Below are 72089 nucleotides of genomic sequence, written 5' to 3'. Positions count from 1 at the left end.
GCCCTCTGATGTCGAAAGTTCAGAACATAGTGGAATATGGAAAAATTGTGGCGTTTTCCTTTAACATCAAGTGGTGACCCAACAAAGAACCAAAAATCATGGACTACAAACAGTTAAGTTTGTAGAAGAACAATGAATGGTTAAAAAAAGACCAAAGAGTGGGAGACTATAAGCAATAATGTTTATGTAATAAAAACTATTTGGCGTAACCTGTGCCATTCTTCTTCAATTGATTATTGCCGTTATTTGCTGTTTCAGTACAATCAATACGAAAGACAAGCCTACAGATTCACAGATTATCTTTGATCATTCTAGTCCTACCAATAAATAAAAAAACAAAGATGTGCTGGCCAGCCACAGACATTGCACACTTCATGAAGCCAAACAGCATGAGAGATGTCACCAATTCAAGAACTGGCAGGGGACTGAGTTTTCAAGCCAAGTGCAAGCACAAACACAAACACGGCCCCCCAAACAAAATTCTCAATCAAACTTTACAAAAACTTTTCTCTAATTGCAACTAGGTTAAATAGTTTATTCATACAAAGCAGTAAACGCATACATGCCCTGTGTGCGTTCTCATATGGGAAGACAAAAGACAATAGCCATTACAGAACAGAGAAACAGTGATACCATCTGTATGTCTCTAGAGAATTATTATAAGAGACAGTCCCTCCAGAAAAACGCGATTATGCGATCGCATGATTTAATGCATAATCAGCCAAGGGCCGCATTTTATGTGGGGGTCGCATTTTTTCAAATACGCCGCACTTTCGCCGCATAAATTGCCAATTTCAGGAAGCAAAATATGCGGAGGTAGCATGATTTCATAATAACAATAATTTTCATTGCAAAAAAAGTCACATATATCTTAGCAGAAAGTAGAAAAATGTTGCGTTTACTTCACACAAGTAAATCGCCATTATTTCCCAAAGGGAACCTTATGAAGTGACGTAATTGCGCGACGTGAACATCATCTGCGAACCCCCCGGTGAAACCAGGGTGAAGGATGCAAATCATTCTCATCTGCCAACAAAAATAAGCACAAAAGACCGCGCGAAGCAGTTACCCGGTGTGTTACATAACAGTGGGGGCAAATTATTTTGAGAGAGGGATGAGGATGAGGATGGCGAATGATAGGCCACTGTTAGAGGCTACGCAGTTAGTTTTCATTTTCACAGTGGACTGTTGTAGTTTCATTCAGAAGTTGATGCAATTCTACAGTTGTAAGATTGTACTTTTTTGTTATAGAATAGTACCAAAACCTTACAGTTGTAAGTATATTAGTAGTATGTAAAATAGTTTATGTGCAGTAAGATATTGCACTTTGCAATTCCTGTAAAACATTTGTATATTTGTGTGTATATTTTATTTGTATTCATTTTTACAGAAGTTGTTGAATATTCCTTTTGAAAAGCTAGAGAACTTGTTTGACTCAATGTTTTGTAAGTTTGAGCCATGTGTTAATTAAGGTCTGAAATAAAACAGAATGAGAACTTAAATATTCTGTGATTTAGTATGCTTGCTTATCACAGGAAGTCTTAATAAATGACTCATTACAGTAAGGTAGTAGCCTAGTGAGAACAAGGTGTTTGGGGGGGGGGGGGTCACCTTTTTTTCTCTTTTTCATCAAACCGCAGTTTTTGCAAGTTCCCGCAATTTCATCGCATCAGATTGCAAAAATATCCTGCATATTCCATCGCATTTTTTAAGAAAACCTGCCGCAAAATCAAGGATTTTTGCCCACAACGATCACAAAAATATATATCTCTTTTGCAACCACTGTTTTACATGATTAATGCTATTGTTTAAGCATTAGTAATCATGCTCCCCTTGGAATGAATGGCATCATTTGCATTAGCATCAAAGTTATTGAAAAGTCCTTTGTTACTAGGGCTGGGCGATATATTGAACATTAGAGATAATATCGGAATAATTTGATGACGAAGTAAAATTTGAAAATATGGGGAATATCAAATATTTCAAATTCAAGCATACTTTCTCAAATGAATGCGCCAAATGTCCAAAGAAGGAAGATGTTACTGCGGACTTCTCTTCTACGAGAGCTTTCATGAGAGCGGTTGCCAGATAACGAATTTAAATCCCGAATCAGAGCTTTGCCGTTACAAGGACACATTTTTTACCCAGTGTTTGCTTATTTTAAGCAATCTGGAAACCATTTGCACATGCCATTTGGAATTATTATTAGGGAATTTACTGTTATTCTAAAACTAAAACTTTCGATTTTGACATCTTAATTTCTAAAGGCTATATCTTAAGTGATAAAAGATAGACTCTATAAATTATAGAAATATTGAGGATGACCCAATGTTTATGTAGGGATTACATTTCCCCATCTAATTTGCATATTAAGACGTCATATGGTGGCAGCCATCTTGAATTATAGAATTTTCATGAAGTCACGTTTTAAAAAGATAAAATGCAGCACTTCTTTCCCCCCAAAATGTCCCTCACTTGTGCTATAGTATTGTGCTATAATGCACAATACTAAATGCTCAGGTAGATATTAAAGGGTTAGTTCGCCCAAAAATGAAAATTATGCCATTAACAACTCACCCCTATGCTGTTGCAAACATGTAAGACCTCCTTTTATCTTCAGAATCAGAACACAGTTTAAGATATTTTAGATTTAGTCCGAGAGCTCTCAGTCCCTCCATTGAAACTGTGTGTACGGTATACTGTCCATGTCCAGAAAGGTAAGAAAAACATCATCAAAGTAGTCCATGTGACATCAGAGGGTCAGTTAGAATTTTTTGAAGCATCGAAAATACATTTTGTTCCAAAAATGGCAAAAAAGATGACTTTATTCAGCATTGTCTTCTCTTCCGTGTCTGTTGTGAGAGAGAGTTCAAATCAAAGCAGTCTGGATATCCGGTTCGCAAATGAATCATTCAGTTCACCAAATCGAACTGAATAGTTTTAAACGGTTCACATCTCTAATACGCATTAATCCACAAATGACTTAAGCGGTTCACTTTTTGTGGCTGACACTCCCTCTGAGTTCAAACAAACCAATATCCCGGAGTAATGCATGCACTCAAACAGTACACTGACTGAACTGCTGTGAAGAGAGAACTGAAGATGAACACCGAGCCAAGCCAGATAACGAATAATAGACTGACTCGTTCAAGAGTGAAGAACCGGTTGCATCGGTGTTCGGATCACCAGTAGTTCTTTCAGACAGTTGATTCAATAAACTGGTTGAAGAAAACGGTTGACCGGTTCTTTTGCGCTTGACGTAATGGCGTCATTTGTGATGATTGCCCTTGATTCAAGCCTTCGGTTTACCCGCGCTTATAACACTAGCACAGAATCAGTTCAGAATCAACTTGGTCCGGACCAAACAAACCAAGAGAACTTAACTACAAGTGTGAACACACCCTTAAATGAAACGGCACTTAGAAAACATTCATTTACATGCTCGAATTAAACAATTTTTATTAACTTATTAGCAATTCAATTCTATAGTCCAATATATTTCTGGATGTCAAAGAAAAGAGGGAAGGAATAATGAGTGTATAGACGACGTGGGGGGGGGGTGTCTAACAGCACGAAGGTCAAGCCAAAGCTTGTCATGTCAAGCCAAGGCTAATCATGTCAATTGCAGTCCATTAGGCTCAATGACACCCACCTGCCGGTGATTGTCTTAACCTTGGACGTCAAGACTAGAGAGGTAGCACTGCAATCGGGTTTAGTACGCAGATGCCATTGACAAACGTCAGCTCACTACACCAGCCTCAACATGTAACATGAGTGGAGTGCCAGGAATACGTTTCACATGCATGTGATAGACTAAAGTAGATATTTAAGATGAGTGCTGATATGCTGTATTGCAAGGATAAAAGGGATGTGGTTTGCTGAGAGACTGTGACAAGAGCTATAGTCTAGAAGGGAAAAGGGGGGGGGGGCAGAAATATAATCATAATGCAACAGTTCAATGCAAAGATTCACATAAATTGGAAAATAAATCATCCAACGCGTGGCATCCATCAGAATTTATTCAGCTTCTGTAAGACTTCAAAGCCGATTACATAATTCTAGTTAAAATCCAAATATGTTTTTTTTACTTACAGATATAAGCAGAAAAAATCATGTTTGTTAACCAGGGAGTTACGATCAATACAAATAAAAAAAAATTGAAGATATTTCAGCTTATTTGTAATTCCACTCCTAAATTTAAGCAAAAGGTTGTTTTTTTCCATGGTGGATTACTAGAAGTTCTAGTTACAAACTTTAAAAGGGTAAATAAAAATAACATTTAAATAAAATATCAATGCTCGAGTTTGGGTTAAATTTCACCAACTGCCTCACGATATGATACACATTAATGCATCATAATTTAATGCATTGTTACGGTTTTGATTATTCTTTCACAGTTTGAGGCTTTAAATGTTGGAATTATGGTGAGGAAAACATACTTCTAAACATTACGATATGCACCAATTGTTACATTAAAAGCATATTCATTGGAACAAATGCAGAAAACTGTTTGCTGGCAAAACAAAATAAGAAAAACTAAAAATAAAATCATCTATCACTGTAGCTAAACAACAGTGGTTGACTTTTTTCTATTTAAACTGAGAAGTAAAGTTTGCTTTAAAGACTAGGGATGCACGATCAAAATTTCTCTGGGCCGATTTGGATATCGATTTTTTACAAGCAAACTGGCCAATTCCGATTACCAATTTTTTTATCTTTTAAGCAACAAACAAGAAAGAAGGAAAGTGTGCATAAACAAGATGTTTATTTGGTATTTAACAGGCCAAACTGTCTTTTGGCTATTGAAAACAATATCTATAACCATCTGAAATTAACGGCAGTAACTGCACAGTAAGTAGCCTACATTCAAACACAGATGGTACAGACATCAGCATTTAGCTTTTGTTTTTGAATTGGGTTGAAACTACATAGAATTGGCCTTAAATGAAAAAATTAACTGTAACCATGTGAAATTAAAAGGCAATAACTGCATAGTTCTATAATCCAAACATCACAATCAACACACATTCAGTAAGTTTTTAAATTTGGTTTTAAAATTTAAAAAAGGTCTTTACCAGTGAGACTAAATAAAAGTATGCTATATAAATACATTATTCCTAAATGTTAAAATCAAATAATGTTGGTATGAATAAAACAAAGATGAAGTGTTTCATTCATCCAATTAAAAAAATAATGATAATTAGGGTAACGATTCATATCTATATTTTTTACTTGAGCCAATGAAAAATAAATAACTATTGTCTCAAAGAAATTTATAGATGTGAATCATTACCCTAAAAATTGGATGAATTAAACACTTTTTTATCAGTGTGCTACAGCAGGTGATTTTTAAATCAAATTAAGTCAATGTAATTTTAAGGTAAAATTAAAATAATCATCCTATACAGAAATGACGTTTACTTCTGGCTTTTCAAATGTGTATGAAAGTTCTACATTGAAAAAAAAGAAAAAGGGTTTAGTCTGTTTCGTTTCTCATCCAACACGCGAGAAGTTAAGCTGAACATCCTTCACAGGTCGCGGACAGATACAGTAGCTCGCGTAACTTCAGTGAGTGCAGGGAAAGGCTCTTATCCTGCGCACAGATTTCGAAATACTTCCACACAAATGACATGATAGCTAATGATTACAATGCAGTCTGTGCACGCGGGCGCACTTCCGGAAAAAGACCAAAAAAAAACAAAAAAGAAAACACAAAAACCAGCCAGTTCCGATTTATGGCCGGTCAAATGAAATTGAACATTACTCTGTCAGACGTGATAGAGATATCAAAATCAGGCAAAAGTAATAGGACTGAGCAAAGAAAGGTTACGTCAGTTCTGTTTGGGTAACATATCACCACCGCCAGTACACATCCATCTGCATGTGCATGTCTGCTTATCCGTCTGTCTTCATTTGTATCCATCTCTGCCTCAGTCTGTGTGCAGATCTCTGGCCTTCCTCCAATCTCCAGGTTTGTGTCCGAAGGGCGATGTGGTCTGTCATGAGGAAGAGGTGAATTGACTGGGCTGACAGCTGGTCTCCACGGATACAGCAAGGGTTGGGATAAAGAGCCACAGGCAAGTTCAGAGCTGTATAGCAATCAGCGCATCAGGGAGAGACAGACAGGGCCAAGAGGTTAGGAACGAGGGAGAAAGACACTATCCCGAAACCATATCACACTTTTTTCAGGCCTCAGCCCCAAACAGCATCAGTGACATCAGGATGATAATTTTGCAGTGGTGGTGGCATCTGGATGTAATATTAATTTCAGTATGAGCCGCATAACAGGAGCACTGTCGACTAGCCCAACTTGAAGGCCTCACCAAAGAACATCACAAGCATCAGTGTCCCACTACAATCACTACAAAAATCTCACCAGGTTTAGGTTCAACTGCACCACTCCGGCTCTGCTTCTACAGCACACACTGTTGCCATAGAATCAAGAAGCAATCTGTGTGTGTGTGTGTTTGTGAGAGAGAGTGGTTTTCATCATGCCAGTCATGAACGCTCATGCGGTAGCTGCTAGAGTCTATGCTCTCTCACTGTTCAATACAGACACTCCTACTGCGGTGGCTTAGAGTGTTCTCAGACACTGAGCACTGTCATCTCTACAGAATATCACAGTCTAGATCTATAGGGGACATTTTTGCCTTCTAATATTAATGGACTTTCTGTCCTACAGAGAAGCCTAAAATAATTTAATCTGTTCTTGCAATACTCTGCTTCCTGCTTCTTGGAATAAACTATATTCTGCTCTCCAATAAGGGTTTTTCACAATAACTTAAAGTCAATCACCTTCCCTTTTTTGCTAATATTAATTTCAAAACATTGCTTTTTATGCTACACAGCAAAACAAGCATGATGGCAAGTGTGCAAAGTACACATCACCAACATTAAGTACTGAAATGGGTTCAAATAGCCCACTGAAATAAATTATTTGGGGTTTGCAAGATAAGCAAATTCCAAAATGCAAGAAAGGATCCAATTTAAAACACAAAACAGTTTTAATTTTACTATGTGAAACATCTGGATACATTCAGAGATGGTGGTACACGTGATTATTACCCTAAATGATTTCAATTTCAATTATTTAAATAAAAACATGCTACTCAGCAAAATCAAATGTAATTCTACAATAAAAACCTGTTAATTTGTTAACTGGAATTCACCTTAAATAGAGTAAAAATGTAAGTAGTTTACTAAATGGTAAATTCTTATTGTAAAATACTGTCAAATGTGTGTTTCTGGAAGAAAAACTATGAATAACCACACAAGTTACAGTGGAGAGAGAAAAAAACAAGAAAAAAAAACAAGCAAAACGACATTTTTGTGACATAAAATATGCTTATATTTTACATAAATAGTTATGTTTCTTCATTTTTTTTCTGTATTGTTCTTTGGGTGTTTTGTTAGTTTTTTTTATATTTTGCTAAAGGTGCACTAAGCAATATTTGAGCCACAGCGTCGTGACCGGCCTAGTCCCAAAACACACTTGCTGCCAATCAGCAGTAAGAGGTGTGTCTAAAGGGAGAAAAGAGTGCTCAGTGAGTGCACAGGACAGATATTAGCAGATCAACTAACTTCTAGACAGCGAGAGAGCAAAGATGGCAAATAAAAATAAAAAGAGGAATATTTTGGAAGAACAAAACATTAAAAAGACAGGTTACGTTCTGGCAAGAGGTAGAATCCCCAAAAATATTGGAGCAGCTTTCCAGCGGTGGAGACAACTCGAGGAGCAGGGAGGACTGGAACTGGACACCGAGGTTGCTTTGTTTTTTCTTGAAAGGAGAGTTCGGTTTATTTTGCTTTTTCACTGGCTTTTGCTTAGACATGCTGCATCCAGCAGGCATAGCAGATTCCACCGCGGTCATTGCTAGGGTTGTGTACACACGTGTGAGGCAGAGTTAACTAAATATTTTTATTTTTATTCACATTTATTTTAAAAGTTTATATTTAAAAAAAAAAAAAAAAAATCACTATCTTGCAATATCAGAAACACAAAGAATATTTTGCATTGACATTCTTGCAACTACCACAGCCAATTTAGTTTACCCTAAAAAGGGATTTTTTTTTACAGTGTAAATGATTTAAATGGTTTTTAAATTACTTTCTCTGTCAAAATGACATACCTGTAAAATCAACATATACTTTGTAGAATGCAAGGAAAAGCATACAGCCTACAAGTCAGGCTATAGTTGGAAGAGACAACATCCTGCTGGCCTTAACGTCTTAGTTTCAAGTGAGCTTTATCACACCAGGTAATAAGTGCAGTCACCAAGGGGAACAAGTTAGCGTGACTTGCTAAGAAAAATCTAGGTGTAGTATGTTTGAGACCTGAGCAACAGAAGCAGAATAAGAAAATTACCTTTCATTACAAATTAACAGAAAAAAAAGTAACAAGGGGGAAAAAAGTAACATTTGAAAATCATGAGGAAAATTTGATATAATTGCTCCAGTCATGATAGTTAGACCTACTTCCCTGGCATTGTTGTTTCCTGCATTTGAAAAGTCACATCCTTTTCATTTAGGTCAGTCAAAAGTTTAACTGCAACATTAAGGCAGCAAAACATGTGGCGATAAGGAAAGCATCACTGGCAGCTTCTGTAATTGCTTCTTCCACATTGTTCTATTCAGTAAGCCCAATGCTGCCATTTGGACTTTCAGTGAGGCAATGCAGCCTCCAATTCAGCCCCTCACACCATACAACTACATAGTTTCTGACTTTTGTCCTTGTTCCTTTTACTAATGTTACTAATTTTAGAGGCACTTACTGTATGTGACGATATCTTGCAAACAGCAGAAGTCATCCTGTGACATTTAGACAGGATTCCAACTAAATCTTCCAAATCTCAATCAACAAGTGCTGCAGTACCACAGCAGTACTGTCTACCCATCACTGTGGGAACATGTCACATTAAGCTGCTCAGACTCCTCTAGTCCAAATGAAGGGAGGAAGAGAGCAAGCAGGGGAACAGCATGAGAATTAAAGCTCCCTGTAAAATCCGTAGTTGTTTTGGCTCTGGCATTTACAAAAGCTGAATTTATTTACACTTGTTTGAACTTATACTCCGTCTTCCCGGCACAACTTTCCTTCTCAAATGTATTCTTCCAAGTCCACAACAGATAAATCAATCTGGCTTCATAATTGGCAGTAATAAAAACAGTTTGGTTGACCCTCACCACATTATGATCCCTTGTTGGTTTATTATGAGGTAGTCCAGAATATCACCCAATAAATTAAGAGTGTCTGCTCTAGCAACTGCACCTACTCTGCTACATTAAACAGTCTATGACTCAACCAGAGCAGCTTGCATAAGCTGCATTATAAAAAAAATAAAATAAAAATAAAAAAATAATAATAATAATAATAATTCTGTAACATTTAAGATTTTGAGCTTGGCATCCACTTACACATGGCACACTAAAAATGCAATGATTAATTTGTCCCTCCAGGACTGCTAAGCAATCAATCAATAAGACAAATTAATCCAGTTTGAGGAACAGAATGTGACACAAACTTTAAGATGTAAGTCACATTTATGGCAGCCGAAAGAAACAAATAAGAAAACTCCTAAGGTTCTTGATGGTACCATAAAGATCCTTAAACATCCACTGAACCTTTCCTTTTGTACACAAGTGTCTTAATGGTGGAAAAAATTTATATAAAATTGTTAATACTCTTCACACTAAGAACTGCTCACTGAAAGGTTCTTTTGGGAACTCAAGAATGCTTTTTTTTCTATTGCACTTCAAGAAAAAAAAGAACTTTTGGAAAATTTTTAAGAGTGAACATAAAGGGTTGAAATGCTATTTTTCATTCCTCCATGGAGTTTCATGCAGGTTTCTTTCATGAACTGCTCTATTCTACAGTATGTACTCTATTCTACATATTCTATCACTTACCCAGCAATGTTAAAGGGGGGTGAAATGCTTGTTTTCACTCAATATCCTGTTAATCTTGAGTACCTATAGAGTAGTACTGCATCCTTCATAACTCCAAAAAGTCTTTAGTTTTATTATATTCATAAGAGAAAGATAGTCTTTACCGATTTTTCCAGGAAAAACACGACCGACTGGAGGCGTGACATGTGGGCGGAGCTAAAGAATCACGAGCACCAGTAGGCTTTTGCGTTGAGAGCGTTTGGAAACTGTGACATTACCGTGAGGAAAAAACCACCCAAAACAAACCATGGCTTACAGTCAGATTCAGCCGTTTATTTATGATCCAGAATCAGATCCAGAGGCTGAAACTGAATGAGAGCAGCAGCAGCAACGACTCGCTCCGAGCGGGGCTCGAACCCCGGTCTCCGGCATGGGAGGGGACGCACTAACAAGGAGGCAGAGATATTTGAAGCAGTTTTACTCACCGCCTGCGGTTCCAACACACGATCGTGACCCTTTTTCGTTGGTACTGCATCATCCTTAAGAAATAAACGATGTGCAAATCCGTCGTCAAACTGGGCCTTGTTTGTAAAACAAGCATCTTCGAAATGCAGGGAACAAACACTTGCACAACTCCGTTGATGCTCTGTAAAAATAAACTCCATCCACTGGTCCCTTAATGCTGTTTTTTCTTTGGTAATCTGTGCAGGGTTGTCTTGCCCTGGCAACCAAAAACACACTTCTTTTGTGACATTTTTGACATGGAAAAAGGCTAACCATTTGTCAGAGCATTGAAAAAGCAAAGAGATACTGTTTCTAAACACCAACCATCAAACAACTTAAAAGAGAAAGTAATAATAAACAAGCATTGTTTACTTTCCATCTGTTAATAAAGCACCCAAAGTCATGTGTAATTGTTTCTGTTTAACTATAGGGTAATTATGGAGTATACACAAGAAAAAAAATTGTAAAGTCATTGGTGTATTTAAAATTATAACCTGCACATTCTTTCTTTCCCATCACCTCAGCTTTTAATCAGGTACATGCAGCTCATCTTAAAAAAAAAAAAAAATAAAACATTGAATTAAAGATGGTGTGATTGTGACACCTACTGGTTAATGCAGATACTTCATTTTACAAAATATTTTTTCCTACATACCTAGATTATGAAGTCAAAACAAATTACTAGCTTAATTATAAAGTTTTTAAAAAATTCTAAACGTATAATACCTACCAAGTAACTGGAGAGAAGATAAAGGAATAGTAATTTTGTAAAAGAAAAAGAACTTAAAATGCACCCTGAAAAATATTTAAACAAGTAAAAGGACTAATTAAGTCTTAATCTCATTCAAGATGGTTCTGATCAATAAATGCTATGCAGAATTATTTTATTGCATTACCTTCTTTACACAGCATAAATAATGCCCTCACCATGGTTTGAGAGGGTGACAAACCAAACTGATGCTCTTACAAACAGCACTTTGGCTAGAACTCTAAAGATGAAGCTGTTTAATAAAACACTTGTATGAACTGTGACTGGCCTACTACAAAGAATTGAGCAGTACACAAAAAGATGCTCTCATGACTAGGAAGCAATTGTGAACTTAAAAGGAGCAAATGCTTGATTTGAAGTCTATGCATTCATGATAATATACGTTTATGAAATACATGCTGTAGAAATTAAATTTCCATTCTTTACAATGGTCATTTGTGTCAATGGTCACTATAAAACTGCAGTACAGGGGGTTAAATTACACTAATTAAATAAAAGGATCAGAAATCACAGGAGGAGGACAGTACAGTCTCATCTGAGAATGCAGAACACATGAAGAGATGACAGGAGCAGACCAAGTGCAGCCTGCTGCCTGCAGTGCAGACCAACTGAGTTTCAAGACAATCCACTATTGAAGTTAAAAGTCGGCTTGCAAATCACCTGTAGTCTGCACTGTTCATTACAAGTTCAGCTGTAACAACTCACAATGGGGAGAACTAAAGAACGGCCTCTAAAGAGTCACTGCATTCCACACATTTGGCCAGTAGACATCATTCTGTTAAAAGTAGTACACTTATGCATTTCACTCTCTGACTCGAGAGACGATGCGTTGATGTAAACATCTCAGAATTGCCAAAACCTCACATCTGAAAAGAATAAAACAAAGCCCTTATTTTCTAGCTGTTTATTTGGAAAGCACCTATGTTTTATCTGCTTCAACAGTCTAATTTGTTAAAAGACAGTATCTGAAAAAAAAAAAATGTGACAGCTAAATTTTGCAAACATGCATTAATTACATACATTTAGAGACACACAAGAAGTAGGTCTAATTTACAATATGTTCTAACAAACATTTTTCTAAAAACCAGTCAGTTTATTAAGAAAAACATGTTGTCTTTGTAGATTTTAAACTACACTTTTTACATTTTATATAAAACATATACCCTTTATAAACATAGTGAGATACAATAAATGCAATAGCTTTTAAAATTTAATTTCTAAGCTGTCTATTCATCAAGTTTTCTAAAATATTTTTAAAATCCAACCCCAAAACCTTAACGAATATATAGCTTCCTTGATAATGTAAGGTCCTTGGCATTAAAGGCTTTAAAACCCCTTAATTGGTGGGTTTTTGTTTAATGTGAGCCAAAATCACCACAATGAAAAGAAACAAAGACTTAAACTACTTCAGTCTGTGTGCATTGAATTAATATTTAAAAGCCCAACATCTGATAATGACACAGTGTAACTCATCACAGTGGGTGGGCCTACAGGAACAACCCTGTTACTGCACCAGCACTAAAGCAAAACTAGATTATTGTTTTATCCTTGAGTTTACTGACCCAGGCAAGAAAATATACATATTGTGAGAACATAAAAGCAGGACATTTCACCAAGACTTATATGAGATTAATAACTATACATAAAAGCCCACTCCCTTCAAGTTAAGTTACTCAATAACTAACATTAATGATTCAGTAGAGGAGGCCTGACAGCAGGGTGGGGACATGTAACCATTTATGAACAATAACCGTATATGAAAAGAGACACATTATGTGATTATAAAAAAAAAAAGGGTAACTTACAAATGTAGGTTTCTTTTCTCCGTCCTCGGTGCCTGAATTGCCCTGAGATAACACTCCGACTCCAAATACTTTCTTTCGATGCATTTTATTCTCCCTCCCTTGATTTGAGCTTTCATATCGCGAATGGCGGTAGGGATCCATGTCCAGGTGAAGATATAAAACTATTTCCACAAAGTTTCCGTGTTTAACGCGGATTTAAGGTCTTTTGTTAAAGTTGACCGTTGAAAGAGACGCGCCCGGATTAGGTTGACGTTCACGAGCGAACACGCACGAGACGTGCTGGTTGAGAGTTGACAGTAAATTAGTTGTTGTCAAACTAAAGCGGTAATCCAGTTGCCATTTCTTTAGATCTCACTAACACCCCTTTTCAAACCACTAGACTGACGCAAAAGTTTAAAATGCACTCCGGTTCGAAGAAATAGACAATTTCCTATTTTTATAGGTTGTCCAGGTTAGTAAAAGAGCAGAGCTGATATGTTATGTTATCACGAATGTTCCATAATCTGACTCAAACTCCCGCCTCGGAAACAGCCAATGAAATGCGTTGGATTCTTCTTCTTCTTCTTCGTTGGATTTTTACGGCAGTTGGCATCCATAGTGTTGCATTACTGCCATCTGTTGTCTCACACTAGTTTACTAAATTTTTATTTGAACTCGTCTTTCCGGTCCAGTTCTCCTTAGAAAATTAAACAAATATCTCCGTCCTTGGTCATTATTTCCATATGTTATGCGTTGGATCGAGCAACTAGTGATGTTTTAGCTTCCGCCTTTGGTCACAAGGTTAACGTCCTTGCTTTTTTTTTAACAACATTATATAGACAAACAAAAAATCAGTTACAATGTAGATCAAATAAGCAAAAAGTACAAGAAAAGAAAACAAATTCAATTGTTTTTAAAGCCTTCTAGTTACACAAGTTGAAGAAGCTGCAGTTCATGCAAGCAAAACATAAAAAAGTGGTTTCTGGCATGAAAATTTAAATTTATGTATATAAAATTGTGTTAATAAAGTTTTAAAGATTAAGTAAATTTTGTTTTCCAGTAAATGCTCTTTTTTTCAATTAACAACTCCAAACAAAAAAATTTCCCAAAGAAAAGAAAAATCCTTATCAATGTTCTCAGTCACAAATAGGGAAAAGTCTTTCCACAATAATTCTGAGTAATGGCAAAGCCAGAATAAATGCACAATTGTCTCTGGGTGCTGTTTGTAAAAAGTACAATTTGTATCAATATCTTTTTTTGAATTTCTTTAAGAAGCTATTGACAGGATATGCATGAAAACTTCTCGTATCTTATTAGTAATTAAGTATCTATTTGGAATCAGCCAAATATTCCTCCAGGCTATATCAAAAACAAAGGCATTCTAATAAACTCACATTTTCCTTGAGAAATAATAAACGTATTGATCTATAAGAAGAAGTGGATGAAAAGCAATATTTCCCCCTCACCACTGTAGGGTCTAAAGAAGGTAAAATAGAGGGGTAGGGGATATAGTCTAATAACTCCAGATGGTATGGCATCGAATGCAATAGCAAATTCTTTAGGGGTAATGGGAATGTTAAAATGATTAAGAAATTCCTTATAGTTTAATAAAAGGCCGTTTGCATTAAATAATTCTTACAAGCAAAATATCTTCCTCAAATCAGCGGTGTAAGAAAAAGTGATTTGTTTTTATATAGCAAATCTCTGTTATTCCATATAAAGTATTTATGAGGAGAAAAGTTATGTTTGTATAGAAGAGACCAGGTGAGAAGAACCTGCTAATGGAATTTAGATCATTTAGCTGGTATTTTTTCAAGATTATAATTACAAAGCAATAAAAAATTTCATTCACCAAATTTGGAGAAAATATATTGTAGAATAAAGTTCCAGAATGACTCACTAGTTTGTGTTTTCCCTCCAAGTGTTCCATGTTAATCGTCTTATTCAGCACCTGTGTTGTCCCAATCATATAAGCCTTTATAAACTGTGTCCTTTCAGTTCAGTGTTGTAGGGTCTACATGTTATGTATGTGTGGTTTCCTCCTGGTCTCCGTGTTGTATTAATAAAGACTCTTTCGATTCTTCTTGGTTCCGTGTTCCTTCCAGCACAGAAGTGTAACAGTTGCACTCTTTTATGGAAAGTAGTTCACATTTAGACAAATGTAAAAAAAAAAAAAAGACCAGAGGCTTTAGAAAATCTTTCAACAGTGCTGATTGCAATAGGGACCCAAGAGGCATCTCTTAAAAAAAAAAAAAAAAGAGCAGTGTCATCTGATAATTGGCTGAACTGTATTTCTCTTTCTGCAATTAAAATCCCTTTCAAGGTACTTTTATTAATATAGTGTGAGAAAATCTGGGTGGCAAGGAGGAAAATATAGGATGAGATGAGGCATCCTCGCCTGATGCCCCTCTGAAGATTGAATCTGGGTGACATACCAAAACTAAATTTCAATGAGAAATTAGCATAAAGTGTCCTGATGGAATTATACAAAAAAATCACCAAAACCAAATTTTCGAAAGCAACGGAAAATAAAATGGTGTTCCAAACTGTCAAATGCCTTGTAGAAGTTGTAACTCCTGCAGAGCATTCAGTTCCGTGGGAAAACCAAAGGTCATTACTCCACTGTGATCTCCAGAATTTTGCAGCAAACCCAACAAATGCCACAGTTAAATACACTGCTGGATCTTTAATGTTGTGGGCTCACTGGACATCTTATTCATACATGTCATTGCTGTCCTAGTTCCCTGACCTGAACCCTATAGAAAAAGAGTGGGGTGAACTGAAGAGAAGAAGCACCAACATGGAGGATCTGGAGAGAACTCTGTATGAAGGAATGGTCTCTGATCTCTAGTCAGGTGTTTCTCCAAACTCATCAGGCATTACAGGAGAAAACTCAGACCTGTTATCTCAAAGAAAAAAAAGGGGGAAAAGCCATTATACTAAGTGGATGCCAATGTGAACTAGAGAAAAACATTTATTTCATAATGAGATTCTCTATTGTTTTACTTCAATGATAGGTTAGAATTTTGTGAATTTTTTGAATGAAAGACCAAAAGGATACATTTGTAATATGTAACATGCAGTCTATTGCATTCATCCCCAAATAAAATATCCCTTTAGGTCAAGATACCGAATAAAAAACCAGCACAGCGATCCCATGAATAGCACATTTATTCACCATTCCGCAGATAGCTTTCCTATCTCTGTACAAGCAATATAGATTCTGTTAGCATATACTCTTTCTATAGTACAATAATCATTTAAACAAAATATACACAATTTAAAATATAAACTTATTCCAAAGTACAACATATACTGTTTTTTTTTTTTATTATTATATATATTTTTTTATTTCACGACATAGCATTTCATTGAGGCAGTCCACACAATTTACTTTCTAAAGTGGGTGAAGAGCACAGGCAACAGTAAGCGGGCTCAATCAGCACAAACCAAAATGAAGACATAGAAGAGGATTTCTTGAGGATGACCTACAGTACAGCTGGGCTAGATAAAGCTCTTTGGATCATGCACTATCAGGCCTTTCTCGATGCATTGACCGTGATTGTCAGTTTTTGAAGTTCATTGCTTTGTTACAGTAATGGATGTTCCTCTTAAGTAACACCTTGTTATTGTATGTTTGTATGGCACATTTAAAACAGTCCAAATCATGTGAACTTGAATGTGTCCATTGTGCAAAACAAGTTTTTTCCTCCACACCGAACCCAAGTGCATAATGTAGTGATCAAATAAAAGTGTATAAGCACACTGTCATTCAAACACACTCACACTCGCACCATAAAACATGCATGTCAACATTTCTGCTTCTCTCTCTCTCTCTCTCTCTCTTGCTTTCACTTACTCAAATGGAAGTTAGTTTCTGCCACATATACATATATGTGTATATATATATTTATATATGTGTGTGTATATATATATATATATATATATATATATATATATATATATATATATATTAAGTAATTGCATCTTTTTATCTCAAGTATCACACGATTCTGACTTCTTCCTCATAATTCTGAGTTTACGTCTTGCAATTTATTTTCTTCCATGTAATAAAAAAATAAATAGACTTTCTTAGAATTGCAATTTTATTTAAAAACAAAAAAAGCTAATTGCAACTAACAAATTAAACCTTTTTCTTGCAGTTGCAAGTTTATTTCACAATTTTGACTTACCTTCTTAATATCTAAAAGTGCTTATTTTTGTTTGTTTACAAAATCCTGAGTTTATATCTTGCATTTGTTTTTGTTGTTTTTCTATCATGAAATAAATATAATAAAGTTAACATCTTGCAATTCCCTCGGAATTGTGAGGTTATATCTATCTATATTTATAAAACTATTTATTTAAACTGAAAATATGAATTGTGAGACACCGAATCAGAATTACGAGAAAAAATGCCAGAATTGTGAGATAAAAAGGTCGAAATTACCTTTTTTATTATTTTATTATTCCAAGGCAGAAAGAGGCTTTCGTATTCTCATGCACACACAGCCCAGCAGAATCATTCTACACCTGTGATATAATCTGCATATTAAAACTGGGTGACCGAGATTGTTTGGACAATGGGCTTCCAGAGGAGAACGGACTCCCGGGGGAGAGGAGATCCTGGCTCCGCGTTGTTCGCCCTAGACGTTCCTCTTGTAAGCTGACGGCTGATAGATAGTGTGCCCTGTCTGCATTGAGGCTTCCAAACGATAGGCTATCTGTAGGTCCCGATGAGCCGTTTAGGCCGGTACAGTCAAGAGACTTGCTAGAAGACGTGCTGCTGGTTTTAGGTGGCACACCAGCGAAAGGAGGGATGTAATGTGGATCCAGATAGCGTCTGGGAGCACTGGGGCTGGGGCTGCTTCCTGTGGTTTGAAGGCTGATGGCAGGGGGAGGGGACTGGTGCCGTTGCTGAAGGCTCCGGAGGGCGGCTCTGGTGTCAGCTGACGTGCTTTCCCTCTGTCTGGCTCCCGGATCTCGGGAAGGTCGAATGCCCATTATGACCCAGTCACGTTTCACACTGCTGGGCTGGCTGCTGCTGGAAGCCCCAGAGGAAAACCCTTCATCTGGGTCAAAAGAGTCCTCTCCACAGCTCATGCCGTCAGCATCTGAAACACAGCGAGGGAAAAATGAGGCAGAGAAAACAGAAAGCTGGATTAACTAGATTTGCATGTCCTAGAGGAAATACCAGCGCTTGCAAGGCAGCAAAAGAATAGTGTTAGGTCAGTTTAGAAGTAAGCACAGGCTTTTAGATGTGTCTCGGTGAAATGCTGCATCACAGCTGCTTGGACACTCTTGTGTTGATTCTCCTGCACAGCCGATAGAACACAACATCACACCGTCTGTGAAGTGTAAAGCTGCGGTTACACTAGACTTCATTCACTCCCTTCACTTTTATTCATGTGAACGTGAGAGAAACTCAAGCTCAGGGGGAAAATTCTGTTAGTGAAGCCCAATAAGATGATTTAAGATTGTAAATACACTACGGTTAAAAAGTTGTATTTATTTTTCTTTATTTTTTTAATACATTAATTCAGTAAGAATGCATTAAATTAAGTTGGTCACAGTAAAGACTTTTGAAACAAATGCTGTTTTGAAAAATATAATTCTATTCATTAAAGAATCTTTAAAAAAACTATCATGGTTTCCACAGAAAGCAGTACAACAGTTTTCAGCAATGATAATAATAAGAAATGTTTCTTGAGCAACTTATGATTTCTGAATTATCATGCGACCCTGAAGGCCAAAGTAATGGATGTTGAAAATCCATCTTTGCATTACAGAAAAAATCTGATTTTAAAGTTTTTTAAATATTTTTTTCATAAAATATTTCATTTTTTTAACCACTTTTTCTTTCTTAAACTGTAAAATACATTTCACAATACATTTGTATTTTTGATATAATTAATGCATAATTGGTGAACATGAGAATATTCTTTCAAAAACATAAAAAATTCTTACAGACTATAAACTTTTGCACAGTACTGTAGATGTAAAAAATGCTGTGTTCAAGCCCACCTCAGAAGCTCCCACTTCTATTCGGAAATTGTAAATTTGGTTGGGAAAAAAAAATGGTTGTGCTGGACAAATATAATTTTCCCTCTCTTTTTCACTTCCCAACAAAGACAGGAAGCTTTCTAACACTAATGCAACCCAACGAAAAGCAAAGGATGCATCTTAAGTGTGTAACTGATGCACATATTCATCGAGCCGTATTTTATGTCAATCTTTATCCACTATTTCTCATTAATATTACACAAGATCCAATTTGATCCTATTATTTTAATCGAAAACAATAATAAAGCTTTAATCTGCTATTTACTGTTAGTAACTGGTAATTATGACATGATGGTGATATTCATGTGTACTCAATTTGAAAATACTGTACGATCATTCCAACATGACTTGAAGACACCGAAACAAGACCAATCACAATTCAGTATGCAAATAGAAATATTTGAATAAATGTGTACATTAAATGTTTTGAGCTAAATAAACTGCAGAAATTTGTAAAGAAGGGAAAAGAAGAGGAACATCAGCCTATCTTGCCTTGCAAGCACTGTAAGACAAATGGGAACACAAATAAAAGGGTTAAACACAAATGATCATAATACAACACTAAGGTTTGTGGAGACACTGGTAACAGACAGAAGGATGTTTCCATGCAGTGGGGTCAGTTTCATCTGTAGGCCAATCAACACTTTATGGCCAAGAAGGGCAGGGCTTGTGCCTGGACTGTCTAATGGTGAGATGTTCCTGAGCCCTGCCTACCCCCTTGCAAGGTTAGGTGAATGGTGCACTTTATCCGCCCGCGTGACACAGGATTGTCCTCTCTCTCCAGTGGGGTGTTTCGGCTGGGGCTGATGGAGGCGTAGAATTCGGCAGTGGTTGAGAAATCAAAACAATCTGAGGTGAAGACAGTGAGTGTACTGAAAACGATGCTGACAGAGGGAACATTTCACACACACAAATGGCCTCCTTTTCCTGATGCTTGAATGGATGCAATGGAGGGACTGATGAGGATGTTAATGTTCTCATTATGGTTTCAATGATCATGAAGGGAACAAACAAAACATAAAATGGATATAAAAATTTGACCATGTTTTGGTCACACTTCAGTTTGGAATCAATTCTTACTATTAACTAGTAACTATGAATTTTGCCTCAATAGGTGTGGTGTAGGGTTAAGGGATCTATGCTTATGCAGAATAATCTATTCATATATGCTTTTAGTACTATTAAACAGCCAATGTGCATCCTAATAAACATCTAGTTAATAGAGAGAATTTGTCCTTAAACTAAAGTGTTACCAAGGTTTTGGTCTAACTGTGTGTGTGTGTGTGTGTGTGTGTGTGTGTGTGTGCATATTTTTCATACCCTCTTGTTTCCAGCGGAGGCGGCGAATGGAGGCTGTAGTGACAGCTGCCTGTGAGACACATCTCCCAGCAGGTGTTACTTCCACCTCCAGAAGGTTATGCGAGCCCTCCGGAGGACGGGACGGAAGTGAGCGACTAATTGCATTTGCCACCTGAGGATCAGAGGTCAACGAAATGACGTGAAATAACACATTTCCGTAAGGAATTGTAATTTAAATGTAGTTAATGAAAGACTTGTTGAAACATGGAGAACATGGAGAACATATTAATATTTTTGTTTGTTCGTTTGTTTTCATTTAAACGTTCAAAAAGCAATGTTTTTGAAAAATGTAAAGGAAAGAAATACTAAAGAAGAAACATTAAAGATCAGCAATGAAATAAGAAAATATCAACTTTACAATGACTGTTGAAAATTCACAGGAATACATTACAGTTTAAAATAGAATAAAATAATACTGTATGTGCTAGTGTACTAGTAAAGTTGGAAGTTGCAATATGAACACAGCAAAAACCAAATCTCCAACTTTACTAGTACAATTAATTTGAGTCCGAAAATCTGAGACCACCAGTGAAAATGATTCCATTTTGCTTTATTTTTTAGCAAAAACATCACATCTGTCTGTCTGTACAAAGTAGTCCACGTTCAAATTTGGCTTGCTTGATTTGAAACTGATCTTTACTAATTTGATTGCTGATTGCTTCATTTTATGTCATAGTATTTCTTTGCTTTAAATGTTTTTTTTTTAGTGTCTCAGGCTTTCGGACCCCACTGTATTTTCCCCAAGTGTACTGTAACAAATGACTTTTACCAGTAACGGCTGTGCATGGAGGTCTAGCTGTGCTCGGTAGAGGATGTCATCCAAAGCTTCCCTCCCCAATTCCCACTGCCCATTATAACTGTTGATGGGAGAGAGCATCATCATTAGCACACCACTCAAACCGTTAATTGAAAATGAACAGGAACTAAATATATAATACATTTCCTTCTCTTACTAATGTAAAAAGACAATAGCTTTTGAATGCTCTCAGAAATACACTAGCCTTTAAAAGTTTGGGGTCTATAAGACTTTTTTTTTTTATGTTTTTGAAACAAGTCTCTTATGCTTACCAAAGTTCTATTTGTTCAGTGAAAAAAACAGTAATATTGTGAAATATCAACACATCTGTTTTCTCTTTGAACATATTTTAAAAGGTCATGTATTCCAGTGATGGTTAAGTGTCACATGATCCTTCAGAAATCATTTTTAAAATGCTGATTTGGTGCTTAAGAAACATCTCTTATTCTTATCGTTTTTAAGGTTAAAATCAGAAGTGCTGCAAGGTCTAAAACAAATTTCCGGAAAATGTGATATCTTTTTCTCAGGATTCTTTGATGTGTAGAAAGTTTAAATCATTTACTTGAAATATAAATAAATATAATTGTAACATTATAAATGTCTTTATTGTCACTTATGATCAATATAATGCATCCTTGCTGAATAGTACATATATTTAATTTTTTTACTGACCCCAAGCTTTAAAACAGTCGTGCATGACATATTTAACACATTTTCTGACAAAAAAGAAACAAGTTTCTTCACAAACTTGTGGAGTTAGCTTTTTTTATACGTCATATTTCTAAGAAACAATCAAAGCTATTAATCTTTTTGCTTTAGTAAGAGTAAGAAATGTTAGGAAAAGTAATAGCACCTCTTCTCGAATTACACTCTAAATGTTATTATTTGGGGGTTCATCTTTAGCATTTACAAGTCCCCTATTATTCGAGATAGACAGTATCATAGAAGGTCAGTTATTAAGCTTACATGGCGTGGTAAACAGCAGTCAGCATCTGCACCATGAACTCTGGCTCCAATCGGACCCGGTTATACGGCTCCTTCCATGACTTTTGCTGCTGGCGCGGGTAACCGCTCACACACAGCCTGCATAAACAAGAAGAGATGACATGTTTATTAGGTCTTTATGCTAACGCTGGGACCCACCACAGAAATCCATTGCTCTCCGTCTCTAAATCAATACTCCTTTTAATCAATTTAATCATTCCATCTCTGCCTGTACCAGCAAGAAATTTCTAAGAGAGAGCGAGACAGGCTGAGACAACTCATGCACCTCCCTTACCGTGTGCTCATTCTGCAAACCGATTGGTGGGAGGACGCAGGCATCAAGACCACGGCTGAGTTGTAGCAGAGCATTAGAAAAGACAGCACCTCAAACCTGCAGGAGACACACACATGCTGCTGTTACACGGCCCCCCTCTGACAACGGCACATCAGACAGCAGTACATTAAGAGTCAGCGACTGTCGCTGTGTATCTAGCTGCTGGAACGGGTAATAACAAATCACACTACATCTACACAGATTTTGCTGTCATGAGGCTCCAGCAGCGGTTTAATGAAATTAAAATGCTGAGACATCATTACAACCCATTTCGACCTAAAGGAAAAAAGTAACCGCTGAGTCACGGCAATAAAACGGTCCAGAGTGCCATTAATCAAATGCCCAGAAATATTCCACACATCCAACCTACTTCCTCCACAAGAAGGAATGAGTACAAAACCTCGGTCTGACCAAAGATAAATAAATAAAAGACCTGTTCTGTGAGGTAAATGTCTCTCTCTGAGATAGCAGACCGCTGTAGACCACCCGGATGAGGTCGTGCTGGTTCAGGGCTCCCTCAGTTAACGCCATGGAGCCCAGGCTGGATGGCTGCGTGAAACGTAAAAGCATTCTGCTTTAGTTATTCATTCATGTAATGTTCAAAAAGAAATGTTATTATATTTAATGTTTCTAAATATTCATGTCAGTAAAATTACCTCTGCTTTTACAGCCTAATTAAGTTCAATAGAAACCACTTTAAATTAGATTACTTGAGGAATGTGCATTAATTTTATTGGCAAAGCATGTAAACAGGTGTCAGATGGAGTTTATCCTGCTGAAAAAAAGTTATCTTTAATCTGTCTACTGATATTTTCTTTTTCTCTATATTTTATTACTATATTATTATTATTTTACTTTATTGTCTATTCTCAGTATAATTAATGCTTTATTACCTTAAATGATAAGTTTGTCTGGACTATGTCTGTACTGGAAGCTCCTGACATCAAGACGAATTCCTTCTGTCAAGCTCTTTCTTTCTGGTTTCTTTTCCTGGTCTTCTGTCTAGTCTTAGAGGGGTTCTGGGTAGATATTCTGGGTGGATATTATATTTAGATTTTTGAGTAGTTGGAAATACAAGTTAACCGGTGATGTTTTTCTTGAATTCTTTTGACTTTTTCTGATGAACGCGCATGCAAATTGGGAAATTTGATCATGATTATTGATTATTTGATTATTATTATTGATGATATTGACTATTTTGATTATGATGATTCGGGTCAATTTGGCCTGCATATCTTCTGCTTACAGGACAAAAAAAAACAAATAAATAAATAAATAAATAAATTATATTATATATATAAATATATTATTATGTCAGTTTCTCAACAACCCTCTGATAGTATTTACATTTATGCATTTTTTTTATCAGAAGCAACTTACACTGCATTGAATAATAATCCATAAACTTTATAAGTTTATGCATGATCAGTTAGCTGAAAACTGAACCAATGAACTTGCTCTGCTATTTGAGCTTCAAGACAGCACATGAAATAAGTGCTTTTCCATACTTAATTTGTTTATAAAAAATATGTTTCTTTTTTATTTTCTATAATATTATTTTTTCTTCATTATTCTGAATCCACTTTGGGTCACTTTGACCTAACCATAACAACAGTTTTAACCTAATACAACTTCCTTTTTGTAGGTTGTTGCATTATTCTCTATTTTCTTCGTACCATGTGAAATTAAACCAGATCTGTTTTTGTTGTGCGTAATAACAGGAGATATCACCTTCACTAATCTGATACCTCATGTATCTTTGACACCTAATAAAGGTCAGATTAAAAAGTTTCGTTTTTTACTTCACCTCTTACCTCATGGTATATTGAAGGCTTGGAGAGAGACGGTATTGTGAAAGACAGCAGCTTTCCATTTCCTTTACTGTCCACAATTTCCTGTAACACAACATATAGCTCATGTCAAGTTTAGATATTGGATTTCAGGAAACTGGAGGTAATGCACAATCACGAGTCTCTCACCAGGTTATAGATCCCCAGCAGCAGGGCTTCCACGCAGCCATTGCGGTAGCGCTCTCTGCTGGCTGACTGACGCAAGTACACCAAGATGAGTTCAGGCAGGAACTGCAGAGTAAACCGACGCAAGCCCTCCTCTGAGCTCCGGTACAGCTCAAACAACTGATGACACACCGGAGCCAGCAGCTAGAGAGGAAGACAAGGATATAAAGTAAAAGAGACAGAATGGGACACGAGGACTGAGAGGAACACTCCTTTACAACATGAAAAAATATAATAAACACCAGCATGAGGAAACAGCATATTTTAGACAAACTCTAAAAATTTAACTGTAAATTACAATATGATATGAAATAATAAGAAATAATTTTAAAATATATTCAAATGTATCTCCTACTTGCAAATCTTGCTTTTTAAGGGAAAAAATGCTTTAATTACTATTATTATTTTTTTAATTTAACAAATACATTTTAACAACTTAAAAAAGCTGACATAACTAATAATATCGGGATTATTTTGTACTATTTACTATTACAGTATTTATTAACATTTTGAATTTACTTGCACTTTAACATGTTCCATTTTTTATTTTTGTTTCAGATTCAGTTTCAGTCATTTTGCTATATGCTTGTTATTTATTCTAAACATTTCCATTTAGCTTAATTTTATTCTAGTTTGTTTCCAATGCAACACTTCCAATTTTCTATGGTTTTCTATTTTTTTATCTTATGTTTGTAGTTTATTTAATTTCAGCTTTATTTCAATTAATGAAAACGATTAGCAACAGTTTTAGTTAGTGACAACAACAATAACAAGTCCTAGCTCACATCATGCCACTAAAAATCACCTCTGAATGTGCATAGCACTACATGTGTCTTCAGAATGAACCGTTACCTAACAAAAGACCCTTCTCGCAAAAAAATACCCCTAACATTCTTAGATTAAGCATGAATTATGACTCTGACTCTGAAGCATTTCAAAACCCTTCCTCATACCTCACTGATGGGCTGCTCCTGAATAACAGCGTAGAGCGCGGGTACCAGAGCTTTCTTCAGACGCAGGCTGCCAGAATAGCTGCGGATTTGATCGTCAGGTAATGTCTAAAGAGGAGAAACGGTGCTTGGCATGACTAAGCAGTCTCAACCTGAATCCACCTGGAATTGAATTAACTTAGAGGCTGAAAATATTCCTCCATTATGTTCTGAGATTACAAAACCAAATGTGGTTAATGGGACGCTGCGCTCAGATCACTTGGGAAGGGAGGACTAAATTTGAGTGAGCTATATAACGTCATATTGAATCTTGCAAGGATGTCAAAGCTCTCACCTTGAACTCTGAGAGCCATTCCTCCACCACGCCACGCTCTGAGCAGAGCATGGTCCTCCTGAGAGAAGACAAAATACAGAAAAGGTGAAGGGCGTAAGAAAATATGTGCACAAGATATATAATAATTGAAGATTATTACCACTCTTGCACCAAAATCCTGGACCAAAATTAACTTTTTTTTTAACACAATATTCCAATGCTGGAAAAAGCACATAGATCAGCATAAACCATCAAAGACCAGAAAACCATCTGGTTTAAATGTGTTAGTTCAGCAAGCTTGAGCTTCTTCAAAGAATCCCTGCAAATATAAGATTTGGTTCACTTAACATTTGTGAGTCACTACTCCACAAGATCCTTATTCTTTCAGACGTGTTTCGATTTCATATTGTTTAAAATGTGCATACTGCCCAGGAATTTTATCTCAAGCCCTAAACTGTTTTTAGTGTTCATTTTGGCTCACCCGACTCAAACCCAGCTCAGAAGTGTAGATAAGGAGAGATGAGGCTCAGATTCTCCATGTCTCTAGATCTCTGGTCAAACAGCCTGCAGATAAAAAGACGACACACATCCAACTCAAAAAAACTCTGTTAAAGCTCACACACCTGGCCTGACACATATGCATCACGGTTTCTACGCTGACTCTTGGCTCTTGTTTCAAACCGAGGATTTAAGATTGCAAACACACACAGGTGTTGCCCCCATTCAGTCCTAACAGAAGACGTCTGTGTTCATGCAGAGCTCTTAAAATGGCAGTGTGCTGGTGAGGAGGAGAGTGCAGTGCTCTGATTAGACAGCAGCACTGGGCTCTGAATCTGGGGTGAACAGAACAGATGCTCTACACGCCAAACAAAATCGGACAACATCCCAGATACTGCTTGTGCTGTCGAGACATGACCTAAAATAGCCTAGAGGAAGCAGAGCTAACTGCACTTACAGCTAGTGTTATAGACTGTTTTTTTTAATATCCATTTAAAAGCATAGGTCACGTCTTTAAAAAAACATCTTAGAGTTAGCTCATAAACATATACAACTAGCTGATGGTTTTGGTCATTTATTTCAGGATTTTTAGCCTAAAACAAAAAGGATTATACAATCACCACAGTTTTTAGGATTTCATATTAACTGCACATTAACTATTAATATATATTACTGACTATATTTACTTTTACAGACAGCTACAGGAATACTGCTAATATTATTAAACACAAGCTTTAATCTTTAACATTTAATACTTGTTTTCCTGTGTGTGTGTGTGTGTGTATGTATATATATATATATATATATATATATATATATATATATGCACAAAAGTTTGGGGTGTGCAAAAATTTGTAAAGCTTTTGAAAGAAGTTTCTTATGCTCACTAAGGCTGCATTTATTTAATCCAAAGACAACAACATTAATACAGTAAAACAGTACTAATGTGACATTTTTACCATTTCAAATAGCTGCTTTATTTTTGTCAATGTCGCTGCTGGAAGGAACACGGAGCCAAGGCTAACACAAAATGACACATGAACTGAGCTGGCAGACCGAAGACCGAACAGACTGGGGCTTTTAAACACAGGATGACGAGTAACTAAGAAGACACACCTGGAATCAAATGAACAGTTAACAGGAGATAGAAACTGTGTCACAGAGCAAAAACACACACAGACAGGTCCATAAACCCAAATATTTGATTTATTCCTATGACGAAAAAGCTAAAAAAAATTTTTTGCCATTCTCCAGTCCAGTCTTAAAGCAAAAATATTTATTAACATCATAAATGTCTTTCCTGTGGTTAACGTGTCCTTGTTGAATTCAGTACCGTATTTTTTGGACTATAAGTCGCACCTGAGTATAAGTCACATCAGTCCAAAAATACGTCATGATGAGGAAAAAAACATATCGCACTGGACTATAAGTCGCATTTATTTAGAACCAAGAGAAAACATTACCATCTACAGCTATCTATGCTGCTCAGTGTAGACTACAGGAGCACAGAGCAGCATAGAGCGCCCTCTGGCGGCTGGAGACGGCAATGTTTTCTCTAGGTTCATGTCTCTTAGTTCATTTCTCTTGGTTCATGTCAAATTAATTTTGATAAATAAGTCGCAGAACCAGCCAAACTATGAAAAAAAGTGCGACTTATAGTCTGGAAAATACGGTAATTGTAATATTGAGTCAGGTTCCTCCTAAAATAAACACTTACAGCATACATGCAGTGTAATTTTAAACTTACTGTATATATTAAATAAAATTCTAGTTATGCTTAAAACTAATAGACAAATAGATTGTGTTTGTTTGTATTATCTATTAATTAAATATGCAGGAGATGGACTGGACAGTAAAAGAAAAATGTATCTCAAATCCATAAATAAACTTGTATTTTAAAATTTTAACCTAAAATCTTGATGCTGGAACCAAACTTCATCAACATTCAGTTTAGTCCCACCCAAGCCAAAAATGTAAGTTTATCCTCAGGCTCTGCAAATGACTAAAAAATGTCAAAAATGCAGCAGGCCTGCAACCGAACAGCAGTCAATCCTGTCCTCAAGAGATATTCCCCTCTGCAGACCTTCTGTATCAAAGCCTTACCTCAAGACAGGGGCAATCTGACTGATCGAAACATTCCTCTGCTGCGTGAACACAACGTGGTTAGGACGCCTGCACTCCGACCTTTGCCAACGGGTAAGAAGCTTACAAGATTCAGTGCCAGATAATTAAGTGTATACAGTCCCCCCAAAGAGAGACGCACAGCGAGGCCTAAAATAGCCATTGTGAAAAGAGCTTAGTGCAAAGAGGCAGGAAGAGGGAAAATGAGAGGGGATTTCACTGAACGGAGATCAAAGTAGTAAGCATTCAACAAGCAGCTTACTATGATCAGCCTGTCGACCGCAGGGGACACAATAGAAAGGTCATTGTTAAATAGGCTGTGCAACATACTCCAAGCACTCTGTTTGAAACGCGCTCCAAACCGTCACAGACAACAAACAATTCACCTGCAGTGACGCTCAAAATCTCATCAGATACGTGCAGCTCATGCTGTTCCCATAGTGAGGACAAACACTGGAGTAAACATACGGACTCGTATTCAAACACACATTCCTAGATGCATGGATTCATACACACCAAAATGATTTTGCTTTGACATTGCGAGATACATCTCATCACTCTCAATCCTGTCAAATTAGCCAGATGGTGTCTAATCTCGCCCGGGCAAATCTCTGTGCTGCACAGAATACAAGTCCTTGGCAAGGGTCACAGTCCAGCTCCTCTGAGATAAAAACAACTCCCAGTCTAGGGAAAGGACCAAGCTGGTTTGATTAAAGAATTACTTCACTGGCGAATCAAGCCCCACTGATTGCTGCCATCCTTCCTGTTTCATTTGCCTGTGGTTTTTCAGTGAACACCAGCTTCCTGCTCTCCACACTGGTGCATCTGTGTTTGGGGGGGAGGGGGGGGGGGGCAGAGGGAGGGGTTGAGAATGCAAACTTCATACTGCTGGTTTAGAGGTGTGTCTTACTGGCATCAAATCACTTCACTTTGTGCATGAGATTTAAAATTGGTGGAATAGTGCAAATGAGTGTGTGACATAAAGGTATGCAGAGAATGGAGAACGTGTGTTGAAAAATGCCTTTAAAAAAATTAGACAAAGGTCAAATTATTGTGCTGAAAGGGTGCATTTTTCGTGTAAAGGCTCAAATCTATAAAAACAAATGATATGCAAAAAAAAAATAACCCAAATAACGTAGTGTGCATCGTTGTTTTAAACCTCCGTTTTATTTTTTATTTATGTGTCAGCCAAATCACAAGACATTGGATGCTGCTAACTCACTTCATGAATGATTTTTCTTTTTGTCAATGCAAACACACATATACGCACCACATGAACACATACACAAACACACATAATAATAATAATAATAATAATAATAATAATACAAATAATAATCCTTTAAAATGAAAAGCATGATGACCTGTGACCAAATGGTGAAAAACATAACTTAACTATTAAAGGTTCAAAATACAGCACAGCCAATGAGAGTTAGTTTAAAATAAGTGTAGATGTTTAGCATGATATGTTTATCAATTTTTGCCATTAAGTTTTTAAGGATCTAACAGTGTTACATGTGTTGACAGTAATAATATTTTTGCTAACAACAATAAAATTCAAAATAAATACCGAATACCAGTTATTAATCTATTAATGTTATAAAACAGCACATTACATAATAACAACCTAATCATTTTGCAGTAGCTTCCTGTTTAAGTCCTCCAGAAATAATCTATATCCAATCCATATGTACAATTATTCGCTCAGACCTAACGTTCATTATAATATTATATACTGAAATAAACATTAAAAAACGGGAGTTTTATTTACAGTCATTTACGGTTGTATTTAGAAGAGAAATAAAGCATGCTCCTATTTTTGTGTCCTTGAAAGATAATTCAAGTCTGAACGTGTTGTGCAAATCATCCGTGCAATATATATGACAATGTTGTTAACTTTTTAGTGACCATAAATGTAATTTAATAAATATATTTCATAATTATTCGGCCAAAATTGAACCGAATCAGCGTCATGTTCCGCCGTACGTGGTTCAAATGTATTTAATCAGGCTCGTCTACGTTTATAAACACAGATTGTAATGGACTGGTTCTGAATGACATACCAGTAGGATCTGGACTCCTCCGGATGCTGCGGATGATCGCTAGAGTCCTTGAGCAAAGCTGCAATGCGCCTTAAAGGACAGAGCCGACACAACGACCACCTCTGAGATCAGGCAGAACATTACTTGTACAATCCCACCAGACCATTACGATATATAACAAGAAATCGATGAGTTAAAAAGGGCCTTGTGTTTGCCAGACCGAGAGGATCACTGGCGTGTTGACATCATCATGTATCTCCGCTCTGTAGCTCTTCCTGCCAACTTGCAGCTATTCACCTGACCAATTGAGTCGCTCTGATCGAGCCCTCGTTTCGGCTGGCCAATAGCAGCGCAGAGCGGTGAGTGGTGCGCTGAGCGGTGTTCACCGCTCTGCGCTGCCATTGGCCAGCGGCGACGAGGGCTCGATCAGAGCGACTCAATTGGTCAGGTGAATAGGTGACCGTGCTTGGGTTAAGACAGATGACACGCGTCATCGATCTCAGTAAAAATGCATTCAGGGAAGTGCAGTGGACTTCGAGTTCACATGGAGGAGCCTGTGTTTGCAGTTCTCTTGTGCTGTAAAATGGGTGAAAGGGGTCGTGCAACTACAGTAAATAGTCTGGGTGCTCTTGCACTGCATTTTGCATAATTGATGGAAATCATTTACTAACTATGCACGAAATGATGGGATTCGTGTTGTCAACGTTATGCAGTTTTATATCCCAGATTGTATTTATTTATTTGTTTTTGAATAATACTTTTTGTTATGAAGGTCATATTAACCTCTTTTTTGCTTGAAACTAATTTTATGCATATATGTTATTGTTTTACTGTCATCCCGGGTATCTCTATGAAAATGCATCATAAAAAATTAATTAATGTATATGTAGAGCTGTAATCTTATCTAACAGTTACATAAAAAAAAAAACTGTGAAGACCTTAAGGCGAAATATGGGATGTGATATGTATAGAAAATTAATGTAAATATTACCTGTGAATTTTTATTTCCAATCAAGCTGTTTATTTATTTATTTTTTAATTATGCAAAAAATATTATTGATTGGATTTGGGCTATAAAAACAGAAATAACCAAATGTTCCTGTAACTGATGTATATATGCTGTTGGAAAACTTTTTAAGAGATTATTTTCATAAAATCCAGAGGGCAAAAATTGTCCATAGATGAAATATCCATTAATTGTTTTTTAAAAAGGTTCAGATTTGTCAATAATACCCCTGTAAATTATTTTATTACAAACTGAGGTAAATGTTGTTAGCTTTGTTTAAAAGCAGAAATTCAGCCTTTCCGAAACTCTTTTAAGCACATAAAACAAACTGCATGCAAGTCAGATACAAGTAAGAAATCAGTCTCTCGATTAGTCTGAAGAGAATATTAATGTTCTTAATTGTTAAAAAGAAAAACATTTTTAAAGGAAGACTCTAAACAATAAGTCGCGAGCCTTCCATTTTACAGAAAGACTTTTTCAATGGAATACAACGAGTGCTCCATAAGGAAAGAACCAACCCATAATGCACTTGAATCCAGATAAAGAAGCTCTTAAGGTGGGTTTCTACTAGTCACCTGCCTTAAACAGCAAACTCACATTTGTTTTAAGTCTAGAACATTTTTAACCACAGTCCCCCAGCTGTCCCAGAGGCCATCATATAGAGGTTGCTACCAGCCATGAGTGGGTTTCCAGGTGTCTAGAATCTTTCCTTCAGAATGGACGAAATAAACTGGATGCATCATAGCTGAAGCACAAGCCTGTCAACAAAACATACAACTTTATTATATTAACATGTGTCATGTTACGTTATTAAAAAACAAAGAGAAGAAAACTATGGGAAATGTACCAGCCAACAATGATAGATGATGTGTTAAATACAGACTCATTGCATTGAGGATAAAAAAAGATTGTGCTGACTATGTTTTTTTGTGCAGCAAATTATTTTATCATTCAGCCCAGGTCAAGTTAATTATGTTGTATAGTATTGGAATTATGCACTTTATGGCAGCATCAATCAATGTCATTGTTTACTCTTGTACAACAAAACACAAGCACAGTACAGTGCTGATGACCAAATGTGTGTCATGAAGGAAAAAAGTCAATGACTTCTAAAGTAAAAGCAATGGCTTAGTCAAATGGAGAATGTGCTTTCATACAGTTGAATACAGTGTGTTTCTGTGTGCTTTGTTTGAGTGTGAGGGTTAGTAACTCACATGGTAAGACATGAGTGTGAGGAGGGACCCCACTGGGAACTGCTTGAAGTCCAGTTTTCCAGAGATGGGCTCCACCCTGCCGTGTTCCTGAGTCATAGACAGCAGTCTGCAAAACAGACGACACCCTTCATGCTATTTATATCTGACACACAAAACCTCCTTGTTTGCCCTGGTGCAATGTAAAATAAACATCTAAACAAGCACAAAAAAAAAAAAAGAAAAGGATTATGCAATGTCATGACGTTTTTAATATTTGAGAATGGATTTAATGCTTAAATATTCATTCTCACATGAATCATATTTTGAACGTCAATTCAAATCATTCAAAAGCTATGCAAACGGGCTTAATGTAAATCTTGATTTGTTGCTTAAGAAACAATTCGTATTATTATACATGTTGCAAACAGCTGTCAGCTTAATAAAGCTTTTTGTGAATAATGTGATGCATTTTTCTAGGATTTGACAAATAGAAGGTTCAAAAGAACAGAATTTACTGGAATTATGTATCTTATTTTTTATTTCTTTACAGTCACTTCTAAATAACGTTACACATTTTTGTTTGAAAAAGTATTCATTTAAATAAAATAGAATAATCTTACTTACCCCAAACCTTTCGAACAATGCAAAAATAATGGAAATTTATAATAATTTAATAATAACAATTATTTTAAAAAGTTCTCTATTGAAATAAATAGATAAATAATTTCTATTACCTGCCATTAACTGATAATGGTATCTTTTCTGAATCCCTGGAAAAGAAAATACAATCCTCATATCCTTCCACATGAGCTGTTAACTGAGTTCTGGATGCCCTTCAATGATGGCGTATCCTGTAGGTAAGAGCCCCCCACCATCATGTCTCAGTGCTGCCCACCCACAGTCTACAAGTAACTGGATCCTTTGTGGGTAGTGACCTTTGACCCACTTCAGCACCCGTACTGCAACATCCTCAAGTCTACAGGACCCGATGAGGGACTGGTGCACGTCTGGATATGCAACAGATAATATTATGATTCCAAACAAACTGATAACATCACTGCTTACAATGATTCAACAGCAGAAAATGGCAACACAGACCATAAAATATGTAGTTCCCAGGATGCACCTCACTCAGCATGGCCATGTCAGGGACTGGGTGGCTGCAGGAAGGGTTGGAGCCAATGCTGGATTTGGTACCATCTATTCCAGCAGCCTCCAACCTATGGACAGTAAAACAATACAAAGCATGTTAAGTAGGGATGCACTGACATAAAAATTTCCCAAATTACAATAAGCTAATGATAATATTCATACAATTCCCAACTGCCTGCATTAAAGTTACATACTTTATTGACAAAATAAATTAAAAATAAAACAAAAATCTTTTTTTTAAATGCTATAAGTGAATTTAGACATCCCCATATAATATACAATATAAAAATAATAATAAGTTTATTTTTTGTTAAAGATTATATTTATTAGTGTTGTTAAATTATCAGTGTTTAAAATTATATGCTTTGTTGCTTATATTAAAAATATTTAACTGATACAATTATTTTATGTGCAACACGTGAATATGTTGTACAATATGAAACATATATATAAAGAATTGATTTAGTAGTGTTGTTGAATTATCAGCGTTTTGTTGTCTAAATAAAACAACAAATATATTTAAAAATGAATATAGCCATCATAATACAATTTAATATAGATCATATTATAATGTACAATCTAAAAAGGTATGTAAATGTATGCTTTGCTAAAGATTACATTTATTAGTGTTATTAAAATGATTTGTGTTTGAAAACTATTGTTTTGTTGTCCAAGTAAATAAATAAAAAAATCAAACATAAAAAAAAAAAATCATTTAATTCTTACACTATAAGTGAATATAGATGGCACAAAATTATAACGTACAATAATAATAAAAACTAAAATAAAAACTTTGGAACTAAAAATTAGTAATTAACAAAACAAAATAAGTAAAAACATCATTATTACTATTCTGTTGTGAAATGCTCCTATATTGGAACTTTGTTTTGATTCTTAACGGTATGTATATGTATAAATATTTGTATAGTTGGTGCAGGTGCAAGCCGTGATATATATATATATAGTTATAAATAAATAGTTATAGTTATATAAAGATGCAGACTGTGCAGGTAAAATAATTTGTATAATAGTTAAATACCTTTAAAATTATTAATCTGCCTAAAAGCATCTAATTGCAGTTGTAAATACATTTGAGGACAAGATCGAGTAAACATGAGCGTGATTTAAGGTTAACCCGTCAAATAGTTATGATAAACTGATGATAAACTTTAAATCGTAGCTTTTCTTTCCCTTACAATAAAGCAGCGCATCAAATTCTGATCAATAAATGAGAAAGAGTGTGAAGCCAGAAATAACACAGCGATATGATTTTTCAAACTTAAAGCTCCTGACAGTTTTTAGGGAAAATGTAAGAAAAAGGTTGATTGTTTTTTTTTTCTTAAAGTGATGTGTATTATTCATTATTTTTTATACTATTTTTAAAATAGATATTTTTTTTATTTAACCATTGTCCAAGATCGACATTACAATTTTAAATGTATTAAAAATCTATAATAATCGAACACACACAAAAAAATTATCATTATATTTTTAATATTGTGTATTAGACCTTTAGGCGTATAAGCAAGGAATAATTTGTAGGTTTACTTTAACCTCTGTATTCATAATAGTTTGTTTTGTCTTTGTTGCACAAATGAATCCACTGAAAATTTATTATAAAATATCTAACTATTTCAGGCAAACTTTTCAAAATAAATTACATTATATTAATACAACAACTTGCAATTGAGGAATACAATAAGCAATTCATCATAAAGAACAAATAAACGCAGAAAAGGTTTCAAGCATTGTTCAGATTAGAACAAGTTATTATATCATATTATATCACTGATAAGAAAAGGGGACATAGTAAGGATTAGATCTGTTTGTTGTTGTATATATTGTGTATGAACATGGAAGAGTCAAATTGTTTGATAAACAAAAGTATTCAGTCTGAATCTCAAATGCTCTGATACTATGTTAACTGGAATCTGTTCGTCTTTTAAACGGTTCTAGTCGTCACGTTCAAGGTCAAAGTTCAGTGGCAGTGAACCTCAAGACTGTAATGTGAAAGATTCAAATGCAATGAGAATGCTGCAGATTGGAGGTTAAATATACAGGATTATTTGGCATAATGTTATACACACTAATGCTAAAATGGCTGTGTGAACAAAACCATCATCCCACATTCAGTCCCAGGATGATGTAGGCGATAGAGCCTTCAAAATAGCATTTTGCATTTGCAGCACTAGTTTGGCTGAATGTGTAGTTTTCAGTCAGTGAACACCAGAAAGTCTAATCTGATGTCCCTGATTAACTTTTTGTTACTCATTAAAGTGGATTGTTTCAAAGTCAGTTAATCAAGTGGCTAATGAAGGCTTGTGGTCATTAACACTAATCCCTTCTCTCTCACTCGGATGAAAATGATTTGACTCTTGCAAGATTTGCATTTGCAGCTACAACTATCTAGGGGGAGCTGCAGGACTCGAAAGAGACTGAAACCGTTTGTAAAGGTCACATGACTTTCAGTGACAACAATGGTAATACATGAGATGGTGCATAAGATGACAATAACACACACTTCCAAACAAGCTGTATTTAGGAAACCTGATTTTTTTATTTAAAACTCAGAACTGTTAAGACAGACATGAGGTGTCAAGTTTGGCATAAGATGGAGAGACGTTACGGTCTGCAACAACAGACATATCGCTGATTACTGGCAAAGACGATCCAGCGATGCACCTGGTTACTAAGCAACAGGTGCAAGCCGCGATAAAGAAGCACGCTCCAATTAGGAGTCCCTGGAAAATGGTATTACGAGCCATACAAAAACACAAATCAAATAATTACAGTGGCTTACAAGCAGAATAACGCATCACACCGAGCTTATAACCTTGAAAATGGTTTTTCTGTGTACGCACTTTGCAGCATTGCCAAACAAACCTGTACCTTTATTAACACATGTGCAAAGCTGATGGCAGGGAAATGTAGAGGTTATAGCTCAAATTAAACTTGTATTGAACACAAGTGCACGCACAGACACACACACACACACACTCTTAAGTTTAGTTTGATGTCCGTCCTGTGCTCATGTAAGCCAGCATTCTTCATTAAGGAAACACAAAGCATGTTAATTCACATCTGTCTTCACAGCTCCATCACATCCAGAGTCCCTATGAGAAGCCCCTTCTAGATGACAGATGGAGAGGTGAGCAAGAGAAGTAGTCACTTCCTCTCTGCTCATCATCTCTCAGCAGCAGGCAGCAACACTCCAGAGGTCCAACCCTGCACACTCTTTTGTTTTTTTTATTCATCCCTTGTTCACTAGCTGGGCTCAGATGGCTTGTTTAGCTCCACTTTCACACCCCTTTCACCTGCACCTAGGGGACAGAGAAAGACAAACATTTGTAGAACTAAAGTGAGCCATTACTGGTTGCTACATTCAAACATTTGGGGTGAGTAAGATTTTTTTTCAAATATAATGAGTGTTTATTTAGCAATTAAATTTATCAAAAGTAACAGTAAAGACATTTATAATGTTACAAAACAATATTTCAAAGAAATGCTGTTCTTTTTTACTTTCTATTAATAAAAAAGCATCAGTTTCCATAAAACAAACCTTTTTTCAACATTGATAATAATTGATAATTGATAACATTGTATTATTATTAATATTTTATTAAACACTTTAAAAAAATCTTAAGCACCAAATTAGCATATTAGAATGATTTATGAAAGATCATATGGCATTACAGATTAAGAGTAATGGCTGCTGAAAGTTCAGCTTTTTAATCAAGAGAAAATAATGACTATTGAAAATATATTACAACATAAAAAAATATATTTTTACATTATATATATATATATATATATATATATATATATATATACACACACACACACACACACACACACACACACATACATATATATATATATATATATATATATATTATATTTTTTTACTGTTTGATCCAATAAATTCAGCCCTGGAGACTAACTTTAAAAAAATAATTAAAATAAATCCTGTGGGCTGCTTGTTTTGTATGTTTATAAAAACACAGCGAGAAAGTCATAAAGGTTTGGAACAGCATGAGGGTGAGTAAATGAATTTTTTTGGCTGCACTGTTCCTTTAAAAAGTGTTCTGACAAAGCACTCATATTTCCATAGACACATTTACATTTCCCGTAATCATATAGCAGATGCTTTCATCCAAAGCAAGGGACAAGAGAAGCAAACAAAACTAACAAAAGAGCAATAATATGTAAATGCAAATGACAAATCTCAGTTAGCCTTATGCAGTACACGTAGAAAGATATTATACACACACACACACACACAGAGAAAAACACATAGATAGAAAAGGAAAAAAAAGAAAGCTATAGTGTTAGTTTTTTTTTTTTATAAAAGAGAATATAAATAGATAATGTAGAATTAAAATATAATACAAAGAGCTAGAGTAAGAGGGTCAAATAACACAGAACAGAAATCTACAGACAGAGCACAACTGTCATTTAAGAAGCAGTCAGTTACTGGAAGTGCCTGGTCATCTCACCTGTTAGATATTTCTCTTTAGCTCGAGCTCGTTCATCGGCGTCAAAATACCACACCGTAATAGCATACCTGCACAGAAACACACACATAATTGTATATAAGCACAAGTAGCTTAAAGGACAAACTTACAAAATGAAACGTCACCATCACTGACCTTGTGGCATGAGCCGGCTGGACCTCATGTGGGTTCCGTCTGTCTGACCAGAAGAGCAAAAGTCTGTCAAACTTGGGCTCAATGTCTGCAAACTGAGCAGTTCCCTCCGGAAAGATCCGCAAAAGGCCACCGTGTTTCTATGGAGGGAGCAGATGAGAATCCATGTATATAGTTGGATGGGCACCTTCATATGACTCAATTTTTACAACTTCTTAAGTATGCAAGTGGTTAAAATTATTAGAACTGGAACAGATAACTGATACCGAATATATAGGTAAATATATAAGAAAACCAAACAATTAAATAGTTCAGAGAATGAAAATCAATATGTATACAGAAGTGTTTAACAAAAAGAGAAGAGATTTCGACTAGACAGGTGATCTAAACATTTTGGCAATCTCCTAAAATTAAAAAAATACAATAATAAATAAATACTTGATATATTTTCATATAATATATATTAAAACTGTCTCCAAATCAATGAACTATATACTTAACATACTAACTTCATAAAAGTTATAACTAAATGATTATAAAAATATCATAATTACACACACAAACACAATTCATATTTAAGAGTAAAACATTCATAGTAAACATAGACAAAAACAATTATAAAACTTTTGAGTCAGTAAGAGTTGTTATTATTGAAAGAAATGAATACTTATTCAGCAAGGGTGCAGTAACTTGATCAAAGGTGATACTAGTAAAGACAACATAAATAAATGCTGTTAGTTTACACAAAAATATGAAGAAACATTGCTAATAAGAAGAAATGGCTCTTGAGCAGCAAATCAGCATATTAGAAAGATTTCTGAAGGATCATATGACACTGAAGACTGAAGTGATGATGCTAAAAATTCAGCTTTTTTAAAAATACATGACAATAGAAAAGTTATTTTAAATTTAATACAATTCCACTAGGTTTTCCAAAAACATGATTCAATATAATTCGAAAACAACTCTTTCATTCATACAAAACAAGGTCGTGGATGGGAAAACTCCAGGAGGGAATGTCTTTTTTCCTGCCTCAGGACAACCTGATGCTAAATTTAGCTCAGAGAAATAGATTTTTTTTTAAATCTGACACCCTTTTACATACAGTAAGCCAAGACAACAGGGAACAAGCAGGTTTGTGTGAGATGGATATCTTCCTCTCATTCAGTGGAGGGGATGTGATATGAGAGGGAGAGTGTTGGACTTTCTACCATGTGTTACTGACGTCCTATGAAGCTTGAGAAAGACTGACATTATTAGGGCTGAATGTATACGAGATGTGATCCATCCTTAAATCAACTCTCTGATAAATAAACATGACTGAAAAGAAAAAACAACATCCATAGAGCCTCAAGCAAAGAGTACATTCAACCTGTAGTCTAAACATTACAAACCAAACTACATCCTTCTTTCCCTTCTACCATCCCTATTTCTGTATCCCTATATCTCTATACCCTGTGCTACCGGCCAACTCTATTTCTGTTTTCTACTTCACATAAACGGTCAGAATGTCCTAGAGAAGAGATCAGTCTCTCTGATGCAGAACTGGCCATAAGACAAGAGGTGGTAGAGCACAGTTATTCAAATAAAAATTATTTTTCCCATTAATATCAAATCCAACGCAACCCAAAGTCTCACTGTTCTAGCAGACTTCTATTAGCAGCACATAAACAGTCTCTCGTGTGGCCTATTGATGTAAAGTACCAACAGCAAAGTTTTGAACTCCCATTGTATTGAATGTAAGCTCAGATGCAAGTTTGAGCGGTCTACATCAGATAAAAAACCTAAACAAACTCAGAAGAGCTTAAACAAATCTCGTGAGGCTTTACACGCTACAGAACATATAGAAGTTCACTGGATGGAGAAAAAAAAAAAAAGAAAACACTCATACCTTGGCATCCCAGTTTTTATTCAGGTAATATATGCATGTGACACATCTCCCATCACCGTTTGGGTTATCCACATGCCGTACATATCCTGTCCCATCACCAGGGTAACACGCCACCATTGCCTGGAAGGAAAAACGGGGGTTGTTTTAGTATTGGGCCAAAATAGCCAATCAAAAGAGATACAATGACAGATATTTCACAGTGGTATGGATGCAGAACGCTCTCTAGAAGAAGAAATTAAACGGTCCATTCTTTCCCTTCATTAAATCAGATTTCATTAACGCATATTCACAATATCAAAACATTTTCATTACACACACACACACAAAGAAAATGACAAAATATTTCAAAAAATATAATATATATATATATATATATATATATATATATATATATATATATATATATATATATATATGTATATGTGTGTTTGTGTGTGTGTGTGTGTGTGTGTGTGTGTGTGTGTGTGTGTGTGTTTGTGTGTGTTTGTGTGTGTGTGTTTAAATAAGAAAAACTATACATAAGAAAAAAAATTATAAAACTTAATTCACCATATCAGTATTTGGCATACCACCTTTCATTACAAATTATAGATAAATCTTCATGCTCAGGTTGTTTTTCATTTACACTGAGAATAATGAAAGTGACTGAACTAGAAACTACACTGAAACATTCAGATGCATTCAAGAGAACAAAGGCAAAGGCAACAAAAAGTGTACTACACAGCTTATGCAAAATATTAGTTTAAAGGTGAAATAATGAGATTAACTGTTACTCCGTGTTTGTGGAATGCAGTTCAGATCATTGAATTCCATTCAGATTCTTGTCCATTACCGCAGCGCACAGCTACATGAATCTACATGAAGTGAAAAAAATAAGGTGATAACTCCGATATTCTCAGCCCTGTGATGATTATATCTTTTAATCTTGTTGAATCTGGGTTATGAGGCTGAGGGAACAATGAAGCCATTGCTTAGGTCTTTCCATTGCTGAAGATTTTTCTTTCCTGCTCTTCCTCCGTCCCTTTTATTTTGGTCTCCGGGTTTACATGGAAAGTGTTAATTAATCACAAAGGAAAAGAAATAGCAGTGTAAATCTATTTGTGCACACAGACATATCCGTTATCAGGACAGTGTTACAAAAGAGAGTCAAAACTCATAAAAAAAAATATGAGATAGTCCATCAGCCCACGACATGTGACCTGCATGTGACTCCGTTAAACTACATTTCTGAAGCAAACAACGTGTACTTCCTTATAATTAGAAGTTTAAAAATAACTCGGATGGAGAATATTCTTCTCCAAGCATGAAAACGTGTAAAACTTGAATTTAAATCATAAACAAAACAATTCAAACAAGCACTACCACCCAACGAACACTTAATTATCAGAAACATTTGGGGCAATACTGTGAACTGTGTTTCTGCAGAAAGAAAAAAAAAAAGGGGGGGGGGGCAGTCAGACCAGCTCTCTGATATCGACCCCCTCTGGGAACTAGCCTTTTGCCTCTTTTTTCACCAACTTCTGCACGTAGGCTCCTGAATCTGATCAGTTCACTGACAGTTCATGACCTAACACTCTATTTTTAAACAGCACTAGCCCAGCAGGGAATTTCTAGGCCTTAACTTAACCCTCACCCTACAGCATAAATGTCACAGAGACGTCTTCCCCAGGGAAACAACATCAGTGTGTTTTCCACTGAGAAAAAAGAAGAGATAAACAGGATAAATACATTTAACAAAATAAATTATAAAATAAATTTACATAGCAAAATATAAAAACTATATATAATATAAGATGTGTTTTATATTTATAAAAAGAGAGGGAAAATTTGTATTAATTAAATAACATTTCATAATGCTAATCAGCATCTATTTTCTAAAAACAAAACAAAAAATAACCTTAGATGTGCACCAGACCAATATTGAAGCCAATAATTATTTCATATTATTCCCAGTAATCAATAAATTGCTGTAATAAAAATCAATCTTATATATATTACTTTTAAAAAATAAAATTAAAGAAAACACATTAAATTATTAGCTTGTATGCTACGGGTATATTTAGGAATTGCAACTAGAGGTCGAACGATGCATTGGTTTTACCGATTAATCGGCACCGATAGTTGATTGCTGGAACAATCGGTTATCGGCAAAAATCCATGCCGATAGTTTTTCTGGGTTGCGTCCATTGCTGGAGCGGCTGAGAAGGCTCCGTTATCAATCTACATCCTCTAGTGGTTGAAATCACTCACAGCATCCCACTACTATTAGTATGGTTCAGTACTTTTTTTCAGTACTATTTTAGTTTTGTTCAGTATCCATTTTAAAATCTACCGGTTAATTAATCGGTATCGGCCACTGTGGTCCAATCTAGCTATCGGTATCAGCAAAATCCACTATTGGTAGACTCATCTAATCGCAACATTATGAAACAGAATAAAAGACGGATAAATATGCCTTTTGAAATCGGTTTAAAATGTCAGTTCACATTGAACAAAAAATAAGTTCTCAAAATAAAAGATGAGAGCCCTCTGGGATACTGGTTAGATAATCATCTCTCAGTGCTTGATGGTGCCAATAGCAAATATATTGTCCAATAATCAATAAATCAATCAATAAATATCTCATTTCTTGTCAGTAATTTACAGTGTATTATTCTGCAGCAGCTTTCAGTTTATTCTAAAACGGTGACTACAGAACCATGATACAAATCTGTACGAATACAAATATGAAATCTGAACCGTTATACAGCCTTTTAACATACACACCCTTTCATTCACAAGAACACATACACACAGATCTGCTAACAACAGTACACATCCTCCTTTAACATCTCTCCCCCAGCTTCCTGAGGCCTATAACTCGATATTAGATTTCCAGTGAAACAGCGTCATCATTCCAGGAGAACAGACGACAGCTGAGCAAAGCAAACACATGCTGAGAACAAATCTGAAAGCGACTGCACATGCGGATATTTTTCCGAGCAGCATAACCGTTAGTGGTGCAGAGGTGTGGCCGACTGGAAAGCACTCATCTCAAGTGGAAGATGAGGAATGCAGAAGTCACAGAAAGGCCAGACTAGGGTCAGTTAGTAAGATGCCCATTGTTATAACTTTTCCCGTTTACACCTTGACTTCTTTAAAAGGGGCATTTATGATGAACATGTTTCCAGCCAAATCCTGCAGCCTGCAATGGCACGCAATGCACAACAGATCACAATACATGTGACGACATTTCAACTTAACTGTTTTCCCTGGCAGCAGGTGCAAAAGCGACAGGCAATGTAAACAAAAACGAAGGGAGAGTGCGAGTGTGTGCTTTAGCCAGTGGGAGAGGGAGCTATAGGGGAGAGGAAAAGACAGACAAGCCAGAACAAAAAAAGAGCTGAGGGCATTGACGCAATTCGCTAGCCCCCAACCTGAATGGGCCGGAGCAGATAAGGGTGAAATCGCTCAACAGAGCTTCAATCATTCAGGTGGGGGTGAGTGTGAGAGCCAACTGCGTCAGAGAGTTAGCGGCGTGCAAGGCATGCTGGGTTCACAAAACCACCAAGCGCAGAGGGGTGGATGCAGACGGCACCCATCAACATCACACAACGGCTTTTGCGTCAGGATGCCATGCCGCCACTGTCCTATCATCACCTGCAAAGACCCATGTCCGAGGAGGAGGGTGAAGGAGACGGAGGGGATGCCATAGTCCCACAACACAAAGAGCATTTCAATCAGAGCTTCAGTGTGCATGTCGTCCAGTTTCAGCGTCTCAGACACACCTGGATGTGACGCTGTGTGTGCAAACTGCTGCGCCCACTATCTACTTTTTTATAAGATTCTCAATAATCCTCAATATTCATGGCAAAAGCAGAGGGTATCTTGTTCAATATTATGGCAAGTGCTTTGCAAAAATTCAGAGTTGGTTGATTCAATATCCTCTGTCTCCAGCAGGGTCAGACATAAAACAGCGTCAGCAGGAGCTGCATTGCAAAACATAAAACATCACATTATAAAACCACCAAAATTTGCATTCTGTGATCATTTACTCACTCTCATGTTGTTCCAAACCTGCAAGTCTTTTTTTAATTTGTGGAAATGATGTTTGGCAGTATATTCGTGCTGCTTTTTTACACAAGTTTGGGGATGGTGCAAAAAACGACGGCTTGAACCTTTGAAAACATGCCCTCGATATATATTTATCATGCCCAGGATCTCCATAACAGCATAACAGTTTTGTTGAAAGAGGCTGTTTCGGATTTACAACATGTTCTTTCTCCTTTATACGAGCTGCATATGTTCTTGACTAGGGCTGGGCAGTATATCAAGTTTGTATGATATATTGATTTTTTTTTTACTATATGACGTGAGGTGATACCGCCTATATCAATATACAGTAATTTGATATGAGCATGGGGAAAGTGCATTTTGTGTGCTATTTTATTATAGCATTAACTGTAAAGTGACTATTGTAATAGGATAATCAAAATACAAAGGCACAGATTAGTTGCATTGTTGTTATTTAATTAATACCAAGATATTTTTTTTTTTGTCCTATTGCTCAGCTGTAGTCTTGACCCAGTGGCGTCTATTCCAGTAAGCAATCCAGAGCTGATAGAAAAGTCAGCAGCTGGACTTTAGCCAGGTAGACAGTTCTAGTACCTCTGTAGTACGTGCAGAGCGTGCAGCTGCACTGCTGTTCCAGCACTGAGACCCTGGCAAACGGACACCACCCTGCACCATTACCAAACATGTCAAGGAGAAACCAGTGACAAGACTTATGTCCAAAAGATAACTCAATTGCATAAGCTTCTTTTGCCGATCAAAACAGGCCCAACTTGCAACTAACACCACACACACAAACGTACACCAATCCTATAAACCAACCATCATTTGCACCAAAAATCTAAAAACAAGATTCATTATAGTTCATTATGAAGTCCACATGTGTTTTACACATCAGCTTTTTGCTTTCAAGTAACAACCTCATAAGATCCCTGTTTGTGGCACGCAAGGTTTCCTGCCATAAGGGAACAAAAACAAAAATGCACATAACTAAATGTCGATGCAGTCACAAAGAAATATTATACATCCTCCCCAGTGAGGTGGGACTTTCCAAAGGGAATGAACTGCACTAACGAATACGCTCAAAACAGCCTATTCTGATCCAGTGCCAGCATATCTCTGGTCACGTAACGTAAACATGACCACTTTGCAATTCATTGTGTTGTATTGCACCACACATTCTTTACCCTGACACCCAGATGGTGGCCGAGCCCCTGGACCAATGATAGACAAAAACACTGAAGACTGAAAAAAAAAAAAAAAAAAACACCATTTGATTCGATTCAGATTCACAAACTCTCCATTCAGTTCTGATTTTGATTCTTTTTACCATCATTTTGTTATAAATGGGCAATTTTCTTATATATGGAAGAGATTCTTTCTAAGCTAATGCTGTACATTAAACCAGGGTTTTATTTTTTATAACGTTTTATGAAGGTCAATTCAAGACTTTTTTAAGACCAAGTAAAGAAAAAGAAAGAACCAATTTTAAAGAAATACAATATACCAATATATACACTAAATGTAAATGTCTAGGGAGCAGCAAATGTGTTAAATTATCAACAGTTTGAAAATACAACATTCAGCAGATCTCCTTCACTCTTTAATTCATGGTGACAAGGAAAGCTTCTCTAGAATATGGGAAAAACTTTTGCCTTGACTTCTGAGCACACTGAGGAAGAAAAAAAAGGAAAGACAAGAAAGCTGTTCTTCCTCAGTATTTTTGTCTTGTTTTCCAAATAAATGTGTCTTAAATAAATATACACTAAAAGCAAAATGACAAGGTAAGGAGTTGTTTTTTCATGATTAAAACAAGAACAAAAATAAGCCAATGGACAGGCTCAGAAAAATCTATGAAAAACACATTTTCATACCTCAATGACAATTATTTTTAGCAGGAATCACAGAATGCTAATCTTTGGGCATTTGTGATGTGATTTTTTATATGCAACTCTTATACTCTTGCCATTATTTTGTGGTAAATAGTATTTTATTGCACTACAAATGCACATTCACTTCTTAGGTATGCTGTGACACTTGATTTAGAGGAGAACGCTGCTTTTACCAACAGAGCCTAAACTATGTGATCAATTACTGTGAGAGGATTCACATTTAAAAACATTTACAAATTGATTCTTCCTTTAACAGCTCATTGATCAAAAATCTACAAGTGATCAAGGTCTGCCACTTCAAATCATATTGTAAAGGGAAAGAACTGTAAAGAAATAAGAATTATTAATGAAAATAAGGAATCATCAAAAAGATAGTTCACCCAAAATAGTGAACATTTAAAATTACTAACCATCAGGTAGTTCCAAACCTCTATGCACAAAAGAAGATATTTTGAAAAATAACGGTGACCAAATAGTTTTGGTGATCTTCCATTGTATGGAAACTGAAACACTGAAACATTTCTCAAAATATCCTTGTGTGTGTGTGTGTGTGTATGTGTGTGTGTGTGTTCCACAGTAAATAGAAATATAAACATCATCTTTTGTTCCTGTTTTCACTTCTTGCTCTACTCATCTCCTTCCCTTCCACCGTCTCTGATCCTTCAACATTCAACATCCACAAAGCTCGTTTATAGTTTAATATCAATACAAAACATGAACATATTGTCCGTTCATTGTTTTATGTAACAGACTCTTCCCCTTCGGCCGATTCAATGTCATACGCCTGCTGAGCATCCTGAATTTCCCTGCTGTACATCTGCGACCATCACAATAACATTAAAAAAATATTGTGTCACAGGAAGTGCTATCGACTCCCATCAAGCCTTCTGCTATTCACACACTACAACATCCTGTGCACAGCATATGCTTTAAAGTGCCCCTGTTATGCCATTTCGAATATTGCCTTTCAGGCAGTGTGTAATCATGTAGCTGTATGTGAAAGTACACAATCTGCAGTTTTATATCCAGAAGTGCAAAATAAATAAAGTTATTGTCTACCAAAAGAAAGAATAAACTTTGAACAAACTAACAGGGTAACACATTTGCCTAATGTCTGCGTATGTTCTACGCTGGCCGGCCGCAAATAACCTGACCTGCCCTCAAACACTGTGGTTTGTTCATGTCGATGTGTCCTGCCCTGTGAATGTAAATTAATTTCATTTTCACTTTCGAAAGATGAGGATGCAAAGAATCAGTGGTTAAAATTCATTATTCCCCCACTGTATCATAGCAGTACAACCCCAATCATATTTTTTTGTGTTCCCGTCAGTTTATTTGGACCAGCTGTCTCCACTGAAGCACAGCCTGCAAGTATGATTAATAATTGATTTTTATATTTCATATTAAGCATTTAAAATGCAGAACTATGGCAACGGGCATATTGTTTCCGACCAATCCGAGAAAAATAGGCTCACGGAAAGGAGGGGTTTAGAGAGACTGAATCTTAGATTTGCTAAGAATTAATAGTTGGACAATGAGTTGATTTAAGATGCATATATTAAGGAGAGTGAAGTGTTTTTTGACCTTGCATGCATGAAAACCTATTGTAGGAGACTCCCAAAACAATATTAGGAACCTTAAATTGGTATAATAGGGCAATTTAAGCATATGTATAAACTACTCTTTACAACTCATTTCACTTAATTCTAGTTATCTTTAGCCATGGAAACATATATTCTTTAAGAGTAAATGTTTTAAGCATTAATGTTTCTCTTTCATAATAGCGTGGCTTTTATTGACAGTCTGATCATGGTGTACGTGACTGATTCAAAAGCATGCCTGTGATGGCATGCTGTGGTGTACAGGGAGTGAAAAAAAGAAAAAGAAAAGAGGAACACATACTCCCCCAGGCACAGTCAGTCGACAAAGTACTGAGGTTTTTGTCTTTAAATAAGAGACACTTTTAACTCTTATGAGCCAAAAGACAAAAGACTTTAGCCTAAAATGAAATATAGGGCTTAAACTTTTACATAATCTTGAATATCCTGTTAGAAAAAAAACGCTTATGTGGGTTAGATATGATTTGAATCATATTAGCTACTGGTTTGAGCTGTTTTAAGCTGGTCCTTAGCTGGCCCTAAGCAAATAGATCTTGGTCAGGACCATCTTAGGCCCGGCACATGACCAGCAGCAATGCTTCAAAACAAACCTAACCATGCTGTTTTTTCAACACGGTAATCAAACCAACTCTTGCATAATCCTTGCAATTTCCTGTAGGTCAAATTAAGCATGCCTGTTTACACTAAGAGGAAAAAGGTGATGGTTTTCCTAAAGCTTGAGAAGTAGGTTAGAGGTTTGTCCAAACATTGTGCATGCGTTGGGTATTCCTGATAGCAGCTGGTGGTCGCAGGCGTTTCCCTGACCTGGGGAAATATGAGAGCCATGCTGGTTGAGGATAACTCACGAAGACACTATCAGTAACACAGTCTATGGCTCCACAGGAAGATCCTGTTTAAAAAAAAAAAAACGGTCAATCTGACATTATTTGTTGGTGTAGAATGTTCAAGAACAATTGAAACTGGGGGAGAGTCCTGATGGTGCATACTTCCAAGGTCTTTAATCTAGTTTAGTTTAGTCCACAATAGTTATTTTAAGGGGGTTTCAGGGCTCCTACAAATGCAGGGACGAATGTAATGTGAGAAACCAGTAACTCACAGTGATATCTGGAAATATGCTAAAAAGGCTGTACAGTAATGCCCTCAACATAAAAAAGTGACATATTTAAACTATCTGTATGTGAGAAAGGTCTGGAAGAGCGTACATACATGCTATTATTTTTAATATAATGTCTGAATAAGTCTGCATCAATGGTGAGGCCTCTTCCCTAAAGTAACATGGAATGAAGTTTAAACCTAAGCCTTAAAGTAAGTGTTAATTTATTAACTGGGCCTTTCACCTGTCCACCCAACCATATGTTTCCATGCCTGTTAAACAATGATTTTCCATAAGATTACTGGATAAGAAAATAATAATTTCATAGCCCATGATGCACTGTCAAAAATCAGTTACTAGCAGATTAAATATTTCAGAGATGAGCATAACTATAACAGAAATTAATAAAATTTTCATGATTTTCTAGATCTTTAAAATTCTGACATTTCTATGTTTTTATAAATGAAAGGGGGGTTCATGTACATATTCAGCTACCTCTTATTCATCTCAAGCCTAGTTCACACTACGAGATTTTAAGCCCAGTTTGCAAGTCAGTGAGTTTGCCGACACAGGGACGGGATAGAGTCGTTGGGTGACAGACAACTTGTCAGCTCGTGTAGTAGGGCTGCACGATATTGGGAAAAAATGACATTGCGGTATTTTTATTTTTCTGCTATATATATTGCGATATGAAATCTAATCAAATTTTTCTTACAAACAAAAATGGGATGAGCACACTTACATTCTCATTTTAAATGATTCAAACATCAACACCATCGTGTCAAGTGATTAATATGTGCGAGGGAGAGAAAGCAAGACAGCGCTAGTGTTGTTTGAAGACGGTGAGCGTGCGGCCGGGGCTAGCTTGCTCGCGCTCTCTCTCGCGCGCGCTCTCCGCGAATCACATTCGTCAAGGGCCGGGGAGCAGCTGGCCCGTACAGTTAATGAATAACGGATCGACTACAGCAGCCTACATCGCACATCATGCGATGTGACTATCGTGGATTCGTACAGCGTGATATCGATGCTTAAACGACACATCGTCCAGCCCTATCATGTAGTGTGTGACCCCCCGTTGCAGATCATTTACATAGTGTGAACACAACGACTTCAAGACAGACAGCAAGTCATGTAGTCCGAACAGCACAGCGATCTGTCAATGTTTAAAGTTGTGTAGTGTGAACTTGGATTCACAAGTATTAGGAGTTTTTGGATTCTATACTGAGGCCATCCTTAAAAATATTCTTGTTTGCCGTAACCTGACCGACCCTGTCAATTTAGGACCGACTCAATTTTTATATGTTTTTGCTTTTAGTCCGACTGACTTGCTGGTTGTAAATTTGCGTTAAGACCAACCAATTTTTTTTACTCTTCAAAAAACTAATACAAAAGCAATAAAATAATATTAATTATATTTTAGTAAGTATTGTAAATATATAAATTGCCAAGGCCTACATACAAACGGAGGCTACGTTCTTTCTTTAAAAAAACCCTGTGACGTCATCTATGTTTACACGGATGTCACACCATGGCCTGAGCGTTCGCTTCGTCTCCTCTCATTCATTGTCAGAGTCAACGGTTCGCGCTTGGTAATGATGGCTGCCGCTGCAGTAAACAAAGTGTTCGCGGTCACTGTTTAAAGTCATACGGGTTCAGGCACCATAATACATCTAAGAATTTCATAAAAACAGCTCGACAACGCTTTAACTTGGCAGGAAGTTCTAAAAAAATGTGCCCAGATCTTTTCCCATCCCTTCTAGTCTAAAACCGTGACCGTGTCGACTGTCACTTTATGTGCGAAAATCTATTGCACGAATCGATTGGACCAACCAATTTTTTTGGAACATGAATCACAGCAGCTGAAGCTTCGGACACACAAGCATAACAGCAAATAATACTTCTGCACAATGTTCCTCTTTTTACAATAGAAATGTGAATTGTGCCGCTATTTAGTCTCATGCATACAGATACATAACTATAGGGGGATCACACTTCTCAGCCTCCCTGGGAAAGTCTATGCCAGGGTTCTGGAGAGGAGAATTCGGGCGATAGTGGAACCTCGGATTCAGGAGGAACAGTGTGGTTTTCGTACTGGTCGTGGAACACTGGACCAGCTCTATACCCTTTCCAGGGTGCTGGAGGGTTCATGGGAGTTTGCCCAACCAGTCCACATGTGTTTTGTGGACTTGGAGAAGGCATTCGGCCGTGTTCCTCGCGACATCCTGTAGAGGGTGCTCCGGCAGTATGGGGTCGGCGGCCCCCTGCTTAGGGCTGTTCGGTTCCTGTACGACCGGAGCAAGAGCTTGGTTCGCATTGCCGGCAGTAAGTCAGACCTGTTCCCGGTGCATGTTGGACTCTGGCAGGGCTGCCCTTTGTCACCGGTTCTGTTCATAATTTTTATGGACAGAATTTCTAGGTGCAGCCAAGGGCCAGAGAGTGTCCGGTTTGGGGACTATACGATTTCGTCGCTGCTTTTTGCGGATGATGTTGTCGTGTTGGCCTCCTCAGACCAGGACCTTCAGCGTGCACTGGGATGGTCTGCAGCCGAGTGTGAATCGGCTGGGATGAGAATCAGCACCTCCAAGTCCGAGGCCATGGTTCTCAGTCGGAAAAGGTTGGATTGCCCACTTCAGGTTGGTGGAGAGTTCCTTCCTCAAGTGGAGGAGTTCAGGTATCTTGGGGTCTTGTTCACGAGTGAGGGAAGGATGGAACGTGAGATTGACAGACGGATCGGTGCAGCTTCGGCAGTAATGCGTTCGCTGTACCGGTCTGTCGTGGTGAAGAAGGAGCTGAGCTGTAAGGCAAAGCTCTCGATTTACCAGTCAATCTACGTTCCTACTCTCACCTATGGTCATGAGCTGTGGGTCATGACCGAAAGGACAAGATCCCGGATACAGGCGGCCGAAATGAGCTTTCTCTGTCGGGTGGCTGGGCGCTCCCTTAGAGATAGGGTGAGAAGCTCAGTCACTCGGGAGGTGCTCAGAGTAGAGCCGTTGCTCCTCCACATCGAGAGGAGCCAGCTGAGGTGGCTCGGGAATCTATTTCGGATGCCTCCTGGACGCCTTCCCAGGGAGGTGTTCCAGGCACGTCTCACCGGGAGGAGGCCCCGGGGAAGACCTAGGACACGCTGGAGGGACTATGTCTCCCGGCTGGCCTGGGAACGCCTCGGGGTCCCCCCGGAAGAGCTGGAAGAAGTGGCTAGGGAGAGGGAAGTCTGGGCGTCTCTGCTTAGACTGTTGCCCCCGCGACCCGGCCCCGGATAAGCGGAAGATGATGGATGGATGGCATACAGATACAGATTCGGGCTAAAATCGCCTATGAGATTTTTTGTTGTTGTTAACATTTCTAATCGTAAACACAGCCTGTTGAAGCCTGCAGTACATGTTTTGCATTATGGCAGTCCACTTATGCTTATTATTCTGCGTATTAATGTTGCACTCCTGTTTGTCATTGTGCATGAAACTTCACGGCACGCCAATAAATCATGAGAAATATTGGTCTTTACCAATTTATTGAAACTTAACATTCGTCATGCCTGTTGTCCGTGGATTTACTTATATTTGGTGTTATTTGCCATATAAAACATATTTAGACATGCAAAATCGATTTTACAATCGATTCAATGACCATTTGTCTCTCAAATCAAACAGGATTTTTTTCACAAAAGTGACAATCCAAGAAAGCAAAGTAAATGGTCTCTCATTTGTAGGTTGCATTGACACCTAGCGGTGGATGCAAGTAAAACAGTACTTTATTTTTTTTCTTCTCACCAGAAATTCATGCAATAAACATGTTTTTAACAAAAATTTCTATTTGTTTATGGTCTTTTATAGCCTGCATCAAAATGAGGTTTGCAATTATGCGCCCGAAGGCACAGGTTCAAGAGCCAGACAGTGACATCACGATATGCTAATTTGTTTAAATTCATACCTACGTAATCATCATCAGCAAAATTTACTTTTTTTTTTTTTTTTTTTACATTGAAACTTACAAAAAAATATATATATAGACCTACCTACCTAACCTTTTAAAAAATTTTTTACTGTTAATGCAAACTAAAATATTTTGAAGAATGGCCTGACACCTATAAAACATGACGTTTGTTTACTAACTATTGCAAATTCACCACAACAATTCACTACTTTTTGTAATGCTGCTTTTTGTCTGCCTCATCCTACACATATTCGTAAAGCCTTATACACACTTTAATACTTTTGCAATCCTAAAAGCTGATGGCAAATCACACTATGCGACATGGATCTGATAAACTTGGGTATGTCATGTATAAAGACTGTAGGATGATAACACCTATTGACTCAAAGGCTACAACGCACGTAACTATAAAAAAATAAAACATCATCACATGCGCTAGTGGTAAACAAAAAGAGCATGATGAATCAGACCTTGGGAATTGTAGTTTTTATGTGTGCTGAAGAAAGTGGAAGTGGCGAAAGAGGAAGGGATAAGTGCAAGAGGTAAACAGTTTTATGTTTTAGATGCGTCACATGACTTCATGTCAAATTTTATTTCATATGATGTTGCTAAAAAGAACATAACTGTGTATTTGATGTAGTGCAATGCTTTTACATGGTTTAAGGTTAAAACACACATTATACTCAACAAACAATACATTATTGTTAATCTTCAATGCCACGACTTCAAAAATGCGTTGATTTTTACAAAGCTCACCATTCTGAAAAGCACGGTGTGCTTTGATTGGCCAGCGATCTATTGTGTATAAATTCACATTACATAAAATATTTTATGGTATAACACCCATATCTGGTACTTAAGTAAAAAGATGGATTTTATGCAGTTAATAGATTACACTATTAGGCTACTTTGTCCATCAACCATTATAGATCAACTGACAATCTATAAAGGTATAAAAATGCATTAACTTACACATATTTGAGAATCAATATATTTTTCATGATAGATTTTGGAAACATTTCAAATAAAAAAATTAAAAACAATGAATAAAACTCCTGCTGAAAAAAACAATAGACACCATTAGAACATTTTTAATGGTTTTACTGGTTACAATGGGACTTGTATTGGTTTTACTGGAAACTATAATGGACCTGTAGGTCTCTACTGATAATCGATTGCCTTCTATTGGTGGCTTGTTAAAACCAATAAATCCTAATGGAATATGTCCCAAAACACACAACAGAAAAAAAAAATTTTAATGTTTAAAATTTGATAGTTTGTAATGGTTGTGGAAACCATAAAAATTTTCTGTGATAGTTTTATAGGTTTTTTTCCAGTAGGGATATAAGCCTATATCACTGTGTCACATGACAAGCATTAGCATCCCCTCCCACAAGTGCCCCGTCAAAAGTAATGATGATATAATGTTGAGTGTATGATATCCCTGACAATCAAATTATTTGTCAAATAAATGAAACATGATGACACATTCATTTTAGTTGAAATTGTTATACATAACTTCTAGAGATTGCAGTGATACATGACATGGTGAAAACTTAATAAAATGCATTTTAAAATTGTGACCCACTTAAAGCACACCTAACTTGTTACCCTGCACCAGTTTCTCTGGTCTAGGAACGCCCCTGCCAGTGACAGCTCTACTTACTTTCGTCCTCCCATTGATCCTGTAGTCGCCCAGTTTTCCGTTACAGTATCGGATCAGCTCGTCCATGCGGCTCATGAGAAACGCTATCCTCTCGCAGCCGGGCTCTTTCCCCTCCACCCAGGTGATCTTATCCCCTCGAATGTCCTTAGACGAGTCGCTCCTCTGACTGACCAGCTGGCCGTCCGTGAAGCCGCCGGTCAGGTAAAGCGCCTGCACGTCCTCCAGAATAGTGCGACCGATATCCTCACCGAGGAAGTTGTCGATCACACAGATGCCGTGCTTGTTCATGCAGGGCACGATATAGTCCGTGGCCAGCTTCTGAGGAGGTGACCGCGTCTGTCCGTTGGGTTTCAAACTGTCTGGGGTCGGTTTGGTGTCAGAGCCCGTGGCGGACTTGATAAAATCTGTCATTCTTTCGCCGGGAGACGCAGCGGTAGAGTTAACGTTACTCTGAGAAGTGTTGTACTGTAAAGCGCTGCGCTCTTCAGCCGGCGGCTGTGGCAACTGCTGCTTATCGGCCTCTTTGCACACCCGCTTGTGCTTCTTCCAGTCCTGTCTCTGGTGCTCTTTGCTGCAGTAGAACGAGCTGCGGCACCGTCCACACTTCATCAGGTTCTCCATTTTCCCGCACAGCTCGCAGTACTGGCGCTCCCGCTCCAGACGCTCGCTTTCCCTGGAGTTTCCCTCCATGCCTCAGCGCTCTATTACTGTATCAGCCTGTAACTTCACTACAAGTATCCACAGTCGAAATTGACAGAAACGCTGCCCCTGTGCCTCCGCTGCCGTTTTCATTCCAGTTTACGGAGGGCAACGTGATGCTCTCACATTCCCGCGACATCTATGTTTTGACACTTGTGAAGTCTCAGCGCATGGCGCCGGCCGTTCCTTTTCTTCAGCGCTCATCGCACGTCAACCATCTGCGCATGCGCACTAGAGGCTGGCTAGACAGCGGGCATGATTCATTTCACATGTGCTTCTTACAACCTTATGTGGGAGGAGTTAAAATGGATATAAATAACAATAAAAAGATCGCCCAAAAAAACCGTAATGGGCAGAAATATTGCCTCTACGTATAAGAGAAACACACACACAAATGAATAAACTTCTTACATAGTAGAAAGGTCAAAAGGTAAATAAACACAAATGTAGGCTACTATCAACACTCAACATAATACACTCAAGATTGTATTATGGGCAGAATTAGTTGCAGAGTAGTAAGACAAGAAAACACAAATAAATAAGAAAACAAGCGAGCAAATAGCATATATTTATTCATTATGAATATATAAATACATTTTTAAAGAGTATACAGAATAAGTCTACTTTTTATTTAATAACAAAAATGAAAGATTAATGAAAAGTAACTTAAGTTTCATGTAAAAATAATTAGAAAAAAGCATAAAACAACATAATACAAAAAGAAAACTATAACTAACTACTATTTACACTTTTCAGTCTTTATGAAGCTGTTGTGTATTGGCTAGATGGGATCCTTCAAAGCTCTCTACAAATATTTCTATAAATGTTATATCACTCTGTGTTTCTTTACTCTTTGATGTCATATCACAAAGCAAAGTCCAAATGAAATCTTGTTTGCATCCCAATCATGGAAGTATACAGAGCTATTTCCATTACCCAATTAATCTTGTTCTTATGGGAGCAATAAAGATTAGCTTTCCACTGTAAAAGATAAAGCCGAAATGATACTCTGCTTCCTCGGCGCCGTGTTAATGTACTCAAATGACAGTATTATTTTTATCTCTTTCATTTAGTTCATTGTATTTTGCTTTTGATTTTATGTAGCATTTACATAGTTACATAATGCATACCAAAATAGGCTGTTGAGGGAAACTTCTGAATGTGATGAAGACAGGTGGAAAAAGACTTTTAGTGTTGTCATAATTGTATGTGGAGCATTTGGATGACGCTCAAGTCTTTAATGTTTGAGAATCTCTTTTCCCCATTGGTTTTGAGGGTGAAGTCACGGCCAGGACTTTGTCTGTCTAGTTTCGGCATGGCTGGCGTTTGGAGTACAATTTATCACAGAGGGCTTTGTTGGCCTTACTGGCCCTCTGAGCTCTGATACACACACAGGACATGTTTATTTACAGTCTCAGTGTGTGTGTTTTGTGTTTATCTCTCTCTGTGTCTGGGTAGTTACACAGACTGCATCTCAGACCCTGAATACTTCAGTAATACAGAGCTCAGGGTGGGCCCACATCCAGGTCTGGTCCTCATCGCTGTCCCTGTGGAGGGCTATCCCAAGCCTGAGGCCATTTCCTCCTCCTTCCTCTCTGTTGCTTTACCTCAGGAGGATGGGGAAAGAGAGAGAAGAACCTCTGACTATGTGTTGACCTGCAAAAAGCAGTTGTTGTTTTTTTGTTGTTGTTTATAACTGTCTATAACTGTGCCTAAACATAAACATAAGCTACATATCACCACTGATGTGACAGCATATTATAAATCAGATGAATTATGTTTCAATATGTTGCCTTATCTTACTGACCCCAATTTTTTAAAAATAATGTTTATTTTTCATAAAAGAAACATTACTTCTTTCCACAATAATATTATGCATCACAGCTATTTTCAACATTGATAATAATAATAAATGTATCTTGAGCAGTACATCAGCCTATTAGAATCATTTCTGAAGGCTCATGTGACACTGAAGACTGGAGTAATGGCTGCTGAAAATTCAGCTTTTTCTCACTGAAAAAAATTCAATGTTAAAATATATTACAATAGGAGACAGTTCTTTTAAATTGTAATAATATTTCACAATTTTACTGTTTTTTTACTGTATTTTTGATCAAATAAATGCAGCATTTGTGAGCATAAAAACCCTTCTTTTAAAAAATATTTTAAAATCTTAACCAACCCCAAATTGTTGATCAGTATTGTACATTTGAGAACTGTTGAAAGAAACTGAAACTTCACCAGGATCGCATTTAAAAGTAGTCTATTTTACCAGAAATACACGATTTAAGTTAAAAAAAAATATTATTACTATCTCAAATAACTGTTTAGCAGCTATGTCTTCTAAGAAACATTGTGTAAAGTAATGCAAAAGCAATCATTCTATTGTGCTGTTAATTTGCTACAGAGAGACTTTTATCTCAGCACAGTTCCAAATGGTTGTGCTACTTATATTTAGAATGAAATAAGCAAACTGGACTCAAACAGGACATAAAGAGAAATGATACAGCTGGAAGATTCACTGAACAGCTCACAGCGAACAATTACAAGATGCAAGAGATTCAAATACATCATCTGACATGCAACAAAACTGAAGAATAGCAAAAAGAACTTATGGGAACTTTGACTGATTATTTTAATAACCTGACTTGAATGCTAAGGGTCTGCAAAACTACAAGGTTTAACATTATTTGATGAATATAACACTTGTTTGAAATAAATTAATAATTTATAAACATTATGCATGTGCTATCTGTAATTTTTGATTAAATGAATGGAACCTTAGTGAATAAATGTATTGTTACTCAAATGATTAAATAGTAGTGTACATGTTTATTTTATTAGGTGAGTGAAACCTCTCTTATAAAATATGAAACACTTTCATGTTATGTTTATGTAAATGTATGTTTTATCAGATTATCCATCTAACTGGGTGTCACCTAGAAGCTTTTTACTGCAGATCTCAATGAGGTGGAGCAGTTTAGTCTTTAGTAAACAAGTTAACCGCTGCACACCTTGACCCATAAAAGGAGCACCAGCACCCTTGAACTATTGTCTTGAAAACAAAAGTGGTTTTTACCTGACCACACACACACACACACACACAAACACACGCACACACACACACACACACACACACACACACACACAAGCTGGATAAATTCCTGCCCCTATATTCACACTGTCTCTTCTACCAGTTTTGACTCAACTGCAATGCGGGATGTTTTTCTGCTTCTGAGTGATTGTTTTTTGAAGTTTGGACCACCTTCCAGTTCCATTAGTCAAGGATCAGCAGCTGGCGAGAAACAGGACCAAAGTCATTCTTCCTCAAGAAAAAGTTTTGATAACATAAAACAATGCATTTAGAGAAGGAGAGACCAGGTGTGCTGTTTATTACACACACACACACACACACACCCTCATATTTCCTGTTCTGCATGTCCAAGGTTATTTGGTGTGGCATGTGATTTATTTAATTATATCTGTCTTCCGTGTTCCATATTTAGTTTTATTTGTTAGTCCTGAGTTTGATGAATTATGTTTGATGAGAACTAAGCCTGTTTTTCTTGGTTTATTTGTTTGGCTGTTAATGCATCTCCAAATGCATTAAGAATAATTTTTCATACCAAAGGAACAAAAATTTATTTGAAAATCAAACATTATTTTGTTTTTTTTAATAAATATTTATGCTCACTGCATTTATTTGATCTAAAATACAATGAAAACAGTAATACTGTGAAATATTATTACGATTTAAAATAAGTGTTTTCTATTTAAATTTAAATTTTAAAAATAAATGTAATTTATTTATGTGAATTATGTAAATTTTCAGCATACATTACGCTAGTCTTCAGTGTCACATGATCCTTCAGAATTCAATGTAATATGCTGATTTGTGGCTCATGAAACATTTGTTTAAATGATCACAGTTGAAAACAGTTATGTTATTCATTAATTTTTAGTTTTTAAAAAAATAAATAAAACAAGATTATATTTTTATTTGCTGAAAAAAAAACCAACATTTTTTTTTAATTGAAAACATTTTTAAAACACCAGTTTGTTTGAATTTAACGCATCCTTGCTGAATGAAAGTGCTAATTTCCTTTTTGGCGTAAGTTAAATAAAATTACTAATATGACATCAGCACAGGAATCAAGGACGATACAGTTATTATTTTTTTTTTTTTGAGTATCGCAAACCCATACACTACATTATTGCACATGGCAAGCAGTAAAAGAAACGGATACTTTGTCCCTTTTATTTGGATTGAATGGATTGAGAAGCAAGCTCGTTTATGAATGAATCTCTCAGGACAGACTTGACTTGTGTCTTTCTCCTCTAGAGGTCGCTGCACACCAAACTATCATAAAACGTCTGCGACAATCAGCCTTTCATCATCTTTACATGTGTATGCACTACTTTTTTAATTTTTTAATGGAACAAACAGGGGTCTAAACATTTAATGGTTCAGTTCACAGTGTAACAATTATTAATCCCCTATTATTTTAATATATTTTTAAAGTATAAACATTAAATATTTGTAATATTTTTGTTGAAACCATTTAATTTTTTTAGTATTCTTTGATATATAGCAAGTTCCAATAAAAGCATTTTTTATTTTGTATTTTATTATTATAATTTTAAGAATTTACATGCCCAAAATATCACTTTTTGTATTCTACAATAGAAAGAAAATGGATTTTGAAGCACATGAGTGTGAGTAAGTTGTGACAGAATGTACTGGTACTGCCCCCTGCTGACCATTCTGTTAATAACTCGACCTCTTGTTTGTTGACTGTGCCAGCACTCGTCCTGAGGCGCAGCAGCATAGGTCCTACATCTGTCACTACCCAGTACATAGAACAGCATGTCATCATCAGAAGTGATACTAACATATTGTACATCCCCAGGCCACGAGGGCCTGTAAGAACCACCCCTCCCTATTTAAGAGCTTGTGGATGTTTTCCTCTCCTGTAATGTCTGTGCAGATTATCACCCATCACCTGATTCATGATGTGTCACTTTCTGCCTGGTTGCACTTGTACACTTGGCCTTGGTAGTTAGTTTTTATACTAGATGAGATCTTTTCACATCATCTGGGATTCAAACAGTCCTTGTTGGAAAACAGCTCTGAAAAATAAATGCTAGGATTTTATTTTTATAATTTCACTCACTTAACTCCTGAATGCCCAGATTTTTTGGCAAAAGCTTTTTATATTTATTCCCCACTTCTACACATCGCTTTTAAAAGAATTTTTTATCTACAAAAGTGTTGCCCTGTATATACTGCACACTGACAAAGACAAAAAGGCTTATATTGTAATCATTTTTATGAATGTTTTTTTCTAAGGAATTCTACTCTCAAGCGTCAAATGTATTCGCACAATGTGTTGTTTTGAGAGTGCTTTAAGTGGCTGGGTAAGATCTTTGGTGGCAGTTGTGAATATTCATGTCTGTTCCTATTAAAGAAGCACTCTGTACCTCAGGATTTACAACATGACACATTTCCAGCACTTCCACTGCCTATGAGGCATCTGTGAGTTAAGGGTTATGGGTTAAGTTGATCTTCAAGCTAGATGAGTTATTATTTTGTTTACTTATTAAAGCAGAGAACTATTTAAAGGAAGATGGCTTTCTTTTTTTTTTCTTTTAGGTTTGTGCCTCTTAAGATGAAGCAAAATCCTAATCATTGTGTTAGCATAAAGCTGACAGTCTTGTGATTTACACAAAACCTGTCTTGTAAAAGCAGAATAATGAGAAAGTGTGTGTGTGTGTGTGTGTGTGTTGGGTTTAATTGATTCCCAGGGCACACACATACTGGTAAAAAATGTATAACCCGAATGCACTGTAAGTAGCATTTAGATAAAAGTGTCTGCTAAATGCATAAATTAAATTATTATGCATACATATATATATGGGGAAGTCGTGGCCTAATGGTTAGAGGGTTGGACTCCCAATCGAAGGGTTGTGGGTTCTAGTCTCGGGCTGGATGGAATTGTGGGTGGGGGTAGTGCATGAACAGCTTTCTCTCCACCTTCAATACCACGACTTAGTTGCCCTTGAGCAAGGCATCGAACCCCCATAAATGGCTGCCCACTGCTCCGGGTGTGTGCTCACAGTGTGTGTGTGTGTGTGTGTGTGTTCACTGCTCTGTGTGTGTGCATTTCGGATGGGTTAAATGCAGAGCACAAATTCTGAGTATGGGTCACCATACTTGGCTGAATGGCACTTTCACTCACTCATATATATATATAGTTAAAGTTATTAGTTTTTTTCATTGTCTTTAAGAAAAAAAGCAATATAGAATATTTATATTATAATATATAACAAATATATATTTAATATATACTTTCTACAAATATAGTATTTTATGAAGCCTATAATATATATTTTAATATTCAAAAATGTATTCCTGCACATACATTTTTGATACCATTTTTAAAATTTTATTTTGTAGTCGAATGAGATTCAACCATTTATCGTCTCTTTATGTTTCTCCAAATAATGCTGAACATTGGTCCAGTCCACTGCTATAAGACTGTCTCATTTCTTTTTTCTCTGACATTCGCTCATCCTTTGACACATCCATGACCTTTGAATGTCCTGAACTGAGAGAAGCCAGTTGTTTACTTGGTTGTAACTTTCTTGAAAGGACTTTGTATCTGTGATTGCAGATTCTAGACGAGACCACTTGCACGGCCTGATTTCTCTCTTTCCGCTTGACATTTCTGATGCTGATGTGATAGCTGAGTGTGTGAACACGAATCCCTTAAATGGAAAGCACAAAGTCTGATGACTGTAGAGAAGTGACAGCGCTTTATTGGGCAGAAGACGCCATTGGCTCTGAATTCTCTTGCAGCTAGAAAGTGCAAGCCATCCACACATATGCGATCAGTCTTCTTCTCTGCCAGCGGCCTAGATGGTTCTATGCGAGTGTTCACATCCGCGTCTGTATTTTAACACCTGTCAGAACTTGCCTTGGCAAACTTGCATGTGTGAATCGCTTGTCAGCATGGAATTTGTTGGCCAGCTTCTGCGGGAACAGTGAGAAGTTCCCTAATCATCAGGTAGTTTGTTAAGCGACATATGTTTATTATTTTGTGTGTGTATGTGTGCCATGAATGGCTAATGCAGCCTTGTTGCTGCAGTAACTCGGCAGACAGACGGTCAAATGCATATAACATATGTCCTTCAAACACAAGGTCTCATCGCTGCTTGCATGACAGCTTACTATATATGTATAGTATGACGGAGGAGCTGGGAATTGGCACAGACAGTGGAATAATACTTAGAAGCCTAAAATAAATCATGTCACTTGGTTGTTTAAGAAAAGAGTGTGAGTTGAGATGGTCCATCGGCACATTGGCTTTAAGGTTGGTTGGCACATGGGATATAATGTAAGAGTAATAAATCATTAAAAGCAGATTTGAAGACTTAAAAGAATTCACAAGAATACTAGTATCCTGAAAAAAAAAACTGTATCACGATTTCCAGCAAAAAAATCAACAAAATGTTTAAACATTTATAATAATAATAATAAATGTTTCTTGAGCATGAAAGCAGCATATTATAATGAATTCAGAAGGATCATGTGACACTGAAGACTTAAGTAATGGCTGCTGAAAATTCAGTTTTGCATCACAAGAATAAATTATATTTAAAATAGCATTGCAATTTCAAATAACTTTTCTATTTTAATATATTTTATCGTTTAATTGTATTTTCAATCAAATAAATGCAGCCTTGGTAAACATAAGTGACTTTTTAAATGTCCCAATTTATAAATAAATCACATTGATCATAAAAACATACACTCAGGTGCGATAAATATTATCTGATAAATAAGTCGCATAAGTCCAAAAATACGTCATTATTAGGAAAAAAAACATATATAAGTCACACTATATTTTTCTTTGCATTTGCATTAGATTGTTTCTGTCCCATTTCTGCTTGTTGCGGAAATGGGACACTGTGGCAACAGTACATATTTTGATTGGTGTAATTATGTTTAGATTTACATTATATTTATAGGCTATATATATAAAAAAAAAAAAAATTATATATATATATATATATATATATATATATATATATATGAATCCAATCGAGATGGTTTAGGGGTGAGCTGGACCGCAGACAGAAGGAAAAAGGGCCAACAAGTGCTAAGCATCTCTCGGGGAACTCCTTCAAGACTGTTGGAAGACCATTTCAGGTGACTACCTCTTGAAGCTCATCAAGAGAATGCCAAGAGTGTGCAAAGCAGTAATCAAAGCAAAAGGTGCTACTTTGAAGAACCTAGAGTATGGCATATTTTCAGTTGTTTCACACTTTTTCTGTTATGTATATAATTCCATATGTGTTAATTCATAATTTTGATGCCTTCAGTGTGAATCTACAATTTTCATAGTTACGAAAATAAAGAAAACTCTTTGAATGAGAAGGTGTTTCCAAACTTTTGGTCTGTACTGTATGGGATAGAATGATCTCGAATGCTAAAATGTGAGCAGGGCAGCTTTGAACAACATTTGGGTCTGAATTAAAAGAAATAATTGTTGCAAAAATAGACAGCATTATAAAATTTTGCCTCCCTTCTGCTCATTTCCATGGCTTTTCACACTGCTAGTCAAGCAAAGCAAGTGTGGCCTCAAATTGGACTAAAAGCTAAGCGGTTAAACATCCCAAATGACTTTCTCCAGCTTGTCTTGTGCCTTGAATACAAGATTTCTGTCAGTATAAATGCCACTGTCATTTCTCTTTAAACAGAGATTGAACACCCCACACTTTGTCTTATTCAAACACCAGAATCTTATTCAAGCACTTCCTACAAAGAATGCAGTAAACTTTCATTCCCCAGACCAACACTTTTAGTTCTTTTCTACATTTCCTTCTTTCACATCACTTTGTGCACCCAGATGGAATAAACACAGCCATTGTCTAATAAATGAGCCAGAAGGAGAAGTCTAAGACGTGTTTACCTTATCTTGTAGGCGTTAATTGTTGCCACATACGGCTGCTGACACGTTTTGACTGACAGCTCCCCCACCATGCACTTCTCCATTAAGGCTAGTCATTAGCTTTCCTTCCTCGAGCTGCAGTTTGGGCTTTCTGAATTAGAAAATCGCTGAGAGGGTGTGAGAGAGAAAGGGAGACATCTTTGAACTTCACAATGAATAAAATGAAATCACACATCATACATCCCTGTGAGACAAGACAAGATGTTGTATGATACCTGGAAGAAAACGCTAGCCATTAGCATTCCTATTCATTTTTAAAGCACTTGTTTGGTTGGCCATTTTTCCTGATTGGTGACATCATGACAACTCTGATTGGCTGATGGCATGGTAAGAACACACACAGGCCCAAATTCTCCATTCTTTCTGTTTGTCTATTGTTATAATCAGACCAGTTCTTGATTGTATCTATAGTGTAGTATATTATATCAAAAACAGTCTTTGCTTCAGTGGTATGAAAACACCTGGCAATCACTGAACAGAAACTCTCCATTATCTGGTGTCATGAGAACAAAGACTCACTCTGACTCACTTTCTTTTATAAAAATGGGTTTTAAATTAAATCCTCATTCCCTGACTATGATACACTGAGGTTGCATTAAATTGTAATAAAGTGGGATTGTTGGGATAATGAATTACACAAAGACAAAATTATGTATATATATATATATATATATATATATATTTAGACAGCAAGCTGACACCGAACTATTACTCAAGAGATGGTGCCATCTAGTGTAGTGGAGGAAGAGATACAGGCTCAGCTATGAGTTCAAGTTTATTTATATAGCAGATTTAAAAACAATCATAATTGACCAAAGTGCTTCACAAGATCCAACCCCCCCCCAAAAAAACACGAATTATTATACAGACATTATTACACAAAGTGCAAACAAAATACCCAACAGGTCAAGATATCAAAGCTCAGCTAGAATTGACAGCTAAAGCATAGTAATGCGTCTTAGTAACTTTGTCCTACAAGGTGGTCTAAGCACACAGGCTGTATAGCTTACTTTCCTGAAAGTATTTCCACATGTATAGTGAATGTTTTATATGATACTTGCATTTTAAAACCTATATGGTCATGCATCTTTTAAGATGAAGACTTTTGTGCAAAGACATTTAGTACTGTAAAATCTTATGAAGATGGTTGTTAAGCTAAAGTAAAATGAACAGAAACATCATACTTAGTCTTTTAAATGCAATGAAAATCCATGAGTTTGTCTTTGACCCAATTGCCCATCCACTACACGTTCAAACTGACACATTCACACACAAAAACAATCTTTGCATGTCATACCTAATCCTCCATTTTCTATGTTCTAAAATAAAAATTGTATTACTTTAATATAAATATGATTGCTTGACATTATTATTTTCGTGACATTTTCTGCCAAATTCTCATTACTGTAATCCAAGAAAATCTCATTCTGATTACTTTGATACAGTAATAAATATAATATTTATACATATTGAATTTAATAAATATCTTTTTTTATTATTAAAGCAAGAATACATTGAGTAAAACAAATATTAACATGATGTATGGGCAAATTTACAATTAAAATTTATTATTATTATTGTTATTATAAAATGTCTTAACACTATTATTTCCATGAAATTTTCACCAAGCTTTCATTACTGTGTTAAAAATATCTTATTCTAGTCACTAATTACTAAACACACACTACCATGCTGCGGGGGAAATTTTACTATTTAAATATATTATTATTATTATAATTTTGCATTAGAGGAAAGATAAAGAGATTTTATGCGGATAAATATGCTTTACTTGACACAATATAAATCTTATAAAGGCCCTAAAATAGGCCTCATTTTCTAAATTAATAAGTACATATATTTTCTTTTGATTTTGCAATGAATTAGGATCCAGATACTTGTATTCGATCTTTTCACAAATAGAATAGAACAGCCTCTAATATCTTATCTGATCAGATCTAAACTAATTCACTCTCTTCTTTTGTTATTGCAAAAGTAAAAAGAAGGAAAGCTAGATTTTTAGCTACACCTGTTCTCTTGTTTCTCGAGGGGGCTGGAGGAAGTGCCAGTGTGCTAATTTGATCATGCTCACACCTATCCGTCTATCCCCACAAGCACACTGTCTGCCTGTCTCTCTCACTCGCATACACACTCACACACTCTCCGTTCACACGTAAACATGGAGTTCGCTCATATCACTCTCTTGCTGTATTGACACCTCTCCAGGAGCTGCCACTGAAACTAAATCAGATAGAAGATTTCACTTCTCAATAAGTGTAGTGATGAAAAAAGAGAGGGAAACACACAGAGCATTCGGCTACGGATGGAAAGACAGCACTAGGGAGAGAGAGAAGTAATATGTTTTCATCCACTGCTGGGAGAAGGATTACATTTCATATGGTATTAGATGGATAGATATATCCTTGAGTACATATTAATCCAAACATGAAATAACTTACTTTGAAGTCTGTCCAAGGTGAAATATGACTTCATGGTTGTGATATTTCAAGCATTGTGCAAATTTTTCCACTTCATTAGCACAGCTTGCTTCTCAAAAAAAAAAAGACGAACAGAGAGACGGAGAGTGTTTTGCATTAAATTAAGGAATGTTAACAGCCACACCTCATTCTCTGGCTTTATGTCTTTTTCAAAGCTCTCTCTGACTGTATAATATCCTCACTTTAACATTGTCTGAATAAATTGCATTGGCACTGAAAATGTAACCTCACTTTACATTTACTGTTAATGTGGCTTTTATTCAATCTCAGCGGTAGTGCTGGAGTCAAATTGTGGATTAAAACCCAAAAGATTAATTGTTCATTTTTAATCGGAGACATTTCAGTGCAATCCCATTAGATCCGGCCCACTAGAGAACACTTATGAAGATTTCACCTATCTTAAACATGATATATGGTGTATAATGGCTGATATGATATTTTATGCAATATAAGTATTTAAATGTATATATATTTGTGACAACAAACAAATCAAGTCATATCTCATCTGATTTGACTTTACTCTCTGTGTCACCTTTGCAGGAAACATTAGTGCATACAAGGCCAATGTTTCAACATGGCTGAGCTTTTAAATGAACCGCGTTTTACGAGCTTAAAAACAGATTTAAAATGTTTTGTGTTCAATTTGAAATTGATTTGTTCAAAACACTGGTTTGTTTAGGAATTAGGAACAAGCAAAATCACATATTTCCTTACTATCTTGGTGAAAAACATTATGTGAACAGAGTAGTATGTATGAATTCACAGTTTTCATAAAACAGTAATACAAAAATCCCCAAATAACACAATATTTCCTATATCTAACACTTTATAACACTTAACTATCCCATGAGGCTGAATGGCAGTGAAGCGTCCGAAATGACACCGGTAGGTCACATGAAAATGACAACATGGAGAATGTAGTACATCCAGATTACATTTGTACTATCTAGAACATTATTTTTTTTTATTTAATAGTAATTACTTAGTGGCTTCAGATGCAGTCACAGAACAGATGGTGTCACTGAAACATTCACTCAACCAGTTTGATAAAAACACAGATTAAGTCAGATATAAATCAAGTTTGTCTTTATGAGCGATGAATGAATCATTCCCTTAGCTGACACCCTCAAAACACTGATTCGTTCAGGAACTAAACAAGAGACTGTTTTATGAGTGAATCACTAATTATTTATTAAACCAATTCATTCAAAAACACTGTTTTATTCAGGAACAAAACATAACTACTTTGCTTGCTTGGAGATGCATAAAGATGTGGTCACATTTAGTAAAAAAAAAATGTACGTCTACTGAAAAACTCAACATGGTGAATCCATCCTCTCACAACACTGTGAAACTGTCATCCTCAAGTGAAACTCATGATCGCGTGGATCTGGCTGAGTCTCACGTTGGAAAATTTGTTGAAAACTGTAAACATGACCACACCATAATGGTTAATTCTACCATGGCTTTGTTTGCAAATATTTCCACTGACAGAGCAAAAATAGACTGTAATGAAAAAACATGAATGAAATATTACTAAAGATTAGCTTATTGAAATGACATTCGTCTTTGAATAATATTTGTTTACCTCTCTGTACTCTTACTTTCTCTGTAGTCTCTCTTTCATCTAAATGATGTAGACTTCTTTTCAGATCAGTCAGATATATTAGTCAGTGTTGCACAGAGCTGGGAATCATCTCTAATCGTCACACATGCAGACCACAAACACTATTTACTGTGACATCTGATTATTTTGTTTCACACAAATAGTCAAGGATTCGTTTTAGCTGCCAACATCTTTCTTTTCAATATTTCTTTAACAGATTGACAGATTTAATGCATCAATCCATGTGTGGTCAGTTCATGCTCGTGTGAATTACTTCTCTTGGTTCACTGCCAGGACGTTGACACTGCAGGGGAGAGCTGAATATTTTTTCGGCAGACGAACATCTGAATCATCAACAATGTCTCAAAGACATCCAAACAGATTCGCCCAGAGCTGTTATTGCACTCTCAACCCTGACATCCCCCAAAGTTAACCGCACATCCTTTTGAGTCTAGGTCCTTTTTTATGTGGTTAATTTTCCAACGCAGGCTGGTCTTGTTCTGAAGTGTTGGAGATAAAAGGTCTAATTCTGTCACATCTAGAGCGAGCTGCATGGGAACAGGCTGTGGAAACAACAGTATTTTGGGTTGACTTTTCTTTGTCTTCCCAAGCCCTGCAGGAATGACCAGGCAAACAGCTAAGGTTAGATAAGGGCTGTGTGAATCATATTTACTCATGAATTTGTTTACTTTGTTTAACTGTGCCTGGTGTCTTTAGTGTTTGTTTGACTGAACCAGGGTCAGTGTGGAGTTATTAGTGTCCATTTACATATATTACTGAACCTACAAAGCAAAATTTGTGACATATGCAGAAGAAATCATTGTATAGCATGGACTGGTATAATTAATTCTGTCTGATCTCATGAGAAAACGTGGATTTGTACCTGCAGGTCCGTAGTTTGGGAAAAGTTATGCATAGTCACGTCTTTCCTCATGAGATTGAGTTAAATTAATTGCAATAACATGAACTAGATTTTTACTGTTTCTGAACAAAATATGCGTGTCTGTTAAAAAATGTGGTTTTATTAACAAAGTTCGGGAGAAGCACGATCAGATAATCATCCAATTTGGTACAGGTGCATCTCGTTTAGCTAATCATCTTATAGCACGCACGCGTATATATATCCAGTCTTCCTACCTCCTGTCCCACGACAGTTTTTCGGCAACCCTCCTCCACCCCAACTCCTCACTTCTAATCTATTTATCCCAAATTGGGATAGGGGGAGTTATTTGGGTTCGGGCTATGCTCCGGGCCCGGACCCCTCCCCCAGGACAGCACACCAAAATATGCCTACTATTTGCCTTCAGATTAGATGTAAGGGTGAACTCGTGAACTCTCTGCTGTGGTGTTTTGGGTGGTTGCTGAGGTGAACTGAATCTGTAATGTTAAAAAAAATAATAATTGTGTCAAGCTCCCAAGAACTTAATATAAATGTATTCTTGGCTCATTGCTTATAAAAAAGGTTTCCCACCATCTCATAACCCAGTACTTAAATGACTGTGTTTTACATTTCTGTGGGTACATTTCCCATGGAAGATACCGATTACAAGCTTTAAATCCACAGCCTGCATCATTTATGATGTCCAATGGAGAGCAATTTACAAAGTACACTTTGAGCATTTCTGGTAAAGAGGTTGGGTATTTTTAGCAGGCTGTAGTTTAAAAGTTTTGATAGGGGTGATGGTGAAAGCGTGGGGGAGTAAAGTTGACATGAAATAATATTTTCTTTCCAACTGTGATATATATCTAAGTGAAATGGCTTCTTGAATGCAAAAAAAAAAAAAAAAAAAATACATGGTGGGGGGAGGGTTTACACATTGCCCAGTCTAAGCACCTTGTGTTGACATAATTTTATATAAAACTACATTTAAAATTATTAGTGTAACACATTAAACAATGTGTTGCCTTTAAACCTTTTATAAAAAATGAAACGGATATTATCCTCTATTGATCTATTGAGTTATTCTGTTAATGTCTCTTGTACCATTTCATTAAAGTTTACTTAAAAACTGTTCTTGACTCATCAGCTACATATATATCACAGTTATATATATATATATATATATATATATATATATAATTCAAACATGGACTAATTTAGCTGATGGGTTAATTTTTTTATTACATTTTAACCCAAATGTTGGGTTAGTCCAAACAAGCCAGCATTTTTTTTTTTTTAGCAAAACTGAATTATGTAAATGCAACAACCCAACTGAAGCTCTTGTAGTTGGCTACTGACTAGTTAAAAGACTTGCTTGCATGCTAAACATACCTTATTTTTATGATTCATATACTTGGTGAATAAAGTCAGGAGGAAGCAAAGGCCTGTCACTGCAACACATTTGTAATACAACTGATTTTTATGTTAAAATATATATTTTGAAACACATAGGCCACGTTCACACAGCAGCATAATACGGTTGCCACTCCTGTATTTGAGTCCTTAATATGGTTACGTTCACACACAGTATGGTTATTTTTAGGTGCGACAACCACATTCTGTAACTGAACTCACATATTCAGGACTCACAACCACATTCTCTGAAAACAGATGTTGTGTGAATGGAACAGCACTATCAGTTTTATGGACGTCACTATCTTTGATGTTAGTAACTAAGGTAATTTGTAAGGTAAGGAATAGAGGCTTGACTCCCGTTGCACGTTCCTCCAGAAAGTATTCGAGGCGCTACTATAAGTTGTTGCGTGAATGTGACATTTCGAGACTCACACCTGTAAGTAAATGCAGTTGTCAGTCCCAAAAACTGACTGTGTGAATGTAGCCATGCTCTCTCAAAATCCACGCAAAGAATGCTGGGAATTGGAGTGTGTTATTAGGACTTCAGAGTAACGAGTGAAAAACCTACATTAATAAATGTAAATGTAATTGTTGTTTTTGTATTATTTAGTAGAGGAATGTTTTTTTTTTCTTATAGTGTAGCGACAGAGGCCCCAGGCTCCTGTTTCACTAGCAGTGCAAAATCTGTGATGGTTCAGCATATCTGGAATCCAAAACATGACCTTGAGTTCAGCACATTTACAAATGACTCCAGCGCTTTTCTTCAGCACATCCATCCTGAGACACGGTGGACTGAAATTCACAGAAAAGCGATCAGTAATAAACCCTGATGAATCGAGCCGAGATTCCTCAGATTCTGAATTGCCTGTTACTGTCAGCGGGAAAGGAAGATGATGGTGACGGAGTCCGCTGTCTGTGTGCATTTTGTCATCAAGAATAATAAATGTCAATTTCCAAGCAATCCAAATAGTATTCACACCGGTAATCACTGGGATGAATAGATGCGGGTGTGCAATGCCTATTTCTCTCTGACATTAATGGTTTCACAGGAGAGGAATCAATAGTGACAAGTTTATAAAAAGTTGTTGCTGATGTAGTTTGTGTGTGTGTGTGTGTGTGTGTTTGTTTATACAAGACTGCATGACATCCAAATTATGAAAGCTTAGAACATAATAACCAATTTCTGCTTCCTGTTGATGTTGATGCCCCAGGTTTATATTTTTTTCTCTAAAAAACAATCAGTCTATTTCTCCTTGAGCAATAGGGACAAGATTTCATAGGTAATTATTAAATATTCTGCTTGTCACCTCGAGCCACTGTAAATGATGCTATTTCCAAAGCCAAGCTTCTTGTGTTAGAAAAGAAGCCAGATTGCAGTGACTCGCCCTTAAGGAGAAACTTCAGGAACTTGATCAAACGTCATT

At 36.5% G+C, this 72089-nt stretch overlaps 3 protein-coding genes and 1 long non-coding RNA gene across 13 annotated transcripts in view; all 4 read right to left on the bottom strand.

The window, feature by feature from the left end:
• The window catches only part of LOC113055384 (protein diaphanous homolog 3), a 259998-nt gene extending 246417 nt beyond the window's left edge, over positions 1–13581 (bottom strand). The window contains exon 1 of one of the 5 annotated variants that reach the window (XM_026221660.1): positions 12961–13581. In XM_026221660.1, coding sequence (XP_026077445.1) covers positions 12961–13101 — 141 coding nt within the window. In that variant the 5' untranslated portion in view covers positions 13102–13581. The remainder of the gene's footprint in view (positions 1–12960) is intronic. The other 4 variants (XM_026221657.1, XM_026221663.1, XM_026221661.1 and 1 more) reach the window with 4 other exon arrangements.
• A 3434-nt stretch (positions 13582–17015) lies between these two features.
• Positions 17016–30716, bottom strand: LOC113055385 (protein FAM126B-like). 6 transcript variants are annotated; one of them, XM_026221665.1, is made up of 14 exons: positions 30436–30716; positions 28889–29197; positions 27211–27367; positions 26235–26317; positions 25775–25832; positions 25444–25548; positions 24455–24634; positions 24290–24370; positions 22909–23024; positions 22437–22532; positions 22124–22240; positions 21131–21218; positions 20323–20473; positions 17016–18053 (listed from the first exon to the last, which is right to left on the bottom strand). In XM_026221665.1, the coding sequence occupies exons 5-14, from the start codon at positions 25823–25825 to the stop codon at positions 17467–17469; spliced, it is 1572 nt and encodes a 523-aa protein (XP_026077450.1). In that variant the 5' UTR covers positions 25826–25832; positions 26235–26317; positions 27211–27367; positions 28889–29197; positions 30436–30716; the 3' UTR covers positions 17016–17466. The 6 variants fall into 6 exon arrangements, with proteins under 6 accessions (XP_026077450.1, XP_026077451.1, XP_026077452.1 ...); XM_026221666.1 differs by lacking the exon at positions 27211–27367; XM_026221667.1 differs by lacking the exon at positions 28889–29197.
• A 5586-nt stretch (positions 30717–36302) lies between these two features.
• Positions 36303–55488, bottom strand: LOC113055383 (egl nine homolog 1-like). Its single transcript, XM_026221656.1, has 5 exons — positions 54556–55488; positions 40303–40422; positions 38415–38551; positions 38262–38329; positions 36303–37085 (listed from the first exon to the last, which is right to left on the bottom strand). The coding sequence occupies exons 1-5, from the start codon at positions 55243–55245 to the stop codon at positions 37030–37032; spliced, it is 1071 nt and encodes a 356-aa protein (XP_026077441.1). The 5' UTR covers positions 55246–55488; the 3' UTR covers positions 36303–37029.
• A 6189-nt stretch (positions 55489–61677) lies between these two features.
• Positions 61678–64906, bottom strand: LOC113055382 (uncharacterized). Its single transcript, XR_003277522.1, has 3 exons — positions 64484–64906; positions 64230–64375; positions 61678–62287 (listed from the first exon to the last, which is right to left on the bottom strand). It is a non-coding gene; the product is annotated as an uncharacterized LOC113055382 (long non-coding RNA).
• Positions 64907–72089: the final 7183 nt, after the last annotated feature.

The sequence above is a fragment of the Carassius auratus genome, chromosome 36 (assembly GCF_003368295.1).
Source record: "Carassius auratus strain Wakin chromosome 36, ASM336829v1, whole genome shotgun sequence".
In the NCBI taxonomy this organism is placed as follows: domain Eukaryota; kingdom Metazoa; phylum Chordata; class Actinopteri; order Cypriniformes; family Cyprinidae; genus Carassius; species Carassius auratus.
This window is presented reverse-complemented; position numbering and strand designations above follow the sequence as displayed.

Coding starts and splice junctions, on each gene's coding strand:
- LOC113055383 (XM_026221656.1), bottom strand. CDS start 55,245: ATGGAGGGAAACTCCAGGGAAAGCGAGCGTCTGGAGCGGGAGCGCCAG. Junction 38,552..40,302: donor ATAAAAACTGGGATGCCAAG/GTATGAGTGTTT, acceptor CTCCCTCCATAG/AAACACGGTGGCCTTTTGCG. Junction 37,086..38,261: donor TAAAGAGAAATATCTAACAG/GTGAGATGACCA, acceptor TCTGTCCCCTAG/GTGCAGGTGAAAGGGGTGTG.
- LOC113055385 (XM_026221665.1), bottom strand. CDS start 25,825: ATGCTCTGCTCAGAGCGTGGCGTGGTGGAGGAATGGCTCTCAGAGTTC. Junction 25,549..25,774: donor AATGGCTCTCAGAGTTCAAG/GTGAGAGCTTTG, acceptor TCTCCTCTTTAG/ACATTACCTGACGATCAAAT. Junction 23,025..24,289: donor AGCCTTCAATATACCATGAG/GTAAGAGGTGAA, acceptor CGTTTCACGCAG/CCATCCAGCCTGGGCTCCAT.